We start from the raw sequence: 56738 nt of genomic DNA, 5'->3' as shown, positions 1-56738 counted from the left end.
TAATGACTTCATTTTTCACTACTTCTTTCATATTAGGATTAAGACTTCGTTGCATTTCTCTAGAGGGTTTAGCATTTTCCTCCAAATAAATCCTGTGTGTGCAAATCAAAGGACTAATTCCTTTTATGTCAGCTATGGTCCATCCTAATGCATTTTTGTGCATTTTCAGAGTTTGTAATAACTTACCTTCTTGATGTGCATTAAGTTTGGAAGAGATTATTATCCGAAAAGTTTCATTTTCTCCGAAAAATGAGTATTTGAGATTGAATGGTAACGGCTTCAAATCCGATTTTGGTGGTTGAACACTTGAAGATATGGACTCAATTGATCGTGGTGGCAATTCCTTAATTTTCGGTCTCCAACTACTTGTATTTGATTCTTCCTGAAAATAAACCATTTGCAAATCATCAGATTCATCAATCTCAATTTCACTGGAAGTGGTTTGAAATTGGTCATGAACTAAATTTTTAGTAAAGTCCACTTCATGTAAATCATTATCATCTCCAGGTTGCTTGCAAATGTTGAAAATATTCATCTCCAATGTCATGTTTCCAAAAGATAGCTTCATCAGTCCATTCCTACAATTAATTAATGCATTAGAAGTTGCAAGAAATGGACGTCCTAAAATAACAGAAAATGAATTATATGCTTCAACAGGTTGTGTATCTAAGACAATAAAATCTACAGGATAAATGAATTTATCGACTTGTACTAACACATCTTCAATTATTCCTCTAGGCATTTTTACAGATCTATCAGCAAGTAAAAGAGTTACAGAAGTTGGTTTTAACTCACCTAGATTGAGACTTTGAAAAACTGAATATGGAAGTAAATTCACACTAGCTCCAAGATCAAGTAAGGCTCTTTCAATTTTATGTTCTCCAATAAAGCAAGAAATTGTAGGACAACCAAGGTCTTTATATTTCAATGCATTATTGTTCTGAAGAATCACACTTACTTGTTCGGCTAAAAAGGCTTTCTTTTTCACATTCAGTTTTCTCTTCACAGTGCACAAATCTTTCAAAAATTTAGCATAAGGAGGTGCATATCCATGAGAATTTTAGAAATTATGGTGTGCTTGAAATAGTAGCTGTGAAGTTTGTGCATTATTGTTATCACTCTTCCAATTGAAATTTGGGTGATTTCTCCAACCAGGGTTGTATGTTTGCGAGTATGGGTTATGATTGGGCCTTTGGAAACTGTTTAAAGCATGGGCTTATTCATGGAGACATTCCTTAAAAGAAGGCAAAGTTGGACAGTCATTGGTTGAATGTTCATTGGTTTTACAGATTTGACACACAATGTCTTGAACAAATTTTAGTTGACCACTCTTTTTTAATTCTAGTGCCTCGACTTTTCTAGCTAAAGATGCAAACTTGGCTTGGAGGTCATGATCTTCCCTAAGGTTGTACATACCTCCACTAGATGTATGAGGTTGGGTTTTACTTGGTGCCTTATAAGTTCCTGTAGTGTCCCAATTTTGCGCATTTTTACCTAGCAAGTCTAGGTACTCCATTGCTTCATTAGGGTCTTTATCCTCAAAAGTTTCATTGCACATCAATTCAACCATTTGCCTATCTCTAGGAATTAACCCTTCATAAAAATGTGAAACCAATCTCCATGTTTCAAAACCATGATGAGGGCAAGTATTAAGCAAGTCTCGATACCTATCCCAACATTGGTAAAATGTTTCTCCTGGTTTTTGAGTGAAAGTGATTATTTGTCTTTTGAAAGAGTTTGTTCTGTGGGACAGAAAACACTTCTTTAAAAATTATTGTTGCATTTCATCCCAAGCACGAATGGATCCAGGTCTCAAATTTTTGTAGCCATGTTTTAGCTTTATCTTTTAATGAAAAAGGAAAAAGCTTTAACCTGATGGTGTTCATGCTACAATTTGAGTCATTATAAGTGTTACAGACCTCCTTAAATTTTCTTAAATGCAAGTATGGATTTTCTAAATCTAAACCATGAAAAGAAGGTAAAAGTTGAATAATGTCTGGCTTAAAATTAAAATGAGATGCATCAGGAATGAAAACTATGCATGAGGGTGCACTTGTTTTTGTGGGATTCATGTGGTCTCTAAGTGTTCTAACCCGAATATTCTCATTAATCTCATTATAAAGCGATTGGTTATTTTCTTCAGCTATATTTTCTGAAAATGATGAGAATATCCTATAAAGTCTACTACTTAATGTACATGACCAAACTCTCATGCACGTGTAAGAAGAGAATAAAAGGAAGAAGAAAACAAAACAACAAAAAAATAAACAAAATTAGATACAAGAAAAGATAAAATAGAATAAATACTATAATTTATACAAGAATTTACCTCCCCGACAACGACGCCAACACCTTGACACGACCAAAAGATTGATGTTTTTTTTCCAAGTGTAGGAGTGTCGAAGTAATAAATAACCCGGCAAGATCGGGGTCGAACCACAGGGAGGTTAATTGTATAAATCATAAACAACAATAATATAACAACAATAGCAATAATAATAATAATAATACTAGTAGTAGTAGTAGTAGTAATAAAAATAGTAATAGTAATAGTAATAGTAATTATAATAGTACCAATAATACTATTAATAATGATAATAATAAAGATGAAGAAGAAGAAGTTGATGAGAACTTTGAGATGGAAGATTAACGTAAGGATTAAACAATGATAACAACAAATGTCAAGGTTAGAGGATCCATTAATGGTATTTCAAACAAGTATAGTATAAACTCTTATTATTCAATTGAAAACCACACACGAGGTTCCAATCAAATTATAAATTGTTAGCATGATTACATTAGTTATCTTATTCGAATAATGTTAATACTTGTAAATGTTGTTAGGCATTCATGATTATAACTTATTTTAACAAGAAATCAAGTTCCTTTCATAGCTCAAGTGTCTGTTATACCATACAGTATGGGCTATGAAAGTGCCAAGTATTTGTTGTACCAAGTGTTATACAACATAAATCTAGATTAACTATTTAACAAGCAAAGTATTAAAAGTGAACAAGATAACAAATATATAGATGTTAGTATTAAACATTAAGGTCCATGTTAAGTTTATATTATACTTATTCTTACACCATTAGTGTACCCTTTTCACCTTAACATAATTAACTTAGCTAAACGTAATGAAAGAAAGAAACATCAATAAATAAGATAAGAACATAAATGAGAAAGAAGTTAACTAAGTAAAGAAAAGGAAATAAAAGGCATAAACAAGAGATTAATATAAACAAAACTTAAGTATTACAAAAGAGAAAGCAAGAGCATGATCTTGATCTGAACACCAAGATGCCTAAATACATGGCAAATGCCTCCTTTTATAGGCTAAAATTCGGAACTATTGATTTGTTGACTAATTGATGAATGGGTGGCCACATCTTGACTTGGTGACAATTCTCATCTTCTTGTCTGCCAAAAACATCATTGATAACGTCATAATTTGAACAGACTTAAATCATGAACGTTCTAGGAAATTGTCTCATCTTTCCAGGGTAAAAATATGAGATCATTTGGACTTCTAGAACTCAAGATATGGGTTGAACACTTAACAGTGTCTGGGCTGCGGATAGATTCAGACTTCTTTGTTGTTGCTACAATTTGAACTTGAAAATGACCTTGTTAAATCTTGGACTCCACATGAAAGTTGTAGGCCTATATCTTACCTTTCCATCCATATAAATTAAACCTAAATCCGACATCTACAGATCCAGATATGACCCGATTACCGAACAATGTTCCAGTTTGGACTGCACCAACATCTCTTTTCTAAGTTTGGCCATCTCTTTGTCCTTTCAATTTCAGTACTTCAACTCATCAATCAATTCTTTCATTTATGTGATAGGCCTGCATTTAAGATGAACATTTACCATAAATTAAAGGTATCTTATATTATTAGATATGTTATTATAAAACATGTTTTAGTTAAGGAGTTATTGATACTTCAAGTGCAAAATGATGATATAGAACCTTGATAAAAAATGCACTTTTAAGTACTAATCAGCAAACTAACGAGATGAGAAATAAAAGTGAAGAAATTCATGCATATGGTTAAATAAAAACGGGAATTCAAAAATTTTTGGATAAAAGTTTCTAGACGAAATATTTCGAGACATTATAAATCAACCCGAAAATGTTGAGGATTGGATTAAATTAAAGAAAATAAACTAAACTAAAAGTTATGGGGTGAAATTATAAGAAATGAAAAGAGGTATAACTTAATTATAAAAAGTAGAAAGAAGAAGAAGAAGATGTGGGGGCTTAAATGCAAATAAAAAAAATTATAGAGCATAAGTACTCCTTTTCTCACCAAAAATCTACAGCAATCGTAAGGAAAGAAAATAGGGAGTTTTTTTTATCCATTCTTGCAAAATCAAGAGAGAAACACAAAAATTTCAATAACCCATCCAAGATTAAGGGTTTATAGATGGAATAAACAGTTGTGGGCAATGGATTAACAAGAAAATTGAATAAGAAGAGAAGATGAAGGGCCGAATGTCATTAGATAAGAAATGAGGGGTTGAAAATCTTCAACTGGTTGAAGATCAAAACCTTAATTCGTACTGGGTAAGGTGTTCTAAACATGATCTTATAAGTTATTTCAAATTCGATAATGAATGCCTTGATGTGAATTATAGATTAAGGTTCTTAAACTTGAATTGGGGGGAAAATATTTGTTGTTAAAATTAAGTTAATTTATGTGTGGTATGTGATTGGGGATGTGAAACCATGATAATTTACCCACAAAATGTAGTTTGTGAAAGTTATGTGTGAAGGGAAGGGGGGTGACGACTTTGGACAGACTTGCCTCCTAACTTTTGGTAAGATTTTGAATAGGAGGATGAGGGAATTAAAATCATGTTCCTTCATAGAAATTGTAGTTTTGGATGTTATCTAACTAAGGAAATTGGTCTTGCTCAATTTGGAGCTGTAGAACTCCAGTTATGGGTTATCAATCGAGACTGGGTCATGACAGACCTTGTAGGGTAGTAAGTCTGATTTGTTGATGAGCAATTTTGACTACCTTAAAGGCAGAACTGTGTTCTCCTTTTTTTAAAGAACTTGTAGTCTCATATCTTATCTTTCCAACGAGACTAATCTCGCTTGAATCAGAGTTCTATAACTCTAGATATAGTTAAAAATCTGAGGAGAGGTCATACAGTAACAGTTCAAAAACGAGACAGTAACAGTTCAAATATTTGTTGATGAGCAATTTTGACCGTCTTAGAGGCAGAACTAGGTTCTCTTTTCTCAGAGGACTTATAGCCTCATGTCTTAGCTTTCCAACGAGACTAATCTCGCATGAATCGGAGTTCTATAACTCCAGATTTAGTTAAAAATCTGAGGAGAGGTCAGACAGTAACAGTTCAAAAACAAGATAGTAACAGTTGGACAATAACAGTCCAAATATAAAGAAAGGAATGATAATTGTGATTGGACAAAGAAACGACCATATTCATGGGTGAAATAAGAAAAAACATAAAATATTAAGAAATGACTGAAAGAAAGACTTATTGGTTGTTAATATGGTTATTATAAAACATATCATTGAGTAAGGAAAATTTATGAGATAAACCTGTGATTTGCATAAGGGACCACAAGCGTGGTGCAACAGCAGCAGTAGGGGAGCACGAGTAGAGCTTCTATTGCAGGTAGGTGATCCGTACCTATACTTTCTAGTTAAATTCTATGATTTAATATGTTATTGATGTGAGATGTGAATTACCGAACGTTGGATATTAGGAGAAAGGAGGAAAGTTTGTGTAATGATGTCAACATTTTGGATAGTATTCTGAATGTATGTGTATTCAAGGTGAACGGTTGTTTTGTGATTTGCCAAGTGATGAAATTATCGTTGACAAAGGGAATATAAGAAGTGTGATTTGGGGCATGAACTAGCATACATTTAGTGTATGTTAGGATCTCAGGTAAGGGGATTGTCATGTTTGGCTAACGTACATTTAGTGTATGTTAGGATCCCGGGTAAAGGGATCAAAATGTATTGACTAGCATACATTTAGTGAATGTTAAGATCCCTGGTCAGAGGATTACCTTGCATCGACTCCTACGGGGTGATAATGATAACTGTGATATTGGTATCGGTAATGTGTTAAGCAAAAATAATCATGGATGGTCTTATGAGATCTTAAATGGAGGTTGATAATGGAAGAGGAATTGATTTTTAGTAGTTGAAGGAGAAAGAATTTCCAATGATAACCAAAAAGGAGATGTGAATAAAATATGAATGCATGTTTACCTTTTTTTAAAATTGTTGGATATTTGTATTGCTTTATTATTGTGATATTCATATTTCAATAATATGTATTTTGTTTTCAGGACCATCGCATGCAAGACAGTAGTAGATTCTAGCTTAGGTTCACTTTTTATAATTTAGGTCCTAGGGAGTATACCCTTGTATTTTGGTAATATTACAACCTTTTTATAACTCAATTTGTATAATTGATATTTAAACTGGAATAGATGAATTTAATTATGTACTTTGTATAACCATGTTCCGTGTATGCATGTTTATATCTTTATCCATCCATAATGATAATTGTTGTACAATGTATATCATAAACATTGTGGTTGATATGAATAATGATGTTTATGAGATTGAGACCCAGGATGATTGGGTTGAATTGAGTTAGGAGATGCGGTATATTAGAAGTGTAAACATGTCGTATGTCGATAACTTGGGACCTTCTTGTATAGGGGAGACTGCGTCGAAATTTTGGTAAACTTTAATACAAACACCATAAATAGATATAGAAAAAAAAATTAACACTCTGTTTATCAGTTAACATGAGATCGTTGCTATATCTCCGATATAGGGATGTTACACCTACTTTTGAATAATATGATTCTTTTTTGGGTTGTCCAAAATTAGATTTGTCATACTAATATATTCCTATAGAACAAGCTTTGTTAAATTATGCATGGTTGACCAAGTTAAATTTTAAGTTGGTGTTGGTTCTAGAACACATGGGAACTTGCATTTAATAAGAGATTGTTTGGTGAAGAAAATGAAACTCATTTAAGGATTTTAGCTTTGGGCATTTATGATTTAATTCTTTTTTCTGTCAGTTGAAGGAATTATAGACTTTAAAGACATCAATATGTTTAAGAGTGTGGTTGCTCTTAAAATTAATGGAACAATAACAATATTAGTCAAGATCTTTTCATGAATCTCTATAGAAAAGCTGGAAAAGGACCATTTGAGATGTTGCATACAATTGTTGTTTGTTTGGATAATAAGCCACATGGTAGAAGGTATGATATCAAGTTTATTTGGGACACCATGAAATTTATACTTAAAATTAGAGAAATTTGTTGAGCTTTTAATAAAAATGTTAAGGAAGACTATTTGGAAACTAATGCTTTTAAGCATGAGCAAATCTTCATTTCACTAAAAAAACATGATATGCCTATTTTCGATCCTAGATTGCACATTACAATGATTAGTCATAGGTTCTATTGGTTGGAGCTCGATGATGCATTAATTATTGCCCTTCCACGGTCCACTAGTTTGGCTTAATTTTATGAAGAATTTAAAGTTTAGAAAAACTTACTATAATCAATATGAACTTGGAAAGCATCCTAATATGGTTACAACTGCTAGAAAAGTCGATGAAAAGGTTACTTTTAGATATCCAATATAACAAAAGACTAGAAAGAAAGGGTTCTAGATTTCACCTTTTGAGGGTCCATAGGGATTGATGACTCAAACTTTGAAAGATGTTAATGAGGAGATTTGAGCATAATAAAAGTCCACAATTTAGGTCTAAACTCATAGTTGGAGGAGTTGGGTGCCAAAAAAGAGAAAATTAAAGGTCAATCTTGTAGCTTGGGAGTAGACACTTATCATTATGGAAAGAGAAATAGATGACTTATTGACCCAATTATAATAATAAAAACATGCTTTTAAAGGACATTAAGCAAGACTCAAAAGTATATCAGAAGCCAAAAGGGAGTAGGACCATAGGGTGGTAGAAATAGTGCAAATAACATTAGCAATTTATGAGAAAAAATATGGAAAAGAAAAGGCAGATCAAGCTCATATATGCCAAAATTGAGATAAATTAATTGGAGCAACCAAAAGAGATTTTACAAGAACAACGTCAGCAACATGCAAAACTAATCACATAGTTGGATAGACATCTAAGGTTTTTTAAATAAAGAAACAAAAAAGCAATTTTAAGAGTTAATTAGTCAGCATGAGAAATTTGACAATCAAACATACTTTAACTAATGAGAGAGTCGCTACAAAAAAGGCTCCTCATTAGACTTCCAAAATCATGTGTTATAACATGTTAGATGAAGCTTCCAGTAATTATACCATAAGATTGAAAGCCATAACTCAATATGTAGCAAAGGGTCAATCAGCTTCAAAAGATAAACTCTTACATTAACTTGGTTAGATTCGAGATTGCCTTAACAAAATCATAGCATATCCGGGTTTTAAAAGTGTGGAAAGAATTAGCAAAGTAGCTTTGTATAGGACAACAGTTTTAAGAATAAGTTTATATTGTATAAGCTTTGTAAAATGTTATTTTGAATTAATAAAAATATATTTTGTCACTTTCAGACATCAATGGCTTGCTTGATATTTGATGTTTGATTTATGTTTAAATAAATTCTTATGAGATAAATCTTTAATAAGAATTTGTTTCTTGTTATTGGTAAATTCTCCTCCAAATCTACCAAAATTCTTATGGGTTTGGTGTCTCCAGGGAGAACTTTTCAAAAATCTTTGACCTAGTTTGTGCTCATAGTCTCAATATAATAAAAAACTTGAAAAATAATAAGCATGTATAATCAGTCCATATTTTGTATTCATTTATACATTTATTTATTTAAGTTTGAAAAATGGAAAATGAAGAGAGATCACATATAGAACAAAGCAACCAAAGAGATATAAAGAGTCTAAAAGGAGAGGTTACTAGGCTCAATGGCCTACTTGAACGAGTACTTCAAACTATACCATAAAAGGAAGGGATCTTCAATCAAGGGAAAACTCAGACAAAAATGCTAATTCATCCTACTGTTCAGTTAATGCCATAAATGTTATCATGACCATCTATTTTTACACTACCAAACCAGAGTGCACCAGACGTTTCTCATAGGTCCTAATTCATAACTTATTTCCTATTTATGGGTTTACTATTAACATCACAAGCCGACACTACTTCAACTATTGATCTCACCAATGAAGAAACCCAAAGGTTCAAGACGCATAAGAGCTTGACTTGAAAAAGCTATATATATAATAAAAGAATAACTTTGGGTGAAAGAATGCATAAACCTTTCTAAAACGTAGTTGAGATGTGTCTCGTGCTTGACATCGTAATGTCTAAAAAGTTCAAGGTGTTGGGGTTTATAAAGTATAGTGGCACACAATATCCTATAATGTACCTACATGTTTATTACAAAAAAGTAATTGAGGTAGTCCATAATAAAAGGTTTTGATCCATTTCTTTCATGAGATCTAAAGGTGAGGGGATATGGTAGATGCTTTTATAAAGCAATACAAGTTTAACATGAATGTGACTTCAAATTGTTCTATCTTATAAAACATGAAAATGAGGCCCAAGGAATCCATTAAAAAGTATGCTTAGAGGTGGTGAGAAGTGGTTGTACAAATCCATTTGCGTCTAATTAAAATGGAAATGATCACGCTCTTTTTGAATGATTTCAAAGCTCCATACTTTGAATATTTAATCAATATTTCAACACAATATTATACAGCTATTGTTATCATAAATGAGATAATTAAGCAGGCAGTAAAGTGTTGTGATGTTGCGGTCATACAAATTAATTACCCTAGCTTAAATAAACAAGATAGTATAGAGCAAGGGGTTGATCCCACGAGGAAGGTTTAGTTCAGATTTTTATGCTATACAATATGCAATTGAGGTGGGGAAATTGATATTATCTAGGCTATAGTTGAATAAAACAATCAAGCTAAATTAAATAAATCAGAAAACTATCAAGAGAACAAACCTTGGTTTCAAGTAAACATCCATCTATGAAAATCAAAAACAATCATTGAAACGAAACATCAATTTATATTCTGAATCTTTATCTTTTCTTAACATTGGTTAGTTAATGGATTTGTCGTATAACTAACCATAACTAACAAACAATCACAGTGTCCACACTAGTAATTTAATTCAATGACATCTTTAAGAACTAGATAAATTGATTAATCTAGACAACATAATTGTCCGCAGTCCATGTTTAATTTGATTGAATGTTTTTCTTAAAATTAATAAACTTAGATCCGCCATAATTATTAAAATCAGTTGCTTCACAAGTTTATATACCACAACTCCGGTTTTGATAGCGAACTTAGCAATAGATTACTCACAATAATAACTTAGAGTCCGCTCTAGCAATTAAAATAAATAATTATAGGAAATAAGCATAGGAAAGCAAACATATTCATTCATCATATAAACTGAAAAGAAAAGGATATAATAAACCTCATAGTTCTTAAAATTCGAAAGTTTATGTGTCCATGCAACTAAGAAAAAATGTTTAGCCTTGTATGTCTATTGAACAACTAATCAAAAAGAAAGAAGAAAACATGATTTCAAGTTATTGAAATGATTTCAAGTTATTGAAGGAAATGGTGTGTTTTTCTTCTCTTTTCTTGCCGTCGTTTCTTTCTTTTGTCTCTTTCTTTATATATCCTAGTACACTCCAATACCTTTTCTACAAAATAGTACTTTCCTAAGTAAAAAATTTATACTTAAGTGTTTCAATAACTATTTTTCTAAAAATAAAGAAATAGTCTTGCATAAAATCTTCAAGCTTTAACTTTTGACTTGGAACGAAATTGCCAAAATAAAGACTTGGATGTCGGTTTGGATGCTTTCAGAAGTACTTTGAACTTTTTTCTTCACAAAACTTGTCTGCTGGCAGAATTCATGTCATATTAGAAAAATCATATCTCTTTTATATGAGCTTGTTGAGTTTTCATAACTATGACTAACAAAATTGAGTTCGCATTAAATTGACTTCTCTAGCTCAAGATATTCAAGTCGGAATGGCCAAAGGTCAACATTGACAAAATATGAGATTTGTCTTTGAATGCTATGATTTACATGCTCTTTCTCTTTTTATTTTTCTTGCTATACATGTATAGAAAGGTATGGATGTTAGCTTTCTAATATCACTAGAATCACTTCATTTCGACCTCTAGAGCTCAAACTCTACACAAAACATCGATTGGAGGTCAAATCTATCAATTATCTTTGATTTACTTCTTTTTGAATCTTACATCCTAAAGTGCCTTCAAAACATTAAAAAAAAAGGAATATCAAGGAATTTTATATAGAACATAGGCAAAATACTAGTTAAACGTGGGTAAAACATCAAATAATATGGTTGCATCATATACCCCCACACTTAGCTCTTACTCGTCCTCGAGAAAAGAAAGATAAAATCAAACTTAAAATAAATAAATAAAATAACTATGAATAATCTCTTAATCTCTAATTAATGTCCAAGAGCACATGTATTATAAACAAGAATACAATCAAGAAGGATAAAAGCATAAATTTCCATGAATTTATTTACATGCAAACTTCAAAACTCAATTAATCGTTGGGATTTAAATGAAATATATATCATGCCAAAGTGATAGGTCCTCTCATTAATATACACCCCAACACTCACGTGTTTAGAGCTTATGTGTTTGAATCTCTCAAATTCAATCAATAAATATGTTCTACCATAAGCTTTATTTTCAATCTCATCTCCATTACTAAAATATTATAAACAATGCATGAATCAAAAGGTCTTACTTTTTTGTTGTGATGGGGCAAAGGTTAAAGTGAGGTAAAAGAAAGAAAAAAAAAGAGACTAAAACCAAAGGAAGTAGAGCATTCTAAAGTAAATTTTTAAGAACACAATGGAACACTTTTCTTTTCTTTTCTTTTCTTTTCTTTTTCTTTTTGATAACTTTGCCCATTCTTTTCATCAAGCACCACTTTTTTTCTTTTCTTTTTTCATTATTTCCAATCATAATCCTATGAGATATCAATAAGTATATGCTTTACTAATCCTTGGCTAGTAGAAAAGAAAAACATATAAAAAGTTAAGGCTTACATATGAGTAAAGCAAATAAAAGATAAACAAGCTCAAAAAGGGCTCACTAAGGATAATATGCTTTAGGTTGGCTTTTTGGCTCCAGTGGTTAAAATTTCCAATGCCTTTATCATCTTCATGTACACATGTAAAGTGAATGTAATCTCAACAAGATATGAAGCAAGTTCTAGAAATATATATCATTGAAAGAATGCACAATCCAAGAATATAATGTTGAAGGCTCAAAAGCTTGCATTTGTACAATATTATAAAGTTAACATGACATACTTTCAAAGTCAATCCCTACACTAACTAAACTTTTAAAGCTTGTATGCACGCTCATTCATTCGATTTATATTTTCGTCTATCTCAACTAATTCTTATACATAATACTCATATTCTCATAAACCAATGGGAGTTCAAAAGATAAAACTTAGATTTTTTTAAAAAAAAACAACAAAGAAAACCAAAATTCTCTTGATACCCTCACACTTTAAACACAACATTTTCCTCAATGTTGAAATAAAAAAAAATATAGGAGAATGACAAAAATAAAGTAAAATGCGAAAAATAAAAGATAAGGGAAAAAGAAAGCAAATCTGATTTTTTTTGTTGGATTGCCTCCCAATAAGCGCTTTTGTTTTATATCATTGGCTCGACACATTACATGCTCATGTTGCATAGATTGGTTCAGCTAACTCCATAAAAGCAGTAAGTTCTGTTATCCAATCTTCATAGAAATTTTTCAATTGATGCCCATTGACCTTGAACACTTTTTTTGTTTCTAAACTTGTAATTTCAACTGCACCATAAGAAAAAATATTAGAAATAACAAAGGGTCCAATCCAATTAGAGCATAACTTTCCAGGAAAAAGTTTCAAATGCGAATGATAAAGAAGGACTTTGTCTCCAACATGAAACTCTTTTCTTGTAATCATTCGATCATGAAGACTCTTGGTCTTTTCTTTGTAAACCCTTGCACTCTCATAGGCATCATTCTGTATCTCTTCCAACTCTTGCAACTGCAACTTTTTTTATAATCCCAGCAGCATCATAATCCAAGTTACATTGTTTAATGGCCCAAAAAGCTTTGAGTCCAAGCTCCACTGGTAGATGACATGCTTTTTCATAAATCATCTTATAAGGTCACATTCCTATAGATGATTTATAAGCAGTCCGATAAGCTCAAAATGCGTCACTAAGTGGTATACTCCAATCTCGCCGGTTAGGTTGTACTGTTTTTTCCAAAATGAAATTGATTTCTAGATTTGAAATTTTAGCTTGGCCATTCGTTTAAGGATGGTTGGCTGTGGAAGTCCGATGAGTCGCATGGTATTTGCCTAATAATGCTTCCATTGAACGATTGCAAAAATGAGTGCCACGATCGTTATCGCTTTAGGGATTCCAAACCTGTCAAATATGTGAGTCCTAACAAAATTTAAAACAACATTTATATCATTAGTTCATGTGGTTTTTGCCTCAATCCATTTGGACATATAATGAATAGCAAGAAGGATATAACGATTACAAAAAGAAGAAGGAAATGGACCCATAAAATCAATACCCCAAACATAAAAAATTTCACTTACAAGAATATTCGTTAAAGAAATTTGGTTCTTATGAGTGATATTACCTGTTCTTTGGTATTTTTCACATGATTTGCAAAAGTGATATGCATCCTTAAAAATAGAAGGTCAATAGAGACCACTTTCAAGTACCTTATGAGTTATTCTTTTCGCTTCAAAATGCCCACCACAAGAATAAGAATGACAAAAAATAAGAATGGAATGAAATTCATCTTGTGGTACACATCTCCTAACTACTTGATCCACATAAAATTTCCACAGATAAGGAGTGTCCCAAAAATAATATTTAGTATTAGCTCGTAACTTGTCTTTTTGGGACTTAGACAAACCTGGAGGGAATTTTTTGGTGACAAATTAGTTCACCAAATCAGCATATCATGGTCTTGTAAAGGACTGTAACACATACAATTGCTCGTTTGGGAATGTCTCTCTTATTATTTTGGTTTGTATATCCTTGGTCCTTAGTCGGCTCACGTGATCAACCACATGGTTTTCAACACCTTTTTTTTTTTTTTTATCTTTGATCTCAAAATCAAATTCTTGTAAAAGCAAGATCCACCTAATCAATCTCGGTTTGGACTCCTTTTTCTTCAAGAGATACCTCAAAGCTGCATGGTCAGTAAAAACAATAACTTTTGTACCAAGTAAATATGATCTGAATTTTTCTAAAGCAAACATCACTGTAAAAAGTTCATTTTCAATTGTATGGTAATTAATTGCGCTTCGTCCAACATGCGGGAAGTATATATGATAACATGCAAATTCTTCCCTATTCTTTTCCCAAATACAGCCCCTACTGCATAGTCACTAGCATCGCATATTATCTCAAAAGGTTCATCCCAATTTGGTGGTTGTATGATAGGGGCAGATGTGGCATGCCTCTTAAGCTCATCATAAGAATCTTTACATGCTTGATCAAACATAAAATCCACTTCTTTGACTAATAATTTACACAAGGGTGCTATAATCTTCGAGAAATATTTGATAAAGTATCGATAGAAACCTGCATAGCCAAGAAAAAAACGTGTTTCCCTCATGCATGAGGGGTAAGACAATGATGAAATAACATCTATTGTAGCTTTATCATCCTCTAATCCACGCGAAAACACAACATGCCTAAGAACTATTCGTTATTCTACTATAAAATAACACTTTTCATAGTTCAAAACAAGATTAGTTTCAATGCATCTTTTCAAGACTAAAGATAAACTTTCCAAACACTTATAAAAAAATCACCATACACCGTGAAATCATCCATGAAAACCTTAATTATTCTTTCAACATAGTAAAAAAAATACTCATCATGCATCTTTAAAAAGTTGCGGGTGCATTACAGAGACCAAAGGGCATTCTCCTATATGAATATGTACCAAATGGACATGTAAATATAGTCTTTTCTTGATCCTCAAGATTAATAACAATTAGATTATATCCACTATATCCATCAAAAAAGCAATAAAAAGACTTACCTTCTAGATGTTCACGCATTTAGTCCGTGAATGGTAATGATAAGTTATCTTTGTGTGTAGAAAGATTAAGCTTTCTATAATCAAAATACATTCTCCAACCACTCGAAAGGCCTAGGTCTAATTCCACCAAAAAATCTGTTTTGAATAGTACTTATATCGTACCTGCAAAGTACCGTAACACTGTTTTCTTTTTTAAAAAAACAAATAACAACAATCATAAAAAAAAATAACAATCACAACACAATAATCAACTAAAATCACTTCCTCGGTAATGACGCCAAAATTTGTTGCGATGTCGCGGTCGCACAAATTAATTACTCTAACTTAAATAAACAAGATAGTATAAAGCAAGCAAGGGGTCGATCCCACGAGAAAGGTTCAGTTCAGATTTTTATGCTATACGATATGCAATTGGGGGGGGCAATTGAGGTTATCTAGGCTATAACAAAATTAAACAATCAAGCTAAATTAAATAAATTAGAAAACTATTAAGAGAACAAACCTGGGTTTCAATTAGACGTCCATCTACGGAAATATAAACCGATCACTGAAATAATAAATCAATTAATATTCTAAACATTTATTTTTTTCTTAATATTGGTTAGTTAACAAATCCGTTATATAACTAACTGTAACCATCAAACAACCACAGTATCCGCACTAGTAATTTAATTCAATGACAGCCTTATAAACTAGATAAGTTGATTAATCTAGACAATATAAATGTCCATAATCCATGGTTGATTTGATTGAATGTTTTCCCTAATATTAATAAACTGGATTCGCCATAACTATTAAGCTCAATTGCTTCAGAAGTTTATATACCACAACTCTTGTTTTGATAGCAAACTTAGAAATATATTGTTTACAATAACAACTTAGAGTCCGCTCTAGCAATTAAAATAAATAATTATAGGAAATAAGCATAGGAAAACAAGAATGTTCATCATATAAACTAAAAAAAAGGTAAAATAAATCTCACAATTCTTGAAATTTAAAGGTTTTTATGTTCTTACAACGAAGAAAAAGAGCTTAGCCTTGCATGTCTATTAAACAACTAATAAAAAAGAAAGAAGAATGCATGATTTTGGGTTTTTGAAGCAACGGGTGTGTTTTTCTTCTCTTTCTAACCACTCTCCTCCCTTTCTTTGTCTCTTTCTTTTTATTTGATTGGAAACTCTAATCCCTGTTTCTTACAAAATAGTTCTTTTCTAAGTAGATAATTTACATATAAGTATTTCAATAACTATTTTCCTACAAAAATGATGAATAGCCTTGCATAAAATCTTCAAGCTTTGAATTTGGACTTAGAGGAGCTAAATTGCTGAAATAAAAACTTGGATGTCGGTTTGGATGTTTAGGGAAGTACTTTGGACTTGTTTCTTCACAAAACCTGTCTATGAGCAAAATTCATATGTCATTTTAGAAAATTCATATCTCTCTCATATAAGCTTGTTTTCTGCTGAAGTTTGGTAAGCTGATAGGTCTTCGAGTAAAAAATCCAACAAAATTGAGTTTCCATCAAATGGACTTCTATAGCTCAAGATATTCAAGTTAGAATGACTGAAGGTCAACATTGGAAGAATGCGAGATTTGTCTTTAAATGCCGCGATTTCCATGCTCTTTATCTTTTTTATTTTTCTTGCCATATATGTATAGGAATGTATGGATGTTTGCTTTCTAATGCCACTATAATCACTTCATTTCGACCTCTATAGCCCTCCAGCTTTGCACAAAATATCGATCGGAGGTCAGATTGTCAATTATCTTCAATTTACTTCTTTATGAATCTTACATCTAGAAGTGCCTTCAAAACATTAAACAAATAATATCAAGGCATTTTATATATAGAACATAGGCAAAATACTAGGTACATGTCGGTAAAACTATCGAATAATATGATTGCATCACAAATAGGTGGTCTTCATCCCTCTTTGTAATTATGTTAGATCTTCGTAATGAATTGTATATAAATTATTGCTACTTAGTTATGATTATTGGAATTTGTTCATGAAATAGCTAACTGAATAATATGATTAGTTTTGACTAATAGTATATGTGATGGATGAATGGGATCAAAAAATATGATTAGTTTTGGCTGATGGTATCCTGATGGATGACCAGGATTAGATAAAGTGGTTAACTTCGGCTAATGGTATCCATGATGGATGATTGGGATTGAATAATGTGGTTAGCTTGGGCTAATGATAATGGTATCTGCCATGGATGGCTAAGATTGAATAATGTGGTTAGCTTCGGCTAATGGTATCCGTAATGGTTGGCCAGAAATGAATAGAGTAATTAATCTTGACTAATGGTGTTCTTATTGGTTATTCTCATTGGATAACTAGGGAATAGAAGGATTAGCCTCAGCTAATAGTATATTTATTAGATAATCAAGATCAAATGACAAAAAGAAAATATACATATGGGTGATGACATTCGGGTTTATGAGGCAAAGGAGACCGAGGAATCAACTTTGGTTTCTAAAACTCAAATCGAGCGAATAGGATGTGCAAATAAGATTAACATCACTTGATGAAATAAAAAGTGATTGTATTATATGAAGTTAATGAAAAAAAACTTACTTACCTAAGTTAATAATGAATTTGAAATCATGTTCTTCTGCTTATTATTATTATTATATTAAAGATTATTCTTTATTCTTATATTGCATTTGAATTGTAACAGGAATGTCACATAGCCACGATGCATAGGAATTCTATTCTGCATGTTTAAGATGATATGCATTTTGCGTAACAATGTAATAGTGTGAAATTGTCGATCGACACTTTTGTAAAGACTTATAATGATGACTTTCTGGAAACATGGATATATACTTATATGCATGATGATATAATGACATGAATGTATTGTTTATATACTCTCTATTGCAAAAATGTTTGATTATGTGATCATATGAGTATTACACTATATTAATTAATGATGTTTATGTGTTCGTTCTACAATCATCAACAAAAAAAATATCACCCATTTTCGTGTCCTTTACCTTTTCATCATGTCATAAATTGATGAAAAATCTTGTGTAAACACCCATTAAAAATGAATGCCAACAGTCGACCTCGTTATCGCTACCAATCTCTGAATCAACGATATAGTTCATTGTTGATTTTCTGAATCGGTAGTGACACGGTTTTCACTACGAATCGACAGTGACATGGTTTTCATTGCGAATCGGTAGCAACAAAGTTTTCATTGTCAATCCTTGAATCGGCAACAACACAATTCAGTGTCGAGTTCCTGAATCGACAACGACATAATTTTCGGTGCTGATTTTCTGGATCGGCAGCAACTCTTTTTTGGTGATGATTTCTAAACCAACAGTGGTTGTGTGCGATGGCGAATTAATGAGTCAACTCGTGACTATAATGCCTAGCAGAAAACTAAGTAAAATGTCGGCTCATGCTAAGTGATAGTTAGGGGAGGAGGTTGGCTTGCCTTGAGGAGTTAAGAGAGGGAGGAGATATTGGTCTAAGAATAACCAGGGGACAAGAATAAACTTAAACCTGTACCCAAACACCTCAGCTCTTTAAGAGGAGGGTATAAATACAATGAGGAGAGAGAAGGTGACCCTTTCTCTTCCCAAAGTTATCTGCAGCAGCTGCATGTTTCTCTTCTCTTCCTCTTTCCCAACAGAAACTCAAACCAAACTAACAGAGAGTGCCCCTTTAAACATGTAAGAGAGAGAAATAGAGTTGAGACCTTGAGTGAAGGCTAAACAACTACTTAGAGGAAAGGAGAAGGGGCTAACATGGGTGGGAAGAAACTGATAGAAGAAAGAGAACTGATAAAGCAAGAAGAAGGGGGAGAACTAGGAGAAAGAGAGAAGAAACACTACCATACTATCCAAACCCACTTAGATTTGAAAGGTAAGGGTCATGTGGTCTCTTTCCCCCTTATTCTTGAGACCCAGAACCGAAAATGATGTAGGAGTCCCTAAGAAAATTAACCTAAAACCCCTATACTAGCTATGAAGTAAACCAAAATCAACTAAGAGGACAAGGAAACAAAGACGAAATGAGGCCAATTTCCAGAACATCTAACAAAGAAAAATGAATAAAATGGAAATAACAAAACATGGTAGAGGGTTGGCCATAGTCATGGGGTTGGCTAGAATGCCTTGTGTAAGAAAATGCATGTGTGTTCATGTTAAGATCATGTAACTCTGCTGGGATTTGATGACAGATATGTGCTGGAATTGAAAATACATATGTGCTCATGTTAAGATTATGTAACTCTACTGGGATTTGATGACAGATTATACGCTAGAATTGAAAATGCATGTGTGTTCATGCTAAAATCATGTAGCGAATTGGTATTCGCTGTCGAAAGTATGTGTTCTACAACAAATTTGTGATTCGTTGTCGAAATTGTGTTGCTTGTAGTGAATTAACATTCACTGCCGAAGTTGTGTTGTCTAGAGTGATCAGTGTCCCGTTGCTAAAAGTGTGTTGTCTGCAGCGAATCATCGTTCACTACTGAAAGTGTGTTGGCTGCAGCGAAGTAGCTTTTGCTACCTAATTTTGTGGCCTGCAGCGAACTAGTTTTCGCTGTCGAATTGTACAGCCTACAGCGAATCAATTTTCGCTACCAAATTGTGCGACTAGCAGCGAACCAGTTTTCACTGTCGATTTGTGGCCCTTGATGTCTTAGGAGGTGCAGCCGAGATCGGACCATCATTAGGACAAGGACAACAAGTAGGTGATTTTCACCTTCCTCTTTCATAACGTTAATTTATGAAATGTTTTATCATGAATGTTACCGTATTGTGTTAGTACTATACCAAACTGTCAAAGGAGTAAATGTTGATAAATAATTGATTAGCTTCGGCTAATGGTATCTGAATGGATGACCGGAACAAATGATTGATCAACTTCGGCTAATGGCATCCGAACGGATGATCGGGATAAATATTTGATTATCTTCGACTAATGGCATCTGAAGGGATGATCAGGATAAATAGGTGATTAACTTCAGCTAATGACATCCTAAGTGGATGACCAGGATGAATGAATGGTTAACCTCAGCTAAGATGCCTTAAGAGGATAATCGAATTTAAAATTATGGTTAATTGCAAGAATTGATGCATTCATGTGTACTACGAGCTATGCATACCAAGTTTATGAAGGAACTATGAATGTTACACCTCAAACATGAAATGATGTTAATGCTTCATTAAACTACCAAACTGCTTATTATTATTAAGTAACCATATTCTTATAAATATTTTGTACTGTAGTAAGGACATCACACCAACGAGGTGCCTAGAAAACTCAATACCCAGGAACCTACTTTTGCAAGGAATCATGTAGTTGCATTTTAAATCACGATGTATTTTGTATGAAGAAAATATACTGAATGTATAATTATTATTAGATGCTTTTGTTTAAATTCATGGTGACTACTAGTGGGATAGGAATGCAAACTCATGTCTGTGTATGTTTATTTTAATGTGAACTTGTAATCAAGCAAACATAATACTATTTGTATACATAATAATTACTTTTAAACATGATGTAAATTGTTATTGGTGTATGGATTGCATCTCGATAATGAGAGAAAACAAGTTCATCGAATTCCGATGTGATGTTATGTCAAGTATATGTGTGTGTGTGTGTGTGTGTGTGTGTGTAAAATACTGTTGTTTTGGCTTGAAAATTCGGGTTGTTACATTTTGAGACATTACAACTAAACCATTTTCTTTGCGATATAAAAGAATGTTCGAAATGCTATTCTATAGAATTTGAAAAGATAAAATTATCATTAATGTATGCAATGCAAAATTTTAAATATGCATTGAAAATGTCATTCATGATTCTTTGAAATTCAAAAGAAGCATTTCAATAGCAATGCTATTCTATAAGGTCTATAGACTCTTAGGTCTTTGATCTCAAGACGACAATGTTGTTTTAATTCAGCAATCATTTGAATAGGTCTTACTTTAGTAGGAATTTGTTTTTCATTAAAATTATCATCATAAGGAAGTTCAACAATATGTTGTTTTCTCTTTCAAAAGACCTTTGGTAAATTAGAACAAATTTTTGTTTCTATCTTGCTTTGAAATTCTGAAATTCTTTTTTGTAAAAAGACATCTTTTTCTAAGATGTATAAGATGAGTTTATTTTTATTGGATCAATGCATTGATGTAATGAGTATAAATAGAACATGCTTTAATTAAATTTAAATTCCTAGTCTTTTTCTTTTCTAGGAAAGGGAAAAAAAAGGTTTTGAACCATTGATTTTTGAAATAATATTTTCATGATTAATTTTGTGAGTAATCGTGTCAATAAAACGAGTGCTAAGAATAATGGTATGATTAATATTGTTAGTAATGACAAATAAATTTTTATATTCAGTAGTTAATTTAGTATTATTTGCTTTAGAAAGTTTTTCAGAAGTGTTATGTAAAAATCGTTTTAAAACTATTCCTTCTTTAATACAATTTAGATCTGCACCTATATCAAACAAGTCAATAGTGTTTATTTTAAAATCATTTGAAAAAAATTATATGATTTTTACTATATATTTTTTTGAAGTCATTTGAGTTAAAATATGCAGAAATCTTCATAAACATGCTCAATGTTTGATAATGCATAATTCTCTAAGGTCTGGTGATGTGCATCATGGTAATTATAATCCATCTCGTAAAGTTAAATCTAATATGTAAGAGGATTCAGATGGTCCAATAACAAGAGTGAGAGCGAAACAACTACAAAGAGCCTTGACGAGTCAAATTGGAATGATTGAAGCTGCGTCGAAGTTAAAATTAGCAATCAGTTTGAAATTGGTTCAATGGTGCTTATTTGCCTACAATTGAAACTTAGAGATGGGAAAAGCCCTTAATGGTTCTTTTAATGCCGGGCTACTTGAATTTGGGTTGATAATGCAAATAAGTGAAGGAATTGATACTGTTTACGGTTAGAACAGTAAATGAATTTGAACCCAAATTTGAAGTCATCCATTGCATGTGAAAACAAGACTAATCTAGGTGGATTTCAAGTTCAGAACGTGATCTTTCTAGATTGTCCAACCATGATTGCATTAGACTTTTGTGCAAGAAGTTATAGCCGTTTTAAATTTGGTCTGTTTATGTTTCAATTAAAGTAAGAAAATGTGTGCTAGTTAAATTTGTCTAGTTACTTTGTCAAAGTCTAATTTTTAGGCTTGACTTTCATGTTGAATTTTTCCTAACTTTGAAGGGATGTTCCAATTATAAATATAATATTAGAATATATAATAAAACACTTTTGGCCAATATTTGAAACTTAATTCACAGAATTAAGAGTTGTTCTTCCAAATTGATTTTGTGAAGAACCCTACCTGACTTATCACTCTTCAATCACAAAGAGTGTGGCGTCTAAATCCTAGATTGATCCTTATGGCGTCTAGATCGACTTATCAAAGTATCATTATAGTCTATCCTCCATCTTATTTACCTTAAAATCACTATAATCCAACCTAAACACCAAAAGAAAGATAACACAACCAGACCCATCCTTCATCCATTTTTGTCAGATTCATTGTTGCTGATTTTTCGAATCATTTACGGCACATCATCTGGTCTTCTATTTCTGGTTCAAAATCAAATTGGTTTTTTTTTTTTAATTTTGAGAGGAGGCAGAGTCTTTTTGTTGGGCTTGTTTGAGGTTTTGTAATTCGGTCTTAAGAATTTTCATTTCAACAAAAGAGAAGTCTAAATATGTCCTGCAGTCCAGACACTATTCAATGTTCAGCTCATATCTTGAGTTCTAGAAGTCTAAATGAGTTTTAATTTTTTTTTTTTGTGTGGAAAGCTGAGACAAATGCCCGCGACTTTCATAAAGATTATCTATTCAAAATCTAATGTTAGCAATGATCTTTTATCTAGACAACAAGTCAACAGCTAGCCACCAAGTTAAGAGGTGGCCACCAACTCAATAATTAGTCATCAAATCAATAGTTCTAATGTTTAGCATATAAAATGACGCATTTGCCATACATTTAGGCATCTTGGTTTTCAGATTAAGATCTTGCTCTTGCTCTTGCTCTCTTTCTTTGTATTTTGTAATGTTTAAGTTTTATTTCATGTTATATTTTCATTAATCTCTTGTTTATGTTTTTCATTTCCTTTACTTTACTTAGTTAATGTATATTATTATTATGTTTTTATTTTATTTATTTATGTTTCTCTTTTTCATTATGTTTAGTTAAGTTTATTTTGTCAAGGTAAAAAGGGTACATTAATGGTGTAAGAATAAGTATAATATAAACTCAACATGGACTTTAATGTTTATATTCAAGAAAGTTTGATATTAACATGTTTTATAATTGTTATCTCACTCACATTTAATACATTGCTTGTTAAATAGTTAATCTAAATTTGTGTTGTACAACTCTTGGTACAACAAATACTTGATCTTTTCATAGTCTACTATATGGTTAACCAACACTTGTGCTATAAAAGGAACTTGATTTGTTGTTGACATAAGTTATCACCATGAATACCTGACAATATTTACAAGTATTGACGTTACTCAAATAAGATAATTAATATGATTATGTTAATAACTTATAATGAGTCATTAATGATAAATCATCTGATTGGAACCTCCTTTGTGTGTGGTTTCTATTTGAGTAAAAAAAAGAGTTTATATTATATTTATTTGAAATACCATTAATGGTTCTAACCTTGACAATTGTTTTATCTTTGTTTAATGCCTACATCAATATCGCATCTCAAAAGTTCTCTTCAACTTCTTTTCATTTATTATTTGTAATTTTATATAGTTAATCTCCCTGTGATTCGACCCGGTCTTACCGAGTTATTTATTATTTTGACACTCCTATATTTGGGATAAGATATCAATCTTTTGATCGTGTCAGCAATCCCTTATAGTTGCGCTATTAGGAGTAGGTCAACTTTTGAAAGAAAATTTTGTTTCAGATTGCACTACTTAAAACTTCCTCAATTGTGTTATTTTCCTGATTATTTTTTGTAGTGTGTTGGTTTGCCATCTTTATTTTCGCAACAGTGCTAGATTATTTTTTAAAAAATTAATTTGAGAATGTGATTACTCTTGGAATTTTATAACCTCTTCCCATTCCATAGCCTCTTTTCACTACCACTAGTATGAATTTTCTATAACCTCTACCCTTCTAAAATCTAGGGGCAGAGAAGTTATATTTATGGTGCTGGATAATTTTAGTAAATATATTTATTTTATGACATTATCACATATTTACACAACTCTATGGTTAGCATGAGTGTGTTTAATAACATAAAATAAATTTTATTTTACCTTTTAAGTTTTTTATTAAAAAAAATTAGAAAACGAGTTGAAAAGAAACATTTTCACTAAAAAATTATGAAATATTCCAGAGTACAACTATTTAAAAAAATAAATCAAAATCATAGTTTATGATAATCATATAATCTAATTATAGAATGTTTTGAAAGTTATATTGTTAACTCAAAAAGAATCTTTATATTACAAATTAAATTTATGACAAATCAATATAAAATATAAAAAATAACTTTAATCTTTTACATTGCTAAAAAAATATTTTTATATAAAAGAAAAAAATTATATTCTTCCTGTTTTTTTTTTTTCATTTGGAAAACTTTGAAAAAGTATGGAGAGCCCCTAAAATGTGTTTTTTAAATTCAGTATAAATTTGAAAAACTAAAAAACTATTTATTAATTATCCATTGATACTTCATCTACTTGATTGAAAAAATCTCCATTATTAATTATAATTTGATACTTCATTTCCTTAAATTAATTAAATGACCTAATTGATATGGTATTTATTTTTGTTACTTAAAAATAGTTTAATCATATCTTAATATATATGACTTAGTTTAAAAATGAATGTAATGCAAAATAACAGGCAGAAAACCAAGTTTATTTCCTTTTCCGCAAGCAAGCAAGCAACATTAACAATCTTTCTTAAAGGGAAAAAAAAAAAAAAAAAAACAAGGTTAGGAATAATCTTCTGTTTTGCACTGTGGGGATAATTGCTTGTAATTCCTTTTTACCGACCTTTACATCAAATTAATATAATAAGTTTGAATCAATATCCTTATAATATTACTTTGTATTTAATTTATTTTCAATGCGACAAGACCCAGAATATAACATCAAGAAAAGAAAAATAGAATAAACGGATGACGAGCCATTGACTCTCTTTGATTAATTAAATTCTTTTATACTATTAATTTGATTAATGAAATATATTTTTAAATATTTATCATAAGCCATCATACTGTCAGGGCGACACCTATATGAAAAAAAAGTCTCTTAAAAAAGAAAATAAATTTTTTATAATTTTATTTAATCTTAAAAAAATATAATAGAAATTAAATGATTATATGCTCTCATTTTTTTGGACTTTTCTCTTATCCAGAACCAATGTTTTTCCTAAAAACTTCTTTATATCCCGAAAACTCCGTATTATTTACTTTACCCAGCCTTTGATTGTATTATCATTATTATTTAATTTTCGTTCTACATTATTTAAATTAAGAAAATTATAAGAAATTGGTTTTATTTTTCTAACAGTTATTGAACATTGTATGTAATGGCCGGGGTCCTAAATAAAATATTAATAAAGTCATGGGATTGGAACAAATAAAAGAACATTCTTTGCTTCTCGTCTCTTCTCCTTTTCTTCTCCTCTCCTCCTCTCTCTCTCTCTCTCTCTCTGTACAAGGACAGGGACAAGGGCTAAGCTAGGACAGAAAAATCGGATTCAAATCGTCGAGCTCTTTCTTTGTACTAGTAATAAATAGTTTTATAGTCTAATCTAAGTGTAGTGATTTTGATTTTTGATTCGGATTCGGATTCGGATTCGGATTCGGATTCGGATCCGGGTAAAGAAGAATGACGACGACGAGTATTAAATGTCCGAGCAAGTCAATAATCTACAACACGAGCAGGTGCGCGTGTCCGACGGGGCAGTTTCTGAACAGCACAACAAACAGCTGCTCGTATTTCTGGGGACGGTCTGCCATATTCACGGACACGGGTGTGGAGGTGGACAACAGCTTCGGCTTTTCGTTTCCAGAAACCATTTTCTCATTTGATTCCATCAAGAAATTCACTCAGTCTCAGGCTGTTTTCTTGGAGGCGACGCTTGTGATGGTTGCTTCTTGGCTTTTGTTTTGCTTCTTCTTGAGGTTTACTAAGCTTGAACATCATGGAACCCACAACATATGGTTCCGTATTAGGTGGTGGATTAGTCGCTTGGACATTTGCTTTGCTACCCGGCATTGGCTGGTAACTCCTTTCCCTTTTCTTCTCTGTTCGATGATGCTAGTCAACAACTTGGGTTTATAAGTAGAGGTTGTTATTATTTATGCTTTGAATCATCCCCCGTAAAGATAAAGATAAACCAGATCATACATTGAGCAAGCAAGCGCACACATATATACATATTTATTAGTTTGTGGACCAAGGGTGGGGTAAACAACAAACCCCGTCTCAGTTTTCAACAAGCCCCTCTCTGGATTGGGTCTTAAGCACTATTCACAATTAATCTGTTACCGCATTTACCTGTTGCTGTTGGTAATTTTTTTTTTTTTTTGGTAGGATGATCGAAAGGTGGTTGTAAAGCGGAAAACAGAACTTGGTGGAGCCTTCTCAATAGCAAGTTGGATACTTTTTATCGGGTTGTTTGCTACGTGAGTATTGGATTCTAAACTAGTCTTTTATGTTTACAACTTCCTTCACGTCTGTTGACTACTGACTTGGCTGTTCAGTTTTTCCTCAGCCTGCTTTACCAGATCATATCAAAGAGAACAATTGAGGTGCATAATGTGAGAGCAACAAATGCACCCGATTTGGCCGCCTTCGTTAATGACATGGAATTTAATATAACCACTGTATCCAGTATGAGCTGTTCAAACTTGCAAGGACTTGGTACCTTAGTTACCGGGAATCCAGGTTTTATTGATCACAGAGTTGCCCCCCTTACTGACTTTGTGAACTACACATGCCGAAACACAAGTATGGGCCCAACTCTCACTTTTAAGTGTAGCAAGTGCCACTTGAATAGAGATTATATGTATATTTCGTGGCAGTTTGTTGATCTTCCAAGTACTCCTGCAACGGCTGTTGGTTTTCAGTTCAACCTTAGTGCAAAAGATCATGCTGACAAGAAACATGTGAGTTTTGTTAGCGGCACACTAAAGAATGGAAGCACTTTTGATGATAGACCAGTTACATTCAGGGGAAAGGATTCAAACATACTGAAATTTAATCTGTTTCCTCGAATATACCATAACCTACATGATCTAAGGCTTATCCAACCCCTGTTTCATGAGTTTCTTCCGGGTTCGTTCTTTGGGGAGACAAGTCAACTCCAAGCTTCCCTTGAAACTTCTAGTGATGGACTAATCAACACTACTCTCTCAATTAGCTACCTATCATCATATATAGTTGAGATCGAAAGCCAAAACATAATGGGCCCTGGTAAGTGATTTGTTCATCTTTGTAGATATATACCACTATTTGGAATATGATTCATGTTTATTCTCTTACTGCTCTAGGGAGACTCATTTATTTTGATTGTTTACTTGATTTTTGTGTTGTTACGGTGGAATTGCTTGCATGTGTCTTTAATGAAAAATTGTTGTTTGATGCGGAGGTGAAGATAGTTTGTACATGAACATGTTCTCACGATAAGTCCTGGCAAATTTAAACTCTTGTAGTCAATTAGGACTTCAAGATTGACAAAGAAACTAAAGTTGAATCCAGATTTACTTCTTGAATAACAAGTTCCCATTTTGCACAAATTGGATGCAAACTCACTCACCAAAAATGTGCCCATTTTCCTTCCATGTATAACCAGCCACGAGAGAAAAATTGGACATGCAATTATGCCACATTTTTCTTGGGCACAAATTATTTCTAAATCCACTGAAGTTTAAAAGTAGATAAGTCAAATCGTTAAAAAAATTACAATCTATGGTTTTCCCTCTCCCTGCCAGTGTGAAATGTAGATATGATGTTTTTGTGTTGTTATGGTGGAACTCTCTCTCTCCCTCCCTCCCTGCCAATGTGAAACTTAGACATGATGTTTTTGTGCTTTTATGGTGGAATATTTGAGGGTATATTGCTCTTTATCTCAGACTTGAATTTGCGAACTCATTACTAAAAAGGCACTGGGTCCATGCATAAATGTCTCTATCTTTCAGACTGTTTTTTTTTTATATATATATAGTTAATAATCTCAGACATTCAATCCATGACATGTGAATGTGACAGCATCAATGCAGAGACATTTAATGACAAGGAAAATAAGGAGAAGAAACCTGTTGGAAGAAAGGGAAGAGGACTTTCATATTGATTTGGCAAAGAAGCCTAAAGTCTTTAATACTTTCAGGGATAGATGGTGTCGAAGTAAATTTGGCACAATCTAACCTGCCTTTGATTGGGCAGGCTTGCAAATCCCTCACTCCACTCCTTCAATCCCTGAAAAACAATATTGTATAGAAAATGATGAATATTTAATAATTTTTGTAATTAAAAAACACAGCTTATATTTTGTAATTTTTCTTCTTTTTATGTGAATTGACATTTAATCTTGCTTTCCCTCGAGTTTCTTGTTGCTGTATCATTGTGTGTGCGCCACTCCTATTTAGTTGGATAGAGATTGTTGTGAAAGTGATAAATTGAAGCCTCATATGGAGTGCTAAAGTTGTGATGCTGTGTTATAATCTCTTTTTTGCATGATTTACACTCAACCTGGTTTAGTTTTGCTCTGGGATTTGGACATTAGCTGATTCAAACTGGCCTATTCAATTTCCAAACTTCCATAAACCACTGCAACCAGCAAGTGTTGAAAATGAAATGTGTATTTTGCTCTTAGCTGCTGTCACTGGGCTGCTGTTCTTACACTTTAAGAAGTTAATTGCATGTTAAAATTGTTTTAAATCAATATTCTCATACACTTTTCTCTATTCACTATGCAGTAAGCTTCTTAGCGGATCTTGGTGGCCTATACTGCATAAGTATTGGCATATTTTTCTACTTTTTGGTGCAAGTACAGTTCTTATTCCTTTCACTTACATTATTTCTCCTGTTTATTATAATTGTTTCTTAAGAGATTATTGAGGATAAATATTTTATTTGCATATTGTACTCATCAAACTTTCCAAAGAAAAATAATTTATCCTGTATTTCATAATTTTCTTGGTTTGTAGTGTGAATACAGAGTAAAAAGACTTCGAAATGAAGATGTCACTATGCGACAGATAAGAAATCGGTTAAAAGCTCGAGAACATTGGGACAAGGTAAGTTGTTTTTCATGTGCAAAACCACCTTGTATTTCATTCTGCTGCCTTTATATTGACATTCAATTTTTATTTGTGGTCTTGTTATCAAAATGATGATACACATATTTGTGCTTCTCTTTACCAGTTGAGGAAATATGTAATGTACACATGGGGTTGCAAAACATTGGATAACGACTACGAAAGCTCTAAACAAGGATCAAGTTGTACTGGCTTCATGATTCCCTCTCTTCGTGGAAATGGATCACTGCATGGAAATAAATCATCTAGGAAGAAATTGCAAAATAGAGAGGACAGTGTCTCGTTCAACAGGAAAGTCAGCATACCCAGTGAAAAGGTAATATTATGTTTTTTTATCTTGCATTCAAAGTTGTTTTAAATGTGCTGTCCCCAATTTATTTTTGTTCCTCCTGAGCTTCTCTTTCAAAGTCTCTTTTCCTTGTTTTTTTTGGGCAGAATTCCATTGCAGAACATACTTGTACCCAGGGAGTAAAACCTTTTATAGCAGAATCTGTGTTGAACTCAGAAGAGAGATTGTTGGATTCCAGGGAAGAGCATGTATGTTGCTTTTACTTGTTTATTTTTGTTATAGCATGAGTCCTTGCTCCTTTTCTCTTCCTTAGTGTATTTTCAAGTACCTATTATTAAGTGATCCAGTTTGAGTTAATCCCTCAGAATTTTTATCTAATTTCTAAATGTTGAAAGGTGTTTTAGGCCACTTGATGACTGGATTTTCCTTTTCTTATGTCTTTCACATGTTGGCTTTTATTAAACGATCATAGCACAGGGATAAGATTTGTTAGCTTAAATGACAACCAATATGTTCTGTGATTTACTTGACACTGGACCAGTCAACTTCAGTAGCTTGGCATATGAAGGTGATTTTAATGGTTTCATTCTCAAAATGGTCAATTTTCTCAGGAATTTGCTAAGAAGTGTTTGCATATGCTATTCGTTGTTCTAGCTGATAAATGTATTGTTTCCTTCCATGAAAAAGCACCTACACTCCTGTTTGGCATTGTTGTATATCTTAAATAAATCTGGCGGTGTTGTCTCTTCTTTAGTGGGAGGAAATGGTGATGTTCAAACCTTTTTTTTTCTAATATTGAATGAAGTGAAGACTCCATTGGTCCAAAGAATCTTTAATGTATGCATTCATTTTGCTTTTTCCAGCCTCCCAAAGGAGAAGTGCTTATCTCTTCAAATGATAGGAAACAGCATTCAGTTGGTTTCTATGAGGGAGGTGCTTCTAAGCCTCAAGCATATTCTTGTGAAGATGATGATGTCATCCCCATTCCACCTCCTCTAGGTAACACTAATCTGATGGAAAAAGCTGTCTTTCTTTTCACTCTTTTTTCCCTTTGTTGCATCTCTTAAAGGTAAATGTGTCATATATTGGAGTTTAAACATGGAGAAATAAAATTTAAAGCATCACAAGCTTCCAATGCACCTGAAAGGTTTGTGAAAAATAACATCCAGTTCACACTTGTTAATCTATCTAATAATCTTGAAGGTTCAATAAATCATACTGGGTGAGGGGGGGGGGGGGGGGGGGGGAGATTTAAGCCTGTGACTAGTCCCTACCTAGCAATAAGTGATAGCTGAAATTTGGTTATCGTGTCAAAAAAGAAGAGATGAAAACAGAAGGAAAAAAGGTCTGAACTATGTGCTATGTTAACTAGTCATGGCCATAAAATATGAGATATCTGCTTGGCCTTTGTGTTAAACCTGAAATGAAGGCAAATTTTGCACTAAGGTATTACTACCTAATCAACTAATGTGGAGCATTGATCCCAAATGATAAAGCTCCTTGATCTGTATGGAGAATGCAGCTTTAGTACTGGGCTTTTGAGGCTGGTGCTTCCCTAATAGTAGGCATGGATGCAATGTCAGCAATGATTTGAAAGCTTTAGGTAGTGTTAGGACACTTCTTGGCATGTATTTCGACATTAGGTGTCTTTAGGAACTTGAAGGCAATAACTTGAGGTACAGAAGAAGCCCAGATGTTAATTCATTCACCTATGTTATTTGGAAAAAATTCAATTCAAGGTTGGGTTTAGGAGGGACAGCTTTCTTGGTTTCAAGGTTGATTTACTTGGGAGATCCCAATCACATTCCTAAATTACTGGTCATGTAATACTTCAGATTGTAGAACTTAAATTTTTCCAAAAAACAGAAGAAATAACGATCAAGCATAAGAATTTAGCTCTAGTCATGACACTTCAGTTCAACATGTGTTACCATTTGATATTGAAAAGACCCAAATAAATTGCCATCACCAGCGGTACATTACACAGAGAGTTTGTTCATCAAACTGCCTATCTGATTAGAAGATTCTGATGAAAACAGATCTTAAATAAAGGAAAATAATTTACATACAAACAAATCTTACTAAAAGTGCTTATAAATTGACGTAGCAAGTGATAAGTTGTGATGTATGGGTCACAAGTATTGATGATTGATCAGACATGAAACATCGCAACCGTTGCATCTGAGAAAATATTTGATTTGACATCTATGGTTTATTCCATTTGATAGTTGCTTTGTTCATACAAGTGTGTTGTTTTTGGCTGCAGAATTCAATGCTGGATCTGAAGTAGATATGTCTGATATCCTGAAGAATCTCCATCGTTTGCATGACTACAATGTTATGCTGAGAGAAAAATTTCTCGCCAACCAATCTTTACTACACGCTTTAGCATCCAAGTCAACTTCATTAACCAATGGCTGAACGTAGCTCTTATGAAGCAAGCACGAGGAATTATTCCACTCTATTAAGAGAAACTCATGGAGTTGTTTTGCTAAGGGGAGTAATATCTATGAAGATTTAATTGTAGGCAGAAAAAAATTATAAACCTATCCACCAGAGTATCAGTATTCATGTCCTTCGTATCCCTCAGGCAGATAAATTTTTCAGGCAAAACCGGAGCTCATTTCAAGGCTGCTGCTTCATGTATCAATGGGATTGATTTCGTCTAGGATCAAAACGATCATCATATCTGACGGTACATGAGAGTGGCATATCTCATGGTATGCTTTGAGGTTATAGCTTTCTTTTTCTTATTGGGGACAAAAAAGATTCTTGGTTGCAGATAATTTTTGTTGTACTCGTGCAAAATCATGCTAGGGTTTCCTTATTTTTGTATAATGGCAGAGACTGCAAATAGGGAGATATGAGGGGCTGATGGTTGGTTACTGCCTTGGTTGCCTTGTATGCTTCTTCTTGTCCAAATTCTTTATAAATTCTGTTCTCAAAGATAATTATTGTTCTTACTTTTTATGGTCGACGTTAGAAAGTACAGGTGAGATGGCCGCAGCAACAGCGGAGATATTCATTTCACAGAATTACAGATTAAAAACGTAGAAAGGTTATAAACATAAAGAAAAAATAAATGTTCTTCCGTACATAGTTTATGATTTATACATCTTAATGTTTATCAGAACCTTTTTCTTTCTGAATGCATCTCTTCTTATATTTTAAATGTTTTATGATTAAAAAAAAAGTGTTTTTAAAATTACGACTAAATATTTATTAAATTTATTTATTGAAATTTAATAAATTATTACATTAATTTCGTAGGCCCATGATTAGGACTAAAATTAAGGGAAGGATTTGGAAGTTTCAAAGCCATGAGCTGATATCAGCAACCAATCAATACCAGATTATTGACAAAATACATACGACTTACTCTTAAGTGTGATTCTAAGCTCCAACATTTCTTGTCATAATACCCAACATTTCTTGCAGCAGCAGGTGCAAGGCTTTTACATGAAGAATCTTTTTTAATTATAAATCTTTTTTAATTTCATCCTTATTATTTTTTAATATATATATATATATATATAATCTTTTAATTATTTTTTAAGAATGGTTTCCATGATCAATCCACAATTATCCTAAAAAAACAGAGATCCATGTAAAAATAATAATAATAATAAGAAGAAGAAGTTTAACAATATGTTCAGAAATCAGAATTTGCTTGTTTCGTATTGCGTTGGCTATGGATTTATGAATTTGAGAATAGCCAGTGAGAGCAATGTAAAAAACTGGCTGATCAACTCATATTCAATACAGCATGTGTTAGGGAATTTGGGGATTGTAGAGTCTGTAATAGAATAGAAAGATGATGACAATTGTTCATTTTTAGTAAAGGCTGCGGTGGCAACTTTTAATTCCACCTGGCTTTTTTTCTTTTTCCCAGTGACTTGGACACCTGTTAGGTATTTTTCTTCCATGACTTCAAGTAACCATCCATCCATCAAATTTATTTAATAAATTTTTCAAGTTATTGTAACAATCATGGTAAATAAAAGGATGTTCGGAGTCTATTCTAAACATCCTTAATTACAGGGATTTTAACTTAATACAAGCATCATAAGGATAGGCTGTGATGAAGGCTTGTTTCTCGAGTTCAAAACCTTGGAACCGTCAAGAATTTATTGCTTTTAATGCATTGGTCAATGAGAGATAGACCCATAATTTAGTGCAATTTATGCACAAAAGAATACTTAGCGTGGGTTGATGCATAAACCGGCGTAAAGATGTCCTGACCGTTCAACCAAACATAAAACTTACTAAAAGTAGATATAATATATTAATAAAAAAAAAAAAAATTAGTCGAGCGGCTGTTCCAGTGACACTGAAGGTCTGCAGTGCATATAGCGAAACGGGAATTCGTGAAACATTAATTAGAGCTCCTAAAGTTGCAATCACATACTTTATGTTCGATCTAATAAATGATAAGTAGGCATGGTTCAGATTTAGAAGAGAGAAGCAACAAATGCACCTCCTGTAAGGCAGTACCAGCTGATTTGGCTCTGCGAGTCCGAATCAAACATCGGTCACCTCATCAATTCTTATGCCAGAGACAGTTATCATTGATTCCAACACCTCATGTTCTACAGCTCTTTCACAACATCATCTTGGGCTCTTGCACTTGACAATGAAATGGTCATCATGGAAACTAGAGCTCCTCTTGGATTTTTATAGAATCAATCATGAAGAAACAAAACCCCATTCCTTCCATCTAAAGGCTGCTCGACCCTCAGTCATCAACTCGCTTTCTGTCACTGTTTGTTGTTTGATCGCCCAAGTGCCGTCCCAATGCATGAGCAAACATCCTCTTTGCAGCTCCCACGTGTTCCTCTTTTGAGTAGTCCTTGGTACTATTTCTACCTGTTAGATTCTGAGATTTGCTGATATTACAAGTGCCGCCTCTTTCCACCAGCACTTGGTGCGAATTCCTCTGACCTTGTGATGAAGCACAAGATCCATGATTATTGCTCTTTGTTTTACCGAACGAATTGATATTTTTGTCAGGCAGGAAAGCAATCCCTTGAAAAGCTTCTGAGCTAGAATTAGGTTCGATTTTGCCCTTTTCTTGGACATGCTGTTCTTTGGTTTTCACTCTATGTCCTTTGCCATCCCTAACAGCAGCACCTTGGTTCCGCAGACTTGTGTTTTGACCCAAAGCATGAGCTATCATTCGATGGGCAACCACAAGTACCTTCTGTGGCTTCTCCTTAATGGGTTCTCTCATTTCTCCCACATCCCTTGAAAAAATACGGTCCCGAGCAGCAAAATAAGCTACTTCTCTCTCCCTAAATGCATTATGAGGAGGTGATGTTGCCGGCAACACTGAAACATAACCAAATAGACAGTAAGGGAAAACCCAAAGAAGGATGAAAGAGTACTCCTGATACAGTTCATAGAGCAGTTTGGCAACTAAATGGAGAGAAACTAAGTTCTTGATGATCTTTCAAAAACAAGGAAAAAAGGATACCGTCTGATATGATATGTAGCAAGATAAGGAATATTACTCTTGACAAAAATATATTTATTTTAGTATCAATGGAAATGGTTAATAGAAAGACCATAATGATTAATAAATAAATAAAACCTCTTCTAAGTGATTATGTGTTCCATTCCACAAAGTTTATTTTTTCATTAAAAATAAATCCTTAATAAGAAAATCATTTCATTCTGGCAAAAATCAAATGACCATGTCTGCTTCCAATGGTAGACAATGAAAAATGTTTTTCATCAATTCTCTCATAATGTTGGTGGTATATATAATAAGCATATGTACTCACATAGCTGTGTTTTTCATCAATTCTCTCATAATGCTCTTAAAGAAGTATACCAGAATCTAACAATAGATGAAGGATAGAGCAAGAAAATTAGTTCAGCCTCAAGGGAGATACAAGGAGATACCAGTGTGGCTTTCCCTAACATCTTAATAACAAGAAAGAAGGAAAAAACAGAAGGTATGATGCAACATCAAATATAGACAACAACTTGCTCCTTGTCGCAGGTCAAATCATCTTTTTATAACCGTAAAAAAATATAAAGTTGTTAGGGAGCTTAAAATCTAATGCATATTAGTTGACACATTAAATATTGAGATTGTGAAATAACAGATGGCATATTCATAGTCATAATCAAGGAAAACTTGAACCCCGAGCAAAAAAAATTAAAATTGTTATGCTCTTACTCAAAAAGGACATAAATGTTTTGAACCCAAAAAAAAATAAAAAAAATTGTAACAATGGATGTTACTTTTTTTGAATTATAATCATTTTCCAGAAGAATCAAAACAAAGAGTTGGCTGTCTTTTTCTCAAATTGACGACTCACGATATGATCTTTCTTCAACTATGATCATTCAATCTAAAAACACAAATTGTGAACCAAGTTCTTTAGATACTTAAAAGTCAGGTCTTCCTACAACGTCATGTCATGATCCTAACAGGAGAAATAGAAACCAGAACCACAATATTAATACCATTTGATGTTATCTACTCATGACAGAGGACAACTCGAAAGAAAGATTCGTCCAATCCTTTGCACTGCCTAGAATCCATAAACTGTCCATGTAATATCCTCACTAAATTCATACCTCAGATTTAGTTTATTTCAACTTCAAGTTCCGAGTCTTCTAGTTCTAAACCCAAGTCTGGTTCTAATCCTGAATCCAGTGATTTTGATCTTTCCATTGCTATCCGTAAGGGTGTGAGGATCCATTGTTTAATTATGTGTCTTATGAAAATCTCTCACCTGTTTTTTGTGTCTTTACCTCAATTGTCTGGTATGGAGATTCCTAATTTTGTACTGATACTCTAAAAGTTCTTAAATGGAAAGAGGTTTTTGAGGAGAAGCTCTTGAAAAAAATGGTACGTCGAGGTTAGTTGATCTACCAGGAGGAAAGACAATTATAGGGTGCAAATGGTTATTTACAGTTAAGTATAAATCAGATGACTACCTAGAATGATATAAAGCTTGATTGGTTGTCAAGGGATTCACACAGACCTTTGACATTGATTACATAAAGACATTTGTTCCAATAGCAAAGCTCAACTTTGTGAGAGTACAGTTCTTGTCACTTGCAATTAATTGTGACTGGCTTCTGCAACAGTTGCATATGAAAAATGCATTCCTTAATGGAGACCTAGAGGAAGAAGTATACATGGATGCAGTTCCAGGATTTTGTGAAAAGTTTCTCAAAAGTGTAAATTGAAGAAGTCCTTATATGGGTTAAAATAGTAACCAAGAACCTGGTTTGGGAAACTCACTCACTTTGTTAAAAAGTTAAAGGTATACTAAACTGATCATACAATGTTTATAAGACATTCATAGGATAGCAAGAGAGCAGTACTAATTGTGTATGTAGACAATATTATTCTTACTCGAGATGATGCACTTGAGATGAATCGGTTGAAGTCTTCCCTCTTATAAACATTTGAGATTAAGGATTTAGGGTCTTTGAGGTATTTTCTTGGAATGGAAATTGCTCAGTCAAAGAAGGGGACAGCGGAAGTATGTCCTTGATCTTCATAAGGAGACTACGATGAGTGGTAGTAGGCCAACAGATACTCCAATAGATTCCAATTAGAAACTTGGAGATGATAAGGATGGTTATCAGGTGAATACAACATAGTATCAAAAGTTGATGGGAAAGTTGATTTACTTATCAATACGCGGCCCAATATTGCATTTGTTATGAGTTCAATAAGTAAACTGCCCAATATTGCATTTGTTATGAGTTCAATAAGTCAGTTTATGCACTCACCATACGCAAAACATCTTGAGGCAACTTATCAGATTCTCAAATACTTGAAAAGTACATCAGGCAAGGGTTTACTCTTTCAGAAAACTACATAGCAAACAAAGAGGCATACACTAATGCAGATTGGGCAGGTTCAGTCATTGACAGAAGACCCACATCAGGATATTGTACTTATATCTAGGGAAATATGGTTACATGGCGAAGTAAGAAACAAAATGTGGATGCAATAAGCAATGAGGCAGAATATAGAGCTATGACTAATGGAGTTTGTGAAATGTTATGGCTGAAAAGACTTCCTGTGAATATGCCAATGAAATTGTATTGTAACAACAAAGCAATAATAAGTATTGGACAAAATCCAATGCAGCATGATCATACAAATCATGTAGAGATTGACACACATTTCATAAAAAAGAAGATTGATATTGGAGCTTCCTGCATGCTTTTTGTTACTACTACCCAATAAATAGCTGATATCTTCACCAAAGAACTTTTTAGACCTAGTTTTCAGCTCTTTGTAAGCAAGTTGGACATAATAGATATCTATGCACCAACTTGAGGAAATAAAATAGGAAGTGATAATGCAAATAAAATCTGGAATTACTATTTCAGATTTTTAAGTGTTTTTGTTTTCTATTTTCTAGCCTAGCGATTTGCTCTTTTTTATTTTTTATTTTTTGATTTCGTGACCTTCCTAGTTTAGTGACCTCATCTACTATATATCTTGTAATCAGTATTATTGAAAGAATAAGAGAGAAAACTCTTCATCCTCCAAAAACCTAAAAAACTCAATTTCAATCAATCAAATATTGAAAGATAAAAATGAAAAAAAAATATTAAATTTTAAAAAAGAAACTAAAAAAAACGACTCGAGTAAACTTATAAAAACATGTTAAACTCATGATCCAGGTCATAAAAACGGAATTACCCCCAAAGAAAACAAATTAAAAAAATAAAAAGGCCAATTCCCCACCAATCCATGGTCGATGTAATTAGTATTATTGAAAGAATAAGAGAGAAAACTCTTCATCCTCCAAAAACCTACAAAACTCAATTTCAATCAATCAAATATTGAAGGATAAAAATGAAAAAAATATTAAATTTAAAAAAAAAAAACTAAAAAAAAATGACTCGAGTAAACCTATAAAAACATGTTAAACTTATGGTCAAAGCCATAAGAACGGAATTACCCCCGAAAAAAAACAAATAAAAAAATACAAAGGCCAATTCCTAACCAATCCATGTTCGAAGTACAAAATTGAAAACAAAAAAAAAAAACCTCAAGTCAACCCGAGTTAACTTGTCAAATCGACAACCTTGATTATGAGATCGGGATAAATCTATAAAAAAAAGTTACATTTTAAAAACAAAAGGTTAAAATGATAAAAAACAAATTTATCCTAGCATAATCTAAAAAAGATATTATTGGTGTATGATTTTTTTAAAAAAATAAATTCTTTGATTTTGTTTAAATGAAGGAAAAAATGAAGGAAAGCCTTTTAAAAAGGAGCCCAAGAGTTTAGGCCGAAGGTACCAATTCCTAGGCCTGGAAGCAAGGGCAACACAGATGCCTTCCTATTTATTTTTGTTGTCCAACACAACCAGTTTCCAACACTGAAAAATTAGGGCAGGGGTTTTTTAACCTTAAAAATTCAATATTGAACCATTTTTTGAAATGCCTAAAAAATCCTAGAGACTTACATAAACCCCTTTAAGCCTTTAAACAACCAAAAAATCAGTCCAAAAAAAAATAACCCGAAACTTAAAAACTTTTTGAGTTTAGATCTATATTCTTGGGCCACTTTAAGGTGAAATAACAGTCAAGTGAAATTTCTCTCATCGAATGGAACTCGTGAATACCATATCAGTATTTTTAGTGGCCAGAATGGTGTCAACCGACAACTTTCTCTCTCTAACACCAAAATCCTGTGTCTCTCCTCTCAAACCAAGAACTGAAAAATAAAAAAAATAAAGTTGTATACCAAAAATGAGTTTTTAAAATACTTAAGGACCAAAAGATTGTCATTTAAAAAGTAGGACCAAAGAGAACTTTTCAGCCTCAATTTTTAAACTGCCATCCATTTTCTCCATCCTTTTCACTTTGGTCCTCTAACTTTAAATCATGCCCTTTCTTAGGAAATTTTACCTAAATTGGCTATCAATTTGATCATAAATGGACTTAATCAAAGTCGAAAAAAACTTCAATGACCAAAATGAAAAAAACAAAAAAAAATCATTGTGACAATCTACAGTGAATTGTGCGTGTAAGTGGCATGGGCTATAGTGTTTCACCCCAAGCCTTTTAGTGTTTTGTTAATACTAATTGTTTGTCTAAGAAACAGGCATATTCAGCGTGTAATGGATTCAAGCCACTATTAATCTGTTGACCTTATATCAAGGGACAAATTGGAAGCAAAGACAGATTGGAGGTATGTTTGAAATATACGAACAAGTTGAGCTACCTCCCCAAGATTCATGTTAGATTGCTTAATTGCTACACTCTTTCCAGCCTAAAAGACACTGAAAAGAAATGAAAAATCAATTATTTGAACAATGTATCATAGCAGAGCTAAGATCTTTTCATATTGTGGTGATCATGATAGTTGCTAGAATCAATTGTTTTAGTACATCCATTCCTTATATTTCTGTTAATGTAAATTATAATAGAAATATGCTACTTTCAATCACCACATCAAAAGTACTGAACAATTGCGTGTTCCATTGTGAAGATGGGGCAACATCACATGTGAAATATTTTAAAAGGGAAGGCAAAAAAAAGTTTAACCTGGGGGAGCATCTTTCCTCCTCAGTAATTGATGTGATGTTGTCAAAGTGTGAGGTTCATCAAATTGGAATAGGATGTCACTAACAAGGATGGAGGGTCTGCAGTAAAAGAAATAGGCTATCAAAAGAAGAAAATATCTGACCGCTGCACCCCAAGTGAGAAATGAGTTCATATTAAACAAGAAAGATCATTTGATATTTTTCTATCGGCAAAATAAAAATTATTCATTATGTTGCTAAACCATACATTGAAGTTCTGAAGTGAAACGCCTACTTATAGAAAGGCAGGAAAAAAATCATTGTTACAATGAAATTTCAGGGTTACAAAGTGTCGAAACAACAATATCAATATGACAACTTGGTGAATGTTCAAAAAAAAAAACCCTTGAGACAAACATGACAAATAAAGTGGATAGGAAAAGTCATACCAAATTTAATAAATAATTAAACTACAAAGTAATGGTCACTACATGTCCGCATACAAAAGTATTTACTAGTCAAGTCAAAGGTGTAATATATGCAATTAACATAATGACAAAAGGGATCACTAAGAGGAGCTCAACACAATCCTAGGAATAATATAAATACTGCAACAAGTAGAAAAAATATATGAGAATCTAGAGTTTAACAAAGTAAGATACAGGTGAAAGTTGGAGAAAAACATGCTTGTAATAAAGTTCAGGGTGTTTTATGATTTAAATTTATCAAAGAAAATCAGAAATTGGCTAGAAATGCTTGAGAAATCTTTGAGAGGTCTGAAAATCTGGGAGCTTCTCTTTCATTCTTGTTATGCTTCCTCAAACGGCCCAAGTCCTCTACTTTAGGAAATAGATGTCGATGAGCTATTAGAAATTTAATAATAGGTGCTCTATCAGACACCAAAAAACCTTTAAAAGTCAATGATTATGAATAGGAATTCCTTGATATGAAAACAAACTAAATAGGAACGTGATTAAACTCTTTTATAGGAATCAAGCTAAAATCCCTAACTATCACAAATTTTAGTGTACCGACTATTAATCCAAGTTTTCCTTCTTTCTTTGTCATTTTTCCATGATTAGAAAAAAGCTCAACTTTAAATTCAGCATGGGTAGGTGGAAAAATCTTTAATTTTGAATAACATAAAATGATGCTCTCCTCTCTATTGAAGGAATCAAATGCATTTGCAATGCTAGATTTGTCCTTAAAGATAAAATTATCAATGGCACAAATTGCATATCAATTGCATTCCTTACTTAGAATTTCCTGATAATCAACATGTTGCTCCTTTTCATCCTTAAAGACCCATTGTCTATGCTTGAGAAAAACCATTTATTATTAAGATGGATTCATAAGACTTGCCCCTTCCACAGTTTCTAGCCCACATTTTATTTGCCCTTCAAGTAGGTTTCATCAATTGGAGATTCACCAGAAGAAGACCATTACCTTAGTGATTTTCCTATGAAGCTCATTTGTATCCGTATTAATAAGATTCACTTTTCATTTTAGTGACAGAGAAGGGTTGGGTATAATGATGCTTATTATCGTAGCACATCCATAACTCATAGAGGTTTGACAATTGAATACTGACAACAATTATCACAAGAGAAATACCTTCCTAAGAGATTTACAAGGGTAAAGTAGAACTATGTTGAGGCCTATAACGAATAAATGATGCCAACTTTCCAGTTATCATTATGTGCTCAACAATGACAAAAATTCAGAAACTCAAAAGACAACACTTGCTCTAAAATCTTGTAGAGTATAAATTAAAAATAATAAATACTAAGTTTTGGATTGGCTGTATCCCTACTCCTACAATACAAGTCTTGAAGAGACAACAAGGACACATTTGAGCTATACTAGAAAGGTAAGCAAGGTAAGACCTAACTTTTTTGTAAAAAAAAAAAAGGCACAGCTTCTAGTGGGTCGTGCTCATGCATCAAAAATAAGATGCATCCCTTTGGATTTGATTATAGCATTTTTTTGTGAGAAATGCTGACTTCTCAAAACCTCACATCACCAACTTCACTCAAAAGGATAGCTTCATGGAACACAAATGCAGTCTTGGAAAAGTTGTTTAGTGAAACTGGGATCTAACCAACTTCTTGTTGTTGTTGTTGTTGTTGTGTACCCAACAAATAACATTTACATGTTTCAACATCTTAGATAGATACCCAACAAAGAACATTTGTCCACAAAAAAAACATAGGAGGCAAGGCAGCAAAATGAATGAATGATATGGGAAGAAACCTAGTGATTGATACCGTAAGACATGTTGACTGGACAGGACAGCGTAAATGTTACACAGTAGTAGTAATAGTAGTTGTACATAAAAGAAACAAAAACAATTAGAGATTACGTGGGTTTACATGCATACATTGATGTCTCCGGGCACCGCTCTAAAATCAAGTGACGATCAGCTCCCTCGCCAATAGATACATGAGAAAACCTAACACATAAAATAAACCCTGGTTTAATTAGTTAATTAAAATAAACACGCCCAACTATAAAAATAAAAATACCCAAATATATCAGCAAGGCGATGCAAAAGAAGACGACTGTATGCATCCATTGGTTGGAGCTCCAAGATACCATCGGAGTGGGAACTGCAATTCATTAACAATTTGGTGTAAATAAATATATAGAGCGAAATAATATTACAATTACAAATTTACAACTACCTGTCATCTTGAAGGAAATTAAGAAAGGTTTCTTCCATTGACAAGACAAGATGTTTGCAACGAAGATTATCCTTCACCAGAAAAGCCAATTCCTCTACCTGCAATTAACAATCCATTAATTAATTAGAGAAAGAGAAAGAAAGAAAATCTAATTTAATAATTACCATAGCAAACTCAGTCACGCTCATATTTTATTTTCTGGAGAAAGAAGAAGACGATTATAAGCAGCAGCAGCAGAGTAGATTGAATTAAAACTCTTGTCAAAGGAGGAGCAAAAGAAAACGAAAAGAGGAGAGAGAAGTTCCGTGAGAATCTAATCTGGACTCTTTATTTCCTCTACTCTCTATTTTCAACGGTGGGTATTTCACAAGTGATTTCAATCTTTCATTTATCTTCGTATAAAAATAATAATAAAGTTGTTCTTTCAATATTATATTCTCATGATTTGTATATCTTTTCATTAAATTAAAATTTTAAAAAATAAAATAAAAACACTCGGTCTTTCACCCAAGTCACTGCAATATAATTCGATCCAAATAATATAATGGTTGTTTTGTTTCTTTTAGAAAAAATCATTGAATTAATTATAAAAAGTAATACCATATTTTCACAGACTTCATTGATTATTATTAAAATAGTTGAGGATAAATTAATTTTTAAATATAGTATAATAACTAAATTAATAGTAAAAGAAATAAAATTAAATTGTTATTAAAGAGTTTTTCAGAATTTTTATTTTTTAAAATGATTAAAATATTCTTAGAAATAAAAAATACATTGATGTCTAGGATGATTTTTGTATTTTTCTCATGGTTATTTAATTATAATCAAGTTCAATATAAAATAATTTGATATCTTAGTAAATATAAAATATTATTTGTAAATAAAAAATAATTTGCACATACAACACATGTTTCAACATGTCGAATACTTATGAATCCTTTTGATAACAGGTGTAATATCTCCTGGTGGTCAAATATTAGCTTCCATGGTGGTGTTAAGAATGATACACTAAGCTCTTCTAGATGGTGAGATGAGTGTTAGCTGAGAATGTGGTTTTGATGGATTATTTTTCATCTCTTTTCTCTTTACTCTCTTATAGCTTCGGACTTCACACTTCCACTTTTAAAATTTAAATATTTCATGTCAGTTTGAATTTGAATCAATTTTAATCTTTAATTTTGTTATTATTATTTGTTTTATTTTTAATGCCTTTTGAACTTGATTTTATTTTTCAATTTTATCCATCAATATCTAATTTTATTTGATTTTTTTTATCCAATTTGATACTTATTCTTTTAATTACTAATTGTTTTTTTATATCATTTTCTTGATTTATTTTATTTTTTATTTTGTCCCTCATTATTTTACTTCATTTAATTTTTATACCAAATTTGTTTCTTATTTTTTTATTGCTATTTGTTTTGTTATTTTATTATTTCATTGATTGATTTTTTGTCAATTTCATCCCTCAATATTTGGATGATTGAAAATTTTGCTTTATGACCTTTTTGTGTTTGTCTTCTATGGAGTAATCTTAGTCTCATGACTTAGATTACGAGTTTCAAAGATAAACTTGATTTAACTTCGCTCTTCTTTAGGTTTTTTTTTAAATGATTTTTTTTTAATTTCATCTTTCAATATTAGATTATTAGGGCTTGGGCTTTATGATTTCTTCTCTTTCATTTCTATAGAGTTATCTGATCTCATATTTCAAGTTACAAGTTAGTTGAGTTAACCTAAGTTAACTCAAGTTTTTTTTATAATTTAAATTGATTTTTCTTCAGTTTTGTCTTTCATTATTTTATTCAATTTCTTTTGAACGAGGATATCCCGATCTCACAACTAGACCATACATTTGGGATGTTGACTCGAGTCGAGTTTTTTTTATCATTTTTTAAAATTAAATTTTCTTTAGTTCATCCTTTAGTGTTGGATTTACTAGTAACTAAGCTTTAGATTTATTTTTTTCATTTTCCTCTTTAAGAGATTATTCCGTTCTCATTCAATTTTTGTTTTGTTATCAAATAAGATTATTTATCTTTTAAGAATAATTAAATGATGTATTTTTATAATATTGGTAAGTATTCATTTTTTTATTAGTCGTTGTCTTTTTTTTTGTTTTTTTATTATCGTTGGCTTTTTGTATATATAATTATATTATTAAATTAACTGAGTTTATTGAACCCATTCAAATCAATGACCCGAGTCTCATATTTTTGTTGCTTCTTTAAAAACGCTATCATTGTTTGGGCATTCTTTTTTATGTTAGGAAAAATTTGACTCAGACCGCGGCGTAACACAGACCGCTTATCTACTACAATTCTATTATTCCACATTATCTTAAGGAAAGGAAAGGTATTATTTATTTATTATAATCTAGTTAAAACATTAAAAAATACTTAATTGGCCTTGAAAAAGTACTATAATTCTAGACCTATTAGCATTATTCACTAGAATAGTATAATAACTGTGTTGCCCATCCATCTAAAAAGCTTAACATAGGTTTTCAAGGGCATTGAAATCTTTTTATATAGTTCATTTGTCATTCCCAAATTGACCAGAGACAAATATATCTTTTCTCATTTTAATTACATAGAGAAATGATCAAAATACTCTTGGAAGCAAAAAACTTAAGCATGGAGTTAAGGGGAATTTTTGTGTTTTTACAATAATTTTTGTGTTATTATAATGTCAGTTGAGGTGCAATTTGGTATTTGACCAAATATATAAAATATTAAAAAAAAATGCATAGTAAAATGACCAAAATGCCTTTAATTAAAAAATTTAAACCTAAGGTCAAAGGGCTTTTCATAATGTTTTTTTTTTTTGTAATTATAAAGTTAGCTTAGATGCAATTTTTTACTTGGCTAAATAAAAAAAACCAAAAGATTGACGTCCGTGTACAACATTTGAAGATACATGGGAGGTGCCCACTCACTCTGGTCAACATGTGCAACACCTCCTGGCATTCAAAAAGATCATTATGTTGTGTCGTTGGAAGGGCCACCGTGTCCTTTTCATGTGTGATGTGGCATGTGTCTCCAATGGTGGTCTAGTTTGTTGTCAATAAACCTTTATGTTTTCCCTTTTTTTTTCTCTCCTCCCATAAAAATTACAAGTTAGCCATCTTTGTTGTTTCTCTTTCAATTTTAGTCCTTATTATTTTGATTTCTAATTTTTTATCTCGCTCATTTTGTAGAAGTTTTATTTGTTTTTAATTTCATCCTTCAATCTTAATTTACCAAATATTATATTCTTTAATTTGATCTTTATTCTTTTGATTTCTAGTTTTTTCCTTGGTCCTTTTATAAAAGTTTTATTACTTTTTAATTTCATCATTCAATTCAATTGATGGTATTGTGTTTTTTAATTTGGTCCTTATTGTTTTGATTTCTATTTTTTTCTTGGTTTTTTTGTAAAAATTAATTTTTTTAATCCTTTTGTATAATTGAGATTTTTTTTCAATATTTGATTGATTGAAAATTAAATTCCATGGTTTTTTCAGAGCAACTGTTTTAGGTTTAATGATTTAGGTCACGAGTTTGAAAAATTAACACGGGTTTGGTGAGATATCCAGGGTTGACTTGACTTTGATTATCAGGTTTACAAATTTATCATATTAACTCAAGTTAACCAATACTTATTTTTTTATGTCATTGTTTTTACCCTGTTTTGTTTTTCTATATTTAATAGGCTATGAATCCATCTACTATCATTTCTTTTCTTTTTTTGTTTTATTTAATTAAAGCAAGTTTATTTGACCAAGTCGTGTCTATCAACCGAATCACATAATTTTCTTAGTTTTATTAAATACACTTGCGGTAGGTGAATATTATTTTTTTGCACAATGAAATAGCCAGGACTCTCTCAGGCTTGTTGTGTTCTAGTTGTATTATTCTTGTCATAATTACATAAGAAACAGTTAATTTAAAATGCTTTATTCACATTTTAATTCATCTAGTACTGAATCCTAAATTTGTACACGGTTTTGAATTATGTTTTTTATTAGCTCATAACTCGTGTGATGTTATATCTATCCAATCCAAACTTAGTAATTGAAATTAATAAAAATAATGTGAATAAGACGAAAAACAAAATTATAATTATAATATATTTTACATTTACATTTTTAATTTAGGAGCCCTATATAATTAAAGAACAAAGTTGAGGCGTTAAACCAATCCAATAGTGACTACTAGCATTGGTGCCTGTGCTTTTCTGTAGGGCTAGATTATTCTTTTATGTAAAATATAATATTTATCTATCTCAAGTGTATTTTAAAATATAAAAAAAAAATACATGATTCAGGTTATAGACTTGACTGAGTCGAATCAATTGATTTTATTTCAATTAGACAAAAAAAAAAAAGAATAGATAAATCAAATTTAAAAAGAAAGGTGATTAGCACAACTTAGGGAAAAATATATATTTTAAAAAGGAACAAACAATGTATTCAATTTATAACCCCTTAAATATAAAAGAACAAAATGAAGTAAAAAAAGAACATAATAAAACCATCGTAGTCAACCCGAGTTAGTATAATAAACTTGTAACCCTAGTAATCGGGGTTGAACTAACCCGAGATATCTTGCTAAACTTTTGGCCTATATCATGAGATTCAAATTACCCAATAAAAAATAAAGAAAATTATAAAGCTCTTTTTTTTTAAAAAAAAACATGTTAACTTTTCAAATCCTTTACCTGGGTCATTAAACTCGAAACATCCTATTTGAAAAAACCATGAAATCTAATTCTCAATCAATTAAATAATGAAAGATGAAATTGAAAATGAATTTCAATTATATAAAAGAATTCAAAAAATAGTAATTAAAAGAATGAGGATCAAAATTGAAATACAAAATAAATTTTATATTTGATTGAAAGGTGAATTTGAAAAGAAAAATCAATTTAGCAAAAATACCCAGAAAAAAATCAAAAGAATGAGGATCAAAATTGACATAAAAAATAAAAACAAATTTTTGATTGAATGGTAAATTGAAAAGAATAATAACTTTTTCAAATGGGCTAAGAAAAAAAAAAGAAATCAAATAATGAGGACCAAATTGAAAAACATAATACCATAAATTTGGATTGCAGAATAAAATTGAAAACTAATAAACTTTTACAAATAGACTAAGGAAAAAAATAGAAATAAAAAGAATACGAACCAATTTAAAAAAAAAAACAATATATGTCACATTGGAATTGATGGATGAAATTGTAAACAAATAAAACTTCTACAAAAAGACTAAGAACAAAAATTAGAAATTAAAAAAATAATGCAAATACCAAATTACTCCTTAATTAATATTATAATAACACAAAAACCATTATAAAAGTATAAAAATACCCTTTAAAGCCAAGTTTAATTTTTTTTGCGTCATATGGTATTTTAATTGTTTTACTATTTTTATTATTTTACCATGCAGTTAATATGAAAAAAATATATATATTTACTCTCGATAAATTTAATAATAACAAAGGAATCTTGTTAAAAAACTTTAATATCCTTAGTTGTTAAACCAGTGTTAAGTTTTCTGGATGGAAGGAGAAAACCACCATGACATTGTTCCAATGAACAGTGTAAATAAGAGTGAAGCTACAGTTATTTTCCAGTTGTGATTCTCCAATGAGATGTCACATTTGTAACTCACCTGACCTGACCAACCTTTATTATCAACTTCAGTAAACAGGTAGGAAAACAACCATTGACGCAGGTAACATCTCATATCAGTGAACAGGTAGATGATAGATAACTAAGAATACACGAGTGGTTTCCCTAACATAAGCTGACAGGATTTTAAACTTTTGTCTGAAGAAGATAACTTCTTGCTCGAGTGGAACAAAATAGAGTGACAACACAAAAATAAAAACTAACAAAGGCACTTATGCAAAAGATCCAAACAGAAATTGGACCTTCAGTTTCTTCAAATGACTTCCCAGGCACAGTTGGCAGGCTACCTGAGTCGCACTTTACTCTAGGGGACTCCACACACAAATCTGGATTTCCAGCAAATGCTCCAGGAAACCTTCCATACCCCTCTTTCTGGGGAACAAATCCAGACAAACTGTTATATGAGAAGTTTAAGAGTACGAGTTCTTTAAGCCTGGAAATATTTCCTGGTATTTGACCCGATAAAGAGTTATGTGACAAGTCCAGTGCCCTTAAACGTTCCATCTTCTCTAGACTGGGAACCTGACCATCAAGAAAATTGTATGACAAGTTCAAATACTCCAAACCTTGTAGTCCAAATAAGCCATGTGGAATCTCCCCGTGTAGCAAATTATCAGATAGATCAATTCCAGCAGTTGAAGATAGATGGTAATTGAAGCTCAATTCACTGTTATCAACAACCAACACAGATACTTTGATCTCAACATTTCGAATTGCAAGAAATGGCTCTGCAGGCAATCGTCTAACATCTCCATTATTGAACTCCAAGCTAATGTTGAAGTTGCCATCGGGTACGAAGCCAGAGAATTTATTGCCTGAAAAATCCATCATTTGGATCTCTTCAAATGTGAACAGCCAACTGGGTAAACTTCCACTGAATTTGTTTCGAGCCAAGGAGAGATACCTGAGGTTTGACCATTTGGTTATTGCATCATTCAAATTTCCCGAGAGATTGTTCGAGCTGAAATCTACTATCTCAAGTGATTTGCAGCCAGCCAAAGTTAGTGGAATCTCCCCAGAAATCCCATTATTGCTTATATCCAATACTTTCAGGCTATCCAGCGCATCAAGTTCTGGTTGAATTTGACCAGAGAGATTGTTGTTATTGAGAACTAGAGCAAGTAGCTGAAAACACCCAACAATATTTAAAGGAATTGAACCCGACAATGAGTTGCGTGAAAGATCTATCACTTGGAGATACGTCAAATTTCCAATCCTAGCAGGGATTTCCCCAGTAAGAAGATTGTGAGAAAGAAACAATGCCTGTAGACTTTTCAGCTCGGTGATCCTCAAAGGGATACCACCAGAGAAACAATTGTGGGACAAATCAAGAAGAACAAGGCCTGATTTCTCTGTTGTCTCTGCGATCTTGGCTGGAAGTGGACCAGATAGGTCATTGAAACTCAAATCCAATGCAAGAAGCTTCTCAGAGAAAACAAGTCTCGGAGATATTGCATAATTCAAGTGATTAAATGATAAATTCAGATGCGTCAATTCTTCTAGGGAAGCAATGCATGTAGGAATACCACCCACAATAGAATTCCTAGCTAAATTCAAAACACCGAGAGATCGAATGGAAGCAGAAAAACAAGGCAAAGTACCTGAAAGCGAATTAGAACTGAGATTGAGAAAAACCAGAGGCTGAAAAAAGTCATGAAGATCACCCGACAGGTAATTATTTCCAAGATCCAAATATTTCAATGACTTGCAGTAAAACAAGCTTTCAGGTATTGTCCCATGAAAAGAATTGAAACCCAAGTCAAGTATTTCCAAATTGGTCGAGAAATTACCAACCCACCAAGGAACAACGCCTCCCAAATCATGGTTCCCATTTAAAGTAAGTTCCTTCAATTGTCTAAGCCTCATAAGTGAGTCAGGCACAACACCACCAAATCTATTGTGACTAAGATCAAGGGTTTTGAGATTTTGCAACCTACCAAAGCACAATGGGATTTGGCCCGTAAAGCCATTTTCAGACAAAACCAGGGTTTCAAGAAACAAAAGATTGCACAAATTGGGGTGAATATAACCAGACAGATTCACGTTTCTCAAGTTGATAGAAATGACCTGGCCGGTGTGATTTTGGCAGACCAGACCTGTCCAGTTAGTGCAGTTAGAACCAAACCAGGTTGACAAGCCATGAACTGGGTCCTGAATCCAAGACCGGAACAGTAAAAGTGAGGCTTTGTCTTCTGGGTTAAGATCAACAGAGGCAGATTGGCATGATGCACAAAACAACAGTACCAGTACAAAGAACAAGAGTGGCAGTAATTGCAACAAACAAGGGTGAACAAAATTCGACATAACACAGGAGGGGAGAAAAAGTGAAACCCTATGTGCTTCTGTAGAGCTAGAGATGGAGAAAATTATAGTCGCAAACCAAATTCAAACATTCAAAGAAGAAGAAACTGAGCCCATAATATTACAACCAGATATAGGACGTAAAGATCTCGAGAGAGAGACTCACTAAATAGTGGATTGCTTCTTGGAGGAACGCAGACTGCCACAGACAGTCTCGTATCTTTTTCTCTCTTTACTCTTCCTTCACAAAATGTGCGCCATTAAAGTACTTTCTGACACATACATACATACATACATACATACATAACATATTATTAATTGGCAAATTTCCTCCCCAAGTCCCTTAAAACTTATATATGTTTCAATTTAGTCATCAAACTTTATTGTTATTCAATTTGATCTATAATATTTTCATTGTTAACAAATAAACTAAAAGAGATCAATATAAAAACCTAGTCCACACCTCATGTGGCAAGCACGAGCGTTTCTAATTTGCTGCATAGCTTTATTTATGGGTGAAATTGTGACGATTCAACAAAACTAAGAACACTGAAGTTTATTCAAAGTGAATACTGTCACTATTACAAAAAATTTAAGAACCAACGTATTTGGAATTCAAACTAGTCTTAATGACTGAAAACAAAAATAGAAATTGGACTTGGATAGGATGGGAGCAAATTCACTCGAATTTCTCTATTTACACACACAATGCGTATTGTTCTTCTCTGCCTTTTTCCCATTCAGTTACAGTGCATTATATGCATGCAAGGTGCTTGTTGCGATGTCGCGGTCACATAAATTAATTACCCTAGCTTCAAACACAACACACAAGATAGTATAGAGCAAGCAAGGGGTCGATCCCACGAGGAAGATTCAAGTCAGATTTTTTATGCTAGATGATATGAAATTTGGGGGGGTTTGGACGTTATCTAGGCTAAAGCAAAAGAAAACAGAAAACTATCAAACGAAATTTATAAAATCAGAAAATTATCAAGAGAACAAACCTTAGTCACAAGCACACATCCACCTACAGAAATCAGAATTGATCATGGAAACGAAACATTAATTTATATTCTGAATATTTATCTCTTCTTAACATTGGTTAGTTAACGGATCCGCCGTATAACTAACCCTAACCATCCAACAACCACAGTGTCCACACTAGTAATTTAATTCAATGACAGCCTTAAGAACTAGATAAGTTGATTAATCAAGAAAACATAACTGTCCCCAGTCTATGTTTGATTTGATTGAATGTTCTCCCTAAGATTAATAACGTAGATCCGCCACAATTATTAAACTTAATTGCTTCACAAGTTCATATACCACAACTCCGGTTTTGATATCAAACTTAGCAATAGATTGTCTAAAATAATAACTTAGAGTCCGCTATAACAATTAAAATAAACAATCATAGGAAAAATAAACATAGGAGAACAAACATATTCATCATATAAACTGAAAAGAAAAGGTAAAATAAATCTCACAGTTCTTGAAATCTGAAGGTTTTCATGCCCTTGCAACCAAGAAAAAGTGTTTAGCCTTGCATGTTTGTTGAACAACTAATCAAAAAGAAAGAAGAATGCATAATTTAGGGTTTCTTAGAGGAAAGGGGCGTTTTTCTCTTTTTGGCTGGCTGCCCCCTTCTCTTCTCTCATTCTTTTTATATCCTAGGAAACCCTAGGTCTCTATTTTACAAAATAGTCCTCCATTAAGTAGACTGTTTACATTTAAGTACTTTAATAACTATTTTCCTAAAAAAAGAGAAATAGCCTTGCATGAAATCTTCAAGCTTTGACTTAGAGGAGCTAAATTGCTGAAATAAAAACTTGGATATCGGTTTAGATGCTTCTGAACGTAATTTGGACTCGTTTCTTCACGAAACTTGTTTTCTGGCAGAATTCAGATGTCATCTTTGCAAAATCATATCTCCCTCATATGACATTTTTTTTTGCTGCAAGTTAGAGAGTTTATAGACCTTTGAGTCATGAATCCAAAAAAATTGAGTTTGCATCAATTAGACTTCTGTAGCTCCAGATATTCAAGTTGGAATGGCCGAAGGTCAACATTGGTAGATTGCGAGATTTGACTTTGAAGGCTGCGATTTCCATGTTTTTCCTTATTTTATTTTCTTGCCTTAGATTTCCAGAAAGGTATGGATGTTAGCTTTTTAATGCCACTGAAATCATTTCATTTCAACCTCTAGAGCTCACGCTCTGCACAAAACATTGACTGAAGGTCAAATCTGCCAATTATCTTCAATTTACTCCTTTTTGCATCTTTAATCCAAAAGTGCCTTCAAAACATAAAACAAAGAATATCAATGCATTTTATATATAAAACATAGGCAAACCACTAGTTAAATGTGGGTGAAACTATTGAATAATATGGTTGCATCAGTGCTCGTCCGGAATAGTAGGCTTGACAGTTTCCTTACACGTGTCTATTGACACATTACTAATTTAGATAATGAAACGGTGCATTTGGTGATTTGAAGTTTTCCCGCTAAGGCTCTGTTCAAAATAATTCCTCTGCCTTGTTCAAGACTCATCGTTAGGGGTGTTAGTGTTTGCAACATGTAATAAATCTTCCCCCATCAAACCCACCTTGTCCTCAAGGTGAAAAGCAGGAAAGCGTGCTGCGATTTCCTCTGCAATTTCCCATGTAGCATCGGCAGGTGAGAGCCCTTCCCAATGAATTAAGACTTAGGTGACTGATTGATGTCCCCTTCGTGTTATTCTGCTTTCCAGTATAGCTTGTGGTAGCAATTCTTGTGTTTGAGGCATTGGTGGCAGGTTACTCTGTACTGGCTGGCGACCAATACACTACTTGAGCTGTGAGACGTGAAACACAGGGTGAATGGTAGATAATGGTGGCAGCTCCAGTTTGTATGCTACCTTACCAATTCTAGCAATTACCAGGTAAGGGCCAAAAAACTTGGCTGCTAGTTTTTGTGATGTCCTGCGAACCACTGAATGCTGCTTGTAATGTTGTAGTTTGAGATACACATAGTCCCCGATTGAAAATGTCCTGTCACTCCGTTTGTTATTGGCGAATTGAACCATTCGATGTTGTGCTATTCGAAGGTTGTCTTTGACTTGCTTAATGATGTCCTCCCGTCTAATCAGTAGATCATCAACTGATGCTACAGCAGAGTCCCTAGGAAAATAAGGAATATGTATAGGAGGAGAGAACCCATATAAGACCTCGTAGGGGGTGAGTCGTGTGGACGAATGGAAATTTGTATTGTACCACCATTCGGCCAATGACAGCCATCGTGCCCACTGGTTTGGGTTGTCCCCAGTCATACACCTGAGATAGTTTTCCACACACTTATTCACTATCTCAGTCTGGCCATCGGTCTGGGGATGGTATGTAGAAGAGTAGAGTAAATTGATTCCTTGTATATTAAACATTTCTTTCCAGAACCTGCTCAAAAAAATAGGATCCCTGTCACTGACTATGGATGCTGGCAAGTCGTGTAGCTTGTATACCTTATCCATGAAGACCTTAGCCATGATAGGAGCTGTATAAGGATGGCTGAGACTCATGAAGTGAGCATATTTGCTAAAACGGTCTACTACTACCATGATGACATCCTTCCCTTCAGATTTAGGTAACCCTTCGATAAAATCCATGCTAATGTCGATGAATGGGGCGCTGGGAATAGGCAGAGGTTGTAGGAGTCTTGAGGTGGCTACATTTTCATGTTTGTTTCGCTGGCAAGTAGAGCATTCCCTGATAAATTGGCGGATGTTCTTTTGTTGCCCTTTCCAGTAAAACAAGCTTCCCACTCGCTTTGCAGTAGCAGTCACTCCTGAGTGCCCCCCCAATGTTGAGCTGTGATAGAGGGAAACAATCTTGGACTATAGTTCCAAGTCACGGCCCACCACAATCTTACCCTTCCTATTCAGGTGGCCATTTACCCAGTTGTAGTGAGGATGTGAGCCTGGCGCGGTTTGTAGGTCCTGGATGATAGTTAGTAAATGGGGATCACCTTGCCAAGAACTGGTAATTGCCTCCATGATGTTAGAAGAAACAAAGGAAACAACCATGGTGTAGATTGCGTGACTGGCAGGCCTGGAGAGTGCATCTGCAACCACATTCTCTTTCCCTCTTCTGTATTCTATCTCATAATCATACCCCTATCAATTTGACTAGCCACTGATGCTGCATAGGAGTGATTATTTTTTGGTCCAAAAGGTATTTAAGACTTACATGATCAGTGCGAATCTTAAAGTGTTTTCCCCATAGGTAGTGCCTCCACTTGTGAACTGCATGCATGATAGCTAACATCTCTTTTTCGTAGATCGACATGGCTTGCTGTTTTAATCCTAGAGCTTTACTGATGTAGGCAATAGGGTGGCCTTCTTGCATCAGAACTGCACCCACACCAACCATAGAGGCATCTGTTTCTACCACAAACAGTTTATCCAAGTTGGGTAGGGATAATACTGGAGGGGTTGTCATCAATTCCTTGAGTAGTGTAAACGCGGTGGTAGCCTCAGAATTCCATCCGAAAGCATCTTTTTTAAGAAGTTGCGTCAATGGTTTACAAATGGACCCGTATCCCTTCACAAACCTTCGATAGTAGCCTGTAAGCCCCAAGAACCCTCATAGTTGCTTCAGGTTCCTAGGTAAGGGCCAATCAATAATTGCTTTGATTTTGTTGGGGTTGGTAGCAACTCCAGCTTTGGAAATAATGTGGCCCAAGTACTCGACCTGCTCGCTGCCGAAACTGCATTTACTTGCTTTTGCCACCAATTGATTTATTCTCAACAATTTAAAAACAGTTTGTAAATGTTCATAGTGAGTCGTAGAAGACTTACTGTATATGAGAATGTCATCAAAAAATACCAGGATGAATTTCTTGAGGTGTGCTCTAAAAACTTCATTCATCAAGCTCTGAAATGTAGCAGGTGCATTGGTCAACCCAAACGGCATAACCAAAAACTCGTAATGGCCATTATGTATCCTGAAAGCTATCTTGAATTCCTCCCCCAAACCCATTCTGATCTGATGATATCCCGAACGAAGGTCAATTTTTGAAAAAATAGTTGCTCCGGCTAGTTCCTCTAGTAACTCTTCCACTACTGGAATGAGGTACTTGTCCTTGATCGTAAGCCTGTTCAAAGCTCTATAATTCACACATAGCCTCCAGGTGGAATCCTTTTTCTTAACCAATACAACTGGTGAAGCAAAGGGACTGTTGCCAAGCCTTATAATACCCGTGCCCAACATTTCCTCTACCATCTTCTCCAACACATCCAGTCCTGAGTACCTGTAGGGTCTCATATTAATAGGTTGGCTTCCTTCCTTGAAAGGGATAAAGTGATCATGGCTCCTAGGTGGTGGCAGTCCTTCAGGTTCCTTAAATAAGTCCTGGTAGTCTCCCAGCAACTTTGTGATCCTGTTATCTCTGTTAAGGTGAGGTGGTGGTGCAACTGTCACTGAACTAAGAGTGTAATCATCCTCATCTAGAATTTGTAGACTGCACAAATGGACTTCTGCCAACTGTTTCTGATTGCTCAGTAATCCCTTAAACTGCTCTAGCTTAATAGCTTGGAATTTGATGGGATTTTTGCCTCTGAGCAGCACCCTCTAGCCCAGCACCATGTTGTAGTTGTTTAAATCCATGATAAACACATCAGCCTCAAAACTCACTCCTTGTATCTTCTATGTGAGACCCTTGCAGACTGATTCACATGTCATCTTGCCCCCATTAGCTGCTTGTACAGTGATAGGTGTGATAATGGTTAACTCACTTTGCAGTTTCTGTGCTACAGAGGAGTTGA

The 56738-nt window shown here is 33.1% G+C and overlaps 3 protein-coding genes across 4 annotated transcripts; 1 reads left to right on the top strand and 2 right to left on the bottom strand.

Moving 5' to 3' along the window:
* The first annotated feature begins 25785 nt into the window (after nt 1–25785).
* On the top strand, nt 25786–32731 carry LOC133670027 (uncharacterized). The gene is made up of 9 exons (XM_062090424.1): nt 25786–26436; nt 26749–26840; nt 26930–27630; nt 29133–29203; nt 29364–29453; nt 29581–29790; nt 29910–30011; nt 30627–30762; nt 32030–32731. The coding sequence occupies exons 1-9, from the start codon at nt 26041–26043 to the stop codon at nt 32182–32184; spliced, it is 1953 nt and encodes a 650-aa protein (XP_061946408.1). The 5' UTR covers nt 25786–26040; the 3' UTR covers nt 32185–32731.
* Nucleotides 32732–34025: 1294 nt separating this feature from the next.
* On the bottom strand, nt 34026–43322 carry LOC133669969 (uncharacterized). 2 transcript variants are annotated; one of them, XM_062090310.1, is made up of 6 exons: nt 43130–43322; nt 42963–43063; nt 42807–42890; nt 42662–42733; nt 40304–40401; nt 34026–35091 (listed from the first exon to the last, which is right to left on the bottom strand). In XM_062090310.1, exons 1-6 carry the CDS (start codon nt 43151–43153, stop codon nt 34499–34501), a joined length of 972 nt encoding a protein of 323 aa, XP_061946294.1. In that variant the 5' UTR covers nt 43154–43322; the 3' UTR covers nt 34026–34498. The 2 variants fall into 2 exon arrangements, with proteins under 2 accessions (XP_061946294.1, XP_061946296.1); XM_062090312.1 differs by having other exon boundaries at nt 42966–43063; nt 43130–43321.
* Nucleotides 43323–48610: 5288 nt separating this feature from the next.
* On the bottom strand, nt 48611–51204 carry LOC133669949 (receptor-like protein CLAVATA2). Its single transcript, XM_062090282.1, has one exon. The coding sequence runs from the start codon at nt 50944–50946 to the stop codon at nt 48769–48771; it is 2178 nt and encodes a 725-aa protein (XP_061946266.1). The 5' UTR covers nt 50947–51204; the 3' UTR covers nt 48611–48768.
* Nucleotides 51205–56738: the final 5534 nt, after the last annotated feature.

This window comes from Populus nigra, chromosome 12 (genome assembly GCF_951802175.1).
Source record: "Populus nigra chromosome 12, ddPopNigr1.1, whole genome shotgun sequence".
NCBI classification, from domain to species: Eukaryota; Viridiplantae; Streptophyta; class Magnoliopsida; order Malpighiales; family Salicaceae; genus Populus; species Populus nigra.
Note: the sequence above shows the minus strand (reverse complement) of the source record. Positions and strands in the feature narration are given on the sequence as shown.

Excerpts from the sequence above, each read along its gene's own strand:
- LOC133670027 (XM_062090424.1), top strand. The coding sequence starts at position 26,041 with ATGACGACGACGAGTATTAAATGTCCGAGCAAGTCAATAATCTACAAC. Across the intron at positions 26,437-26,748 it reads TTGCTACCCGGCATTGGCTG|GATGATCGAAAGGTGGTTGT; the intron begins GTAACTCCTTTC and ends TTTTTTTGGTAG. Across the intron at positions 26,841-26,929 it reads TTTATCGGGTTGTTTGCTAC|CCTGCTTTACCAGATCATAT; the intron begins GTGAGTATTGGA and ends GTTTTTCCTCAG.
- LOC133669969 (XM_062090310.1), bottom strand. The coding sequence starts at position 43,153 with ATGAGCGTGACTGAGTTTGCTATG. Across the intron at positions 43,064-43,129 it reads GCGTGACTGAGTTTGCTATG|GTAGAGGAATTGGCTTTTCT; the intron begins GTAATTATTAAA and ends TGTTAATTGCAG. Across the intron at positions 35,092-40,303 it reads GAGGAAAGATGCTCCCCCAG|TGTTGCCGGCAACATCACCT; the intron begins GTTAAACTTTTT and ends GTTATGTTTCAG.
- LOC133669949 (XM_062090282.1), bottom strand. The coding sequence starts at position 50,946 with ATGTCGAATTTTGTTCACCCTTGTTTGTTGCAATTACTGCCACTCTTG.